Source organism: Ruditapes philippinarum, unplaced genomic scaffold (genome assembly GCF_026571515.1).
Source record: "Ruditapes philippinarum isolate M1 unplaced genomic scaffold, ASM2657151v2 ctg6222_1_1_1_1, whole genome shotgun sequence".
NCBI classification, from domain to species: Eukaryota; Metazoa; Mollusca; class Bivalvia; order Venerida; family Veneridae; genus Ruditapes; species Ruditapes philippinarum.
Window position 1 is genome coordinate 6,539 of NW_026854621.1, and position 72,089 is coordinate 78,627.

The 72,089-nt window shown below is 32.8% G+C and overlaps 5 protein-coding genes across 8 annotated transcripts in view; 3 read left to right on the forward strand and 2 right to left on the reverse strand.

Annotated features, from left to right (window-relative positions):
• The window catches only part of LOC132740598 (thymidine kinase 2, mitochondrial-like), a gene marked incomplete at its 5' end in the record, with an annotated part of 5,946 nt that extends 5,482 nt beyond the window's left edge, over positions 1–464 (forward strand). The window contains 1 exon segment of the mRNA XM_060728533.1: positions 39–464. Coding sequence (XP_060584516.1) covers positions 39–137 — 99 coding nt within the window. The 3' untranslated portion in view covers positions 138–464.
• A 3,868-nt stretch (positions 465–4,332) lies between these two features.
• LOC132740599 (tRNA (guanine-N(7)-)-methyltransferase-like) lies at positions 4,333–6,902 on the reverse strand. Its single transcript, XM_060728534.1, has 3 exons — positions 6,768–6,902; positions 5,943–6,014; positions 4,333–5,377 (listed from the first exon to the last, which is right to left on the reverse strand). Exon 3 carries the CDS (start codon positions 5,303–5,305, stop codon positions 4,529–4,531), a length of 777 nt encoding a protein of 258 aa, XP_060584517.1. The 5' UTR covers positions 5,306–5,377; positions 5,943–6,014; positions 6,768–6,902; the 3' UTR covers positions 4,333–4,528.
• Positions 6,903–20,344: 13,442 nt separating this feature from the next.
• LOC132740600 (proteasome subunit beta type-6-like) lies at positions 20,345–30,930 on the forward strand. Its single transcript, XM_060728535.1, has 6 exons — positions 20,345–20,503; positions 26,509–26,576; positions 27,173–27,304; positions 27,465–27,594; positions 27,966–28,110; positions 30,657–30,930. The coding sequence occupies exons 1-6, from the start codon at positions 20,393–20,395 to the stop codon at positions 30,785–30,787; spliced, it is 717 nt and encodes a 238-aa protein (XP_060584518.1). The 5' UTR covers positions 20,345–20,392; the 3' UTR covers positions 30,788–30,930.
• A 4,557-nt stretch (positions 30,931–35,487) lies between these two features.
• On the reverse strand, positions 35,488–50,637 carry LOC132740601 (uncharacterized). 2 transcript variants are annotated; one of them, XM_060728537.1, is made up of 7 exons: positions 50,305–50,637; positions 43,661–43,783; positions 42,951–43,060; positions 41,739–41,857; positions 39,278–39,688; positions 38,829–38,861; positions 35,488–38,116 (listed from the first exon to the last, which is right to left on the reverse strand). In XM_060728537.1, exons 2-7 carry the CDS (start codon positions 43,754–43,756, stop codon positions 35,787–35,789), a joined length of 3,099 nt encoding a protein of 1,032 aa, XP_060584520.1. In that variant the 5' UTR covers positions 43,757–43,783; positions 50,305–50,637; the 3' UTR covers positions 35,488–35,786. The 2 variants fall into 2 exon arrangements, with proteins under 2 accessions (XP_060584520.1, XP_060584521.1); XM_060728538.1 differs by lacking the exon at positions 38,829–38,861 and having other exon boundaries at positions 35,489–38,116; positions 50,305–50,636.
• A 6,320-nt stretch (positions 50,638–56,957) lies between these two features.
• On the forward strand, positions 56,958–71,972 carry LOC132740602 (translocation protein SEC62-like). 3 transcript variants are annotated; one of them, XM_060728540.1, is made up of 9 exons: positions 56,958–57,075; positions 61,902–62,010; positions 62,449–62,560; positions 63,221–63,341; positions 64,064–64,141; positions 64,860–64,937; positions 65,873–65,933; positions 66,896–67,015; positions 68,286–71,972. In XM_060728540.1, the coding sequence occupies exons 1-9, from the start codon at positions 57,025–57,027 to the stop codon at positions 68,588–68,590; spliced, it is 1,035 nt and encodes a 344-aa protein (XP_060584523.1). In that variant the 5' UTR covers positions 56,958–57,024; the 3' UTR covers positions 68,591–71,972. The 3 variants fall into 3 exon arrangements, with proteins under 3 accessions (XP_060584523.1, XP_060584522.1, XP_060584524.1); XM_060728539.1 differs by lacking the exon at positions 56,958–57,075 and adding an exon at positions 57,699–58,094; XM_060728541.1 differs by lacking the exon at positions 56,958–57,075 and adding an exon at positions 59,291–59,437.
• The last annotated feature ends 117 nt before the right edge of the window (positions 71,973–72,089 follow it).

A 72,089-nucleotide genomic window follows, 5' to 3' on the forward strand; every position in this document is an offset into this window, starting at 1 on the left:
ATTCACCAAAGGACTTATTTTTGTTATTTTCTTAACAGGTTGTAAATGGGGACCAAGACAAACAGACTATCAGGAGCAAATTATTTGGAATACAAAAACAAATATTTGAACATCTAAAACAGCCTGTATACACCTGATGAATGGTTGAACTTTGACCCTATATTCCACTGATGAGAAGGTGACCTGTGACCTACAATTTCATTCCTATTAAGATATTACTTGTAAAATGCAGAGACGTTAAAATCTCACTGGAAGTCTCGGAAAATCCTAAAGAATGGGAGAATTTGCAAAAACAGCAAAAAGAGAAAGAAGAAGCCAAGAATCTCAGTATATTATATGTCTCTCTAAATTGTCATGAAATGGATCCATGGACGTAAATCCTATCTTTATGCAGGTGATGTTGATTGCTGACCTTTGACCTGTGTAGGGATTATAAGTGACCTGTCTTTTGTGTAGGTCAAATAAAGAATGGCCCGTTATCTGTTGACAGATGTTAAATGACCATTGTTATAGCAGGGAGCATAACTCTTGTTACCTTATTCCACTGAATCTTTTCAATAAAAATCATGTTGATAAATTAATATAATCTTAAGTGATGTGCAATATTTGCAATTTGGGCATTTAAGTTTTTCCTGATATTGATAACAGATATCCATCGTTGTAATGTTAGTCTTTATTTTAAAAATGTCTTCCTACTACTTTTCAATATTTCTACTTTTCAACAAACTCCACCGAGGTCTTTTTACAAGTAGGGACCGGAAATATTTTTTTGTGACTTGTGCACTATTTGATGAAGGCCTGCACTAATGGCTTGTGTGCAAAATTTCATATCATTTGCTCACTTTGTTTTTCAAGAATTATAATTTCTCTTGTACAAAACATGGATTTATATTACAAAATTCAGATTCATGTACAAAATGACATAGAAATGAATAGCATATAAACACTTTTTCACTCTAATCAGGCTAAGAATAGTATATAAATTTGAATTTCAATTTAATTCTGAGTAAACATCTTCATTTTTTTTTGTTCAGTTTGACATTTCAAAGTGCACCAGTTAATCTATGTAAGAATTTGAGATTTTATGTTTTCATGAATTAGGACCTCGGTGGAGCTTCTTTAAGATACATGTAGTTGAACAAGCTGTCTCTGCTTACACTTCTAGCTTTATGATTGTACATGTTAGTGAAATGTCAGGTGGGTCTTTTACAGATAATTGGGTAACTTTTTTTAAGTCAACTTTTGGTGTTTACAATATAAGGTGCTGTTTGTTTTGTTTGGGGGTTTTTTCATCTAAAGGTCAAGTTTTTTGTTCATTTTGTACAAATGTATTTTGTTCATTTTTGGTTATATAATTATTAGATTTTGTGTTCAGATTTGATGTTGACAGGTCTGTTCATTAAAAGGTCAAGTATTTTGTTGATTATACAAATGTAATTTTTAGGTTATGCAAATATTAATTTAGTCACTATGTTATATAATTATTATTAGATTTTGTGTTCAAATTTGATATTTTCAGATCTGTTCATGCATTTAGGCATTTAATTTGTTGTTTTTTTTTTGGTTTTGGTGTTTTTTGCGTTTATTTTTACTTTTTGATTATTTTCTTTACTTATTTTGTTTATAGAAAGTCATTTTCTGATTGTATAAAATGTATATAAACATATATAAAACTTTACTCAATGGACATTAGTCGCATTTGAAACATGTATGAAACTAAAGATATTCTTAAACCTTTAATTAAACATGGCTGGTAAAATTTACTCCCTGGTGTATGGACTTGCAATAAAACATGGCTGTTATAATTTACTCCCTAGTATATAAACATAGATATTTCTTCATACAAGACTGGCTAGAAGTCATTTTGTAGTATGTTAAACCTTAACACGCTTATTTTGTGAAAATGGATTTGCCTTGCTTTGACTTTAACAGTTGGATGTTAAGTCCATCCGACCGTCAGGTGATTTCAATATCAAAATACAAAAATTGAACCATCAACAGTATAGGGCATGGATGGCAAAAGCTATGGTAATCACAATGTCATGCGGTTCAAGAATGTTAAGTATTAATACACAGGGACGTCAGTTTGATGCCACTTGAATAAAGTAGATAGCCGTTCCATTTTACTCCCTTGTTTTGCCTTCTCAAATATCTATAATAAAATGTATTGTGATGTTAAAGAGTTGAAATGATAAAACATGTATTAATTTACTTTTTATTTTCACTGATTAAAATATTGGAAACCATTTGTGAAAAAAGAAAATTTAACTATTTATTAAAAAAACAAAAAAACGCGGGTTTTGATTTCCACCAGATTGCTGGGTTAATTTTGTTTTACTCGTTACAGGCCACATGGCTATTAAGTATTATGTTTACTGATTAAAACATTGGCAAGTGTTTCTGCCCAGGAAGTTTATATTATTCCTGCCAAATGTCTGGGGTTTCATTATAACCTGATTACAGTGTAAATTTCCTTGTTACGTGTTTGATACAGGTTAAAACGTCAACATTTTGTTGTTTGTTTTATATTTCTTTCTGACAGGCAACAGAAATGCCTCTTATACAATGTTACCTGAATGTACTTGCATTTTGACAACTAAACACTGCCTATATTGTAGATTCAATTACTGATATACCATATTACTTTATAATTTACTGTTTTTGTTTGGATTCATACAGCTTACAATTTGTTACAAAATGGATTCAGTGTTAATTATTAGCTTTTATGAAAACTGTAACACATGTGTTTATTATTACAAACCAGTTTTTTTACCAATTTAGTGTTCATCATTTGTAGTCATTAAAACTTGTGGCCACAACTGGATTCTCGGAAAATGCAATACATGTATTAATTACAATGCAACTGACTTGTTATTAAGAATTGACTGCCTATTTGGTGCCTTTTTGGATATTCTCCATCTCACCCTTAGGACTTGCAGAAAACAAAAAGTTTATCAAATTTGTACCAATGGTTCATTAATGGATGGTTGTAGCTTACATTTTTACAAATTAGCCTGTTAAGCTTCGAGCTTGCAATTATTCCTTAGCCAGGGCAATTCCATGTATATAGATAAGTTCTTGCCATACCTACAAGTATGATATTGTTTAGGGACTCCATTTTTGAACAATTTTTTTTTATAATTTGTTATAATTTTCTGAATGCTAATACTTTGTGTACTATAATATATATAGATCAACATTTTAAAGGCTTTAATAAATATATTTTGTTTATAATAATGTTTTCCTTTTCATTTTGACACCAGATCTCAACCAGTGTTTCAACTCTGTAGCACCAGTTTACAAGCACTAGTTTCCTCGAGTTCGAAACTTTACACCCTTATTTCTTAGCACTGGTAGGTACAGGAGTGTCTGTACGCTCTAAAGATTTTAGACAGGTTATATGGCCCTATATAAACAGATATTTGGAAGTATAACCTGAGCTGCAATTTCATGATTATCAAATGAAAAAGCAACATGCAATATTATTATAAATGTAGCCCAATGAATAAACAATGTCTAAAATGCGTATTCCATCAAAAGATCTCTACAACACAAGGCTCAATGCCAGAAATTTACAGTTGCCTTCAAAACAGCACACTTTCAGATAAGTACATTTGGTTTATAGAGAATTTTATTTTAGACTGTGTAGGAAGCTTACCGTAAAATTCCTATTTAACGCCCCCGGGGGCTAAACATTCTCCAAAAGGGGGGCTATTATTACAACACAGTTTTTCCTTAATCCAAAAATCACTGTAAATACATTTAGTGTTAGCAAGTGTTGGTAATAACATTAAAAAGTGTTAAGGTTTTAAAGTTCATATTATACATATTTGTGTTTACTATAAATTCAAATGGATTCTGAATGATTTGAATAAAATGATGGCTTTAATTACGAGTCCAGCACTGATAAGAAGATTGCTTTCCTTATCAAAAAGCCTGGGGGGCCTTTATTAGGGGAGGGGTGTTTATTAGGAATTTTACGGTATATAGCTAACTGAAACACTCCAACCAATCATTACTGATCAATAGGTGTAAAAAAATTTTTGCTCAAGAAAGCAATGACATGCCCCCTGACAAGGTTAGAACCCATACCTATAGTGATCCTAACTAGAAAAACTAGTTAACATGTTGACCGGTCGGCCTTGACGCCACTAAGGCTGTAATAAATACAATATAAGTACATTCAAATGTATGTAGTTTTTTTTTTGTCATAAAAGGACATATTTTCTTGAGAATAGGGTATTTGAAGTCTCCAACAGGATTATGTGTGCAATATGTTAATGCTGAACATGGCTGTATTGGAACCAAAGGAAAATTAGAAAAACAACTTCATTAGAAGAAAAAATAAATTTAATTTCAACTTGTTAATTATTGGAACATTTTTAGCCAAATACAAAAAATTTTTACACAATCATTTATATTTATTTTATACACATGAATTGCCCCCTCAATGAAATCAAAATTTCATAAATTATTTTTTTTCTCAATTTGTACATGTAATGACAAATCATTTTCAAATGTCATATATTCAACTTTTAAATGGATCAGTAATCCTACGAAACACAGCTAGAAATTTATCACCATGGTTACGAGTGACCTTTTGACCCTCTTCTGTGCTAACATACAACTTTTCCACTACCGGATCATCTTTCAGTTGATTCTCCTCTATTCTCGAGAACAACGGAAACTTTTCAAAATGATCCACCATCCATTCGTGCAACTCTTTCACATCAGTAATAGTATACACAATTCCGCCTTCACGGAGAACATATGCATATTCAGCTAAAAGTGTTTCACTAATAATCCGCCACTTGTGTTTCGTCTTCTTGAAGTGCGGATCGGGGAAGAGGAAAAACATCTTCGTAAGTTGCCCTTTTTCAAAAAAGTTTGGCAAATATTTCATAGCATTAGCACGTATGCAGGCGATGTTTTGATACTGTCCAGGATTCTGTTTTCTCAAGGCTTCAATTCTATCTTTAACATAATCTGACACTTTCACGCGTATTTCCATACCTAACATCAGTTTATCGGGAAACATTGGCGAAAGATCAACTAATAACCCTCCGTACCCACATCCAATATCGGCAAACTCTACTTTGGCAGAATCGTCTTTAGAAATAACATCCTGTACATCATCATGCCTCGCATCTTCGTGCCGTGGTTTAAAATAATCGGGATAATACTCATGCCAGTTCATTTGTTTTGGACTGACAGGATAATCAAAGCAATGGTCGGACATTGGATTCGAATGCGCCCTCTGGCGGTAATATTTTTTCTGCGGGAGCTGTCCTGCCATTGCTGTCATCTTTATTCTTGTGTAAATTTAATCACCAATACGTCCAATGTGGTATTTCCTGTTATGAAACTTTTGTAATTTCTGGAAAACAAAAGGATAAATATCTTAAATAGTTATACAAGTAATATACAGATCATCCATTACAAAACATATAAATTAATATTTCATTTCAGCCAATTTACTTTTCAATTGCATTAAATTAAAGATAAAAGAACTTGCTTAATTATTTGCAATGAATGATTTCTGAATAAAATCTTATCATAAGAGACTTAGACATCCGAATTGGCCCCGCCCCTTCTTGCACACCAGGCCCCGCCCTTTCTTGCACACCAGGCCCCGCCCCTTCTTGCAGAATCATACATGTTGTCAACTTGGACAAAATTAAACTTATATCAATAAACTCAGGCATTCACCCTTCTAGTTTGTAAATCTAAAATTAGGTGTTTATTTAAATACATTCCTTTGAAAAACTAAACAATTATGTTCTTTTCATATTCAAGGTCACATCTGAATCATTTTTAATACAATCTATTATCATGCACATAATCTATAAAATAAAAATAAAAGATAAACATCCCTCTTAAATATATATTCAAAATTATCAACACTGAGTGCAGTAAAATATATAGATCTATAATATTCGTACCTCTTTTTTGGTGCACTCCCTTATAAGTTTTTGAAAATGACCACACTTGTTGAAATATCTTCTAAAGCCAGCCTGAAATATTAAAAATTATCATTTAACTGTTAACCTGCTGTATTTTTAAAGGGACTATCTATCATAAATTTTGCATGGATGTGCTGGCTTGTATGACTCCAAAGTATCAATTTGAGTCCCAGGAATTCAAGCATAAAAGTAAGTTTATCTTGACTCCAAAGAAAATGATAAATTGCCAGTCTACAATTTAAATACCAACAAGAATAGTTACAAGGCGTTTCAGTGGCCAAATGGTTAAGGTTGCTGACTTGAAACCACTTGCCCTCACCACTCTGGGTTCGAATCGCGCCCCAGACTTTGAATCTATTCATCTTGCTAACCTAATGTTAGTGGTTCTACTCGGTGTTCATGCCTGAAATAATGCTTGGAGGGGCACCAGCAGTCTTCCCCTAAGAGTAAAGCTGGAAAGTCTCCATATAACCTTCAAAATGTTGGTGCGACTTATAACCCAACAGAAGAGCTACTGTAAACACCCAGTAATATAGTTTCCTTCTTTAACAAACATTTTGAACAGAGTTAAGCTCATAAACCATTGGATGTTTGGCTGGACAGACAAGGCATCCATTACATCTTCTCCATTTAGAGAACATAAAAATACATGTAGGAAGTTTAACTAAATTTAGCCATTGTGAACAGGTCCTTTTTTAACAAGGAAAAGAAAAATAATAACACATGTTACCCTGTAAATTTTGAATGCTCTTGTATTAATTTATTCTCATATATATAATAATATATAATCATAAAACTACTTACGTCAGTTACGCACTGATGGTATTCAGCAATAATTTTATTACATTCTTCTGTGTGTAAATGAGGAGCAAGATTTGGTGTTGCCATGACAATTCTCAATTCCTCTGTAAATATAATAAGTTTAATTTTATAAAAAAAATATCATCTCAGATAGTCAGATAGTATAAATTTTAACCCATGAAACAATGATATTGCAACATTATGTTATGGAAGCTGCAAGCCAAAACTAATAGTAGTGGGTGGCAAATAGTCTAATTAATATGGCATGGGTCGTTTAATCTATTTTACAGGCATTTAACCAGGCTGGTCACATTGCCCTATCTGGTTTATAACATAAATATTAGAATTTCTTGAAAGGCAATGAAGGTATTTCTTTCACACTTGCTTAATATATTTTTTAAGAATTACATATAGGAAACATTAAAACAAACATAAACTGGTAACTTTCAGTTCTAATAGAAATGTTTTCTATTTTTAGATTTTCATGACACCTAATATTTGAAGTCCATAAAAAAGATGTTAAAATGCAAAGTTAGAACAAAAATAAACGAAACAAAAAAATATATATATACTGTATTGGCTCAAAAATTTAAAACAAGAAAGCCACTGAAGTTTATGTACACATGTATTACATCTGAGAAAATTGTCCTTTGTTAAAGAATTGTCCAAGCATGTGCACCAGGAGGCAGGAAAAGAATATTAGTCATAACTAGAACTGCCACTGTCATGGCGTGAATACCCCTGCATACCACTTTGTCAGAATCAACAGTGGCCATTTAGAGCTCAAGGACAACGTCCCTGCCAAATCTGAGGTTACTAAGCCAGTGCTATGTTTTCTACATGCTTCAAATGTCAAAATCAATACACTGCCAACAGGCATTCTTAAGCAATTGAGGGGAAAAGCTTTTTTTAGTCGACCTTTGACCCAGTGACCTCAAAATCAATTGGGGTCACCTTATAGTCATGATCAACCTCCATTTCCAAAGGAATATTAAGTTAATGGGCGGACAAGCTTTTTGAAGTCAAAGTCCACGTGACCTTGACCTTTGACCCAGTGACCTTAAAATCAATAGGGGTCACCTACTCATCATGACTAACCTCCATGCCAAATATGAAGACTGTGGGTCCAAGGAATCTTAAGTTAATGGGCAGACAAGCTTTTTGAAGTCAAGGCCCCTGTGACCTTGACCTTTGACCTCAAAATCAATAGAGGTCATCTACTCATCATGACTAACCTCCATGCCAAATTTGAAGACTGTGGGTCAAAGGAATCTTAAGTTATTGGGCGGACAAGCTTTTTGAAGTCAAGGTCCCTGTGACCTTGACCTTTGACCTGGTGACCTCAAAATCAATAGGGGTCATCTACTAATCATGACTAACCTCCATGCCAAATATGAAGACTGTGGGTCAAAGGAATCTTAAGTTATTGGGCGGACAAGCTTTTTGAATTCAAGGCCCCTGTGACCTTGACCTTTGACCTGGTGACCTCAAAATGAATAGGGGTCATCTACTAATCATGACTAACCTCCATGTCAAATATGAAGACTGTGGGTCAAAGGAATCTTAGGTTATTGGGCGGACAAGCTTTTTTTGAAGTCAAGGCCCCTGTGACCTTGACCTTTGACCCAGTGACCTCAAAATCGATAGGGGTCATCTACTTGTCGTGACTAACCTCCATGCCAAATATGAAGACTGTGGGTCAAAGGAATCTTAAGTTATAAAAAACTGACGGACTGCCAGACGGACAAGCTGATTCCAGTATACCCCCTTGCAGGGGTATAATTATATAGACCAACATAAACTATAACAAGCCTGAAATGTCTGATATATTCTACATCTTCATCGTATGTCTGTGCAATCACACTTGATTATAACGCGACGGGCTGTGCTAGGTCAAGAAAAAGAAATATACATGAAATGATAGAAAGTTAGAAGAGGTTTGATAGGTCAAAAGAAAAAGGTATAGACAAAAAGTCTGGCCAGCTACATTTCGCCTCTTCAACCCAAACTTCTCCGGTTACGGTGGCCGCGGCCGGCACAGCCTTGGATATCACTAGTGGGTACTTGTAGCTGGGCCCCTAATGGCGGATTAGAATGTGAGGGATGATAATCCCTGCTTGAAGGATACCAAGTCAGGGCCTCTGCAATGGGGGCAGGTAGGCTGTTCCAGGCTGTGGCTGTACGAGGGAAGAAGGAGTTCTTGTAGTACGATGTAGATGTGGATGGTAGATGGAACTTTTTGGAGTGGTCACTTCCAGTGCGGCTCGGGGCAGGGGTGAGGTAATCAATGACTGGTATGTCCACAAGGTCATTGGTGATCTTGAATATCATGGTCAGCTGGGCTTTGGTCCGTCGTGACTCATTAGTCTCCCACCCAAAGTGTTAAATCATGGAGGATACGCTGCTGGTATTGTGGTAACGGTTCGTCACATATCTTGGAGCTCTCCTCTGGACCATCTTGAGCTTGCGTTTTAGGTCCTTGGTATAAGGGTTCCAGATCATGGTGGAACAATATTCAAGGCTTGGTCGCACGAGTGACATGTAGGCTGTGCTCTTGACCTGTTCATTGCTGATGCGCAGGTTGCGTCGAAGGAAGGCTTAGTGTGCTGTTGCCCTTCTTCACAATCTTGTCAACGTTTTGGTTCCAGGAGAGGTTTCCAGACATATGGACTCTGAGGTGCTTGGTTGTCAAGTCTATCTCGAATGTGTGGCCCTTCAAGGAGTACGGGTATATGATGGGGTTCCTCTTTCTGTGGACCCTGATTATGCTGCACTCCTCTGGGTGGAAACTCATGCCCCAGCGTTTCTCCCACAATGCCAGCTTCTTCAGGTCATCCTGTAAAATGTGGCAGTCCTCTTCAGTGGTGTTTTCCCGGTATACCACACAGTCGTCCACAAAGAGCCTGGCCTTGGACGTAACATGAAGTGGCAGGTCGTTGATAAGACCAGGAAGAGTATGGGTCAAGCACGCTTCCCTGGGGGACTCTGCTGATAACGGGTGCTGGATCGGACGTTGCTCCATCAACTACTACGCGCTGAGTGCGGCCTGTGAGAAATGCCTCAATCCACTTCAGGGTATGGTGTCTGATGCCATAATGATGAAGCTTGGCTAGCAGGCAGCTGTGTGGGACGCGGTTGAACGCTTTGCTGAAGTCCAGTACTGCAAGGTCATGTTGTTTACGTCGGTCCATGGACTTGCTGACTGTTGAACTTGAAGTACAAGATAAATTGACTAAAACTGTTGCCATATATTTTTATGTCAGAATATTCAAAGTTACTTGAGAGCTTGAAAGGGCACAGCAAGGTGGTAGCATGGTCCCGAAATCGACAAATTTAAAGTTATGCAACAGACACAAAAACGATAATGAAAATCGTGTATATCTTGAACGATACCATTATTTTAACATTCGCGTCTCAAACGAATCAACCAGCAGTGAAGTTTCCTTTTTTCTGGATACAAAAAAGACTGACAGCGTAAAATAAAAGAATGATAAACTATTTATTTATACTTACACAAATCGTACATGTCTCGCTTTTACACTTGATTTCTTTTAGATGCACTTTATTGAGAAGAAAATATTAATCGAGCTATCATGTTATACGAATACATCTACAATGTACAGTATATCATACTGCTTAACAATCAATTCTGATTATGACCAGCAGCCGCGTTGTCAGGAAAGTGATAATATAAGAAATTATTTATATGCAAATTTAAAACGTTAAAAGAATAAAAGTTCTACAAGACTATTAATTTAAAGCGTGCAATTTAGAATTTACAGAATGGGTCAAGCCTCTCAGTATAAACTGCCTGGGGCAAGACTGAACAGTTAGAGGAAGGCTATTCCAAAGACGTATGCTCCTAGGAAAGAAAGAATTTTGATGGTATTGTGTCCTAGAGAAGGGTATCAGGTAGTTCAGATTTCTTGTAAGAGAAAAGGATTCTTTCGTTGGGGTGGGGTCTGTGTACATTATTACTGTCTAGACAATTAAAAAGGTTTACTAAAAAAGGATTTTAGACTTTGCATGCACAGGCAGGGTCTTTAAAATATTTTCTATCTGAAAGACCCTGGCACAAGGTAGATATTTATGGTTAATTCTGCAAGAAATATATAGATAGTTTAAATAACATGACTTAAAAAAATTACATTTTGCAATTAAATGAAAAATTTACTTATTGCAGATAATGAACCATATGGAATCAAAGTCAATATAAAATATGTTTGCTGCGGTCGCCAAAAATCATATTTTTGTTATTTAAAAGGCATGATATAGAAGATTTATATATGGAGAAGAAGACTTGCATGCACTTCTTGCGTCGAGGATGTTATCTAGGTATGTTTTATAAATAGAAAGTAAATGCAGGAATTAAACGATGATCTACACACAACAAGATTTTTTTTTTCATTCAAGATTCAAAATATTTATTGGCAAAAACATTTTACAATGTCCATCGCCATGTTCGGCGGTTCAATAAACACATAATGAGAAAAGTATGTACATAACGAGAATGATATAATTATAAATTAATTAGTAAATAGATTTAATAAACCAATCTTTTTAAATCTCTTACCAAACATACAAAGCTTTTATCCTTCCAATTTCTATTCAAAGTACAAAAAAGAAACCCACTAGATAAGTGCATAGAACATAAATATGAGACATATAAATACATAATATACAATCATTGTGAGAACTGGTGAAGGGTATATTGGAAAATGATATATAGTAATATTTCAATCGCTTTTGAACCTTATGTTCCTTACAAAGACATGCTATACGATAAATAGCATATCAGAAGGAGCTAAGTAGCAACGTTACACGTACAGGTACCTCTTTTCCGAAACAAAATAAAAAGAGTACCATTACATGATAATCAAGTACATGTATATATTTAGATAGCTACAAGAGTAATTGACGTCTGGTTATCACTTGTCAGACAATTTGCTAGAATGACCATTTTGTCAGCTTCGTTACTGTTACCCAACACCAGTTCAGTTAACATTAACAAACTATATACATACGCATAATTCATGACAATAATTTTTGATAAAGTGTATAAAGCTATATATCCGCTACAACAAGTAATGTTATATCTGAAAAAAGGAGAATACTTCCAAAATGTTTGCATGAAAGAAATAGTCTTATAAATGATACATGTTGTAAAGATTATAGCTTTATACCCTTTAAATAAACGCACATGTATGTTAGTCTATTATTAAATTACATACATTATATTTATTTCAGAGCACGTATTTTATTATGATTATGTGATGTAAAATTTTTTTAACCGATATCATGTTTGTTAGACATTCATTTTGATCAGAAACTTAGTCAACTTTAGTTTTTATAAACTATACTTAAATTGTATCCTATGAAGTTAAACGACACTCGTCGTTAAAAATACAGGTATAGTGAAATGTTATGTCAGTGTAATGACTCACGTTTATTACTTGCCAAATAAATGAACTTAGCTGTTTTATTCAGCAACTGAGCACAATTTGTATTCATTAAATATTTGAATTTATTCATAGTAGGCCAAACACAATAATAACTTGGTAAACATTCCCTTCTGAGATCTCTATACTTAGGACATACTAACAGAAAGTGGTATTCATTTTCTACTTTGTTCATATCACAATTAATACAAATTCTATCATTTCTTTCAATATTTCTGTATCTGCCTTCCTCTATAAAAAGTCGATGTGCTGAGCATCTTAATCTTGTAAACGCTATTCTATATTTATCATTTAATATCAGGCTAAGATATTTTTCGTAGCTAAATTCAGTTTTAAATGTACAGTAAGTGTCTAATTTCGGAGAACTTTGTATATCACTAAACCACTGTTGTAAATATTGATCATATATTCTCTCGATAACCGCATTTATTTGTATATCTGTAACATCTTGCATATTCCATAAATATGAAAAACCCATATCATCAAGCAAATCTTTTACTTTCGCTGACCAATTATTAATAATATTACCGTGATCGTCTCTTAAATTATAAACTCTATACACTAATGAATTTGGGGATTTCAAAATTTTGTACCAAAACTTTACTATACTTATTTTCCTCAATACTATAAGGGGAATTTTGCCTAGTTCACCATAAGTTGCTAAATTTGACGTTTGTTGCCGTACGCATAAAACATTTTTCATAAATTTCAGATAAACTTTTTCAATATCAGGAGCTTTATGGAAACCCCATACTTCTGATCCGTAATTCAATATAGGTAAGATCATTGAGTCAAACAATGTCATTTTTTCAGTAATATCCATTTGTAAACTATCAAACAATGCATACAATGAAAATGATGCTTTCAACGCTTGTTTTGACAATGACTTCTGTGCTTGGTAAAAAGAACCATTTGATGACAATGTTACACCTAAATAAGTAAACTTTGTCACAATATTTAACTTATTTTGACCATAGAACAAATCAATATTTTCTGGTCTATTACCCCTTTTGAATACCATAACAACAGTTTTATTAATATTGACATTTATACCCCATGTTGTACAATATAGATTAAGTTTATTTAGCAAAATTTGTAAACCTTCTTTCGAGTATGAAAATAAGACAGTGTCGTCTGCAAAAAGCAGTAAAATTAACTGTACATTATCTGAACTAAAAACATCTATTACATCATTAAGCAAAAAGTCATACATATCATTTATAAAGAAAATAAATAATAAGGGAGATAATGGCTCCCCTTGTTTTACACCTGAGTTATTTTCAAAAAAGTCAGACAAATCACCATTTATTCTTATGCATGATTTAACACTTTCGTACATAGAACGCAAAACTTTAACAATTTTAAGTGAAGTCCCGTATCTTATCATTTTGACCCATATTCCATTTCTGTAAACAACATCAAAGGCTTTACGGAAATCCACAAAAGCACAATATAGTTTCTTATTTTCATAATTTAACACTTGATTTATAATTGAACTTAATACAAAAACACAATCTACTGTACTCTTTCCTTTGCGAAAACCAAATTGGTATTCAGACAATAAATCATTTTCTTCTGCCCAAAGTCTTAAGCGAGTATCTAATAAAATAGAGAAAATTTTAGAAAAAATACTAGTCAAAGTGATACCTCTGTAGTTATTTGTATCATTCATATCCCCCTTTTTGGGTACGGGGACTATAATTCCTTTAGACCAACTTTCTGGATAAATACCATTTACAAACATATAATTAAATAATTTACATAAAACAGGTGATAAAATTGTATTACATTCTTTAAATATTTCAGGAATAAGCATATCAATTCCACCACTTTTACCACATTTTAAACAGGAAATAGCCTTTTCAACCTCTATTATATCAAACATCTTATCCAGTTGTTGCACATCGTTATCATTAATAAAATCATTATTCATAAGCTCATTTTCTACATCATTATTAATAAAAACATTATCCTCTGCAAAAAGATTTTTAAAATGGTCATAAAAGTCATCTTTAGTCAGTGTACTGTCTGGATTTTTTTTATTTCTAACTTTTTTTATTTCGCTCCAGAATTTTTGTGGATTACTCCTTGCTAAATTATGTAAGTTGCCTTTCTGTTTTAATTTGAATTTGGCTTTAGCTTTTCTTTTAACTAGTTTATATCTTTTTCGGGCAACTTTTAAAATTTCGTAGTTTTCTACATTCTTAGAGCATCTGTATCTTTTATTCGATGCCTTGTATACACGTCTTGCATCCTCACAGTCAGATGTAAACCACGGACTTAAAAATTTACGCTTATCTGACCTTTTACTATGATTGTATTTCTTTTGACCGAAAACACTAAAAGCTTTACTATACAAAGTGTCAGCAAAATTATTAATACCAGTATCAAAATTAGTATCTTGACGTATCATACTGTTTACTATATCATCAAATTCTGACACTGAATTACTGATATTTTCTTTAAATAAAGGTGCTTTCTCTGCCTTCCATACAAGTTTATTATTAACACTAGCATACTCAACCGACTCAGTCTGTAAAAAACAATTGACAGAGAAACTAACTTGTATTGGTGCATGTGTAGAACAAGTTTGAAAATCATGAACAACAAAATCAGTCAAAGACTTAAATAGGTCATAAGTACAAAGTGTATAATCAATTAAACTATTGCCTCTAACAGTCATATTCGTAAAACTACCAGTACCAGCATCATCTCCTACTCGCCCATTAACAATTTTCAAACTGCTGCTCAGGCATATATCTAATAATCTTAAACCAGACGAATTTACGCCATTATCCATAGTAAATCTATGCGGTAAATCAAATTTCTTGTCTACACCATCATTTTGATCTAAAACATTTATAAATTTATTAAAATCGTCACTTGATTGTAAAACGTCGGATCGCTCGCCACACCTTGCATTTAAATCGCCAATTACAGCAACTTCACCGCAGTCTGAATATTTACATAAACCCTGTTCAATTTTGTCAAAGTAGCCTATTTCATGTATAGCATAATAGACAGAAGTACTAGGAGGAATATACAAAAAACAAATATAGATATCTTTTTCAAATTTAAAAAAAAGTTTGCACAATTTGACCCATAAAATACCATTTTGGTCTATTTCAACAACACTAATACCAGGATTGAGAAAATTCTTATAAAACAGACAGATTCCTCCATGCCCTCTTTTACAATTAGGTAATAAGCTTTCTTTTCTAGGAATGTCAATAGATTTATAGCCGTCTAATGAAAAATTATCTACAGCCCTTTGCCATGTTTCACAAAAGAACAGTATATCAAAATTAACAACAAAATTCACAAAATCTTCATCACATAAACAATTTCTAAGTCCTTCAACATTCCAGGATACTATACTAAGTTCACACTTTCCTCCTAACCCCTAACTACTATTTAAGTTCATGTGAATCCCTTGACTGTTGTCTGTATCTTTGATAGGTTTAAATGGCTGATTGTTAATAAACAGTTTATCCCTTACAAGTACTGCTCGCTTTCCTTCAGAACGGGCCTTGATCAAATGTGGCAAGAGTGACTTTCTCCGCTCGACCACCTCTTGTGGATACTGGTCTGAGACATTGTAAGGTGTGTGTTTTAAATCAATGCATTTTAAGCTGTTTTTAATAACACTTTTTGAATCAGATTCAAACTTAACAACCACTGGGCGCACTTTGCCTGGTACTGCTTGACCAATACGATGTGCTCTTGAAATAGTAAGTCTGCTTTTAGCATCTGTAATTTTCAAGACATGTTCACAAAAGTCAAGAACTTTAGCACTGCAGTCATCAGATAATACATTTGAGTAACTGGATGGTATTGCAGGGGGGAGTGTGGTCGTATCAAATTCAGGATTTTCACTAGTAGAACCATGATGAGATTTAGAAGCCACTGAAGCAGTGTGCTCTTCACCGGCTGAGCTTGATTGTATAGAAGAGAGCATCTCTGGCTTGAAAGAAACCTTGCCTTCAGGTATACCAAAAAAGAGAAGGTTATCTCGCATGGATCTGCACTTGAGATCTATAACACTTTCCTGTAAAGAGTCGTTCTTATGCGATAATTCAAAGCAATGCGTTTTCACGTTACATAAATCTTTTTTTATTTTGTCTATATTTTGCTTATTTTCGTTAGTACATGTAGATACTTTATCGTATTGCTCACCAATAAATTTTTGGCTAGATTCAATGTCACTGATCTTTTGATCTAAGCTCTGCAGTCTCGCCGTTATAGAGTCAACACTAACCTGTATAACGGATAATTGTCCTAATTTTGTGTCAACATTGTCTAATCTCTGTAAAATAGACTGCAAAATTTCACTATTACCGTTATTACCGTTATTTGACGGTTGTGACAATAATGGAGAACTTTGTGTAGCGTTCAAATATGGAGAATTGTAAGGATAAGTAGGTGTCATATATTGATTTACGCCTGTATAATTGGCATTGGGATTGACGTATGGCTGCTGCATCCCACTGTTATGAGTCTGATGTGGTGTAAGCGGTACATTTTGAGGTACGTTTGTTTGTGATGCCGCCATCTTGTTACCGTTTGTGTCCTTCCTTTTCACCTCTTTGTTATCGCTACCAGGTGATATCACGTCTGTTTTGCGTTTTCGACCCATGAAATTAGTCACAAAATGAGGGAAATGTCATTGCATAATAATTCAGTTAAAAACTTCGCTCATACTACCTTCCACTGACTTATAAAAAACAGAAATTTGGTTGTTTATTTTCCACTGAAAATTTTTGACCCGCCATCTTGACGCATGCGCAAAGTTTTTCTAGCTAGAACTAATTGTGATTGTTTGTGTTTACAGAAATTGTGAAGTGGTTACATTAACTAATGCGTTTTTAAGTTAGTTTTTAAAGAGACATTGCGTACGAGCGTGCGTGTGTGTGTAAGTTTTTATAATCTTGATAATTATTTATATTTTTCTTTATGACGAAAATGATATGATGAATAAGTAGAGCTAAATAAATCAATGAATTAATATTCTCTTTCAATCTTGAACATGAGGAATTGCCTCTTAAGTTATATATTATTATGCAGAATGGCAAGAAATGTGGATAAATGGATAAATATAGAAAATTCCGCTTTAGAGACAATAATATCTAATATGCATTTATGCCATTATGATTTTTTTTGTATATTTGATTATACAAAAATTATGGTCATTTATCTATATGACTAACTAGCCTGAGTGCCAACGCCTGATGAATCCCAGGCTTATGTCTAACATGCATTTTGAGAAAACCAGGGAATTTCAATGCATACTTATAATCTGCAAAATTGACTGTTCTTTGTTATTTACCCTGAGGCCCTCTTATCAGCAGGAGAGTGGTATAATGAAAACAATCCATCTCAGTAAAATACCAATACACAGCATGACTTGAGATTTTCCTCTTCAATAAAAGTATTCCCTTTATACATTAAATTTTTAATATTGAAATCATGAATAAAGTTATCAAATTTATTTATTTTATGGATAATATTTTAATTATTTATATCTTTAAAACATATGCAAGCATTACACAGTTGAATACTAAATTATTACAGTTTATTGTTTTAAAATCAATGTATTAATAATTATTCTCTTTCAATATTGAACATGAGGAATTGTCTCTAAGTTATATATTATAGAAATAATATTTTAGCTTAAATATAATTGTTTGAGCTTATGAAAAAAAGTTTATGTTGTTTCAAACTAAATTAATTGGGTCAGAATTACCACATTGATTTTCCCATTTGTACACTAGAAAAATTGAAATACATGGCCATTAAAAATAGCTTTAAAAAACACTTTTACGTAATTATCCATGACGGAGAATATTTAAATTTAACCTTATTAATTCTATAAATTTGATTTTAAGGGATAATATTTTGCACTTACAGTTAAATACTGGTTAATAAAAATATGATTACAATAAATAATTTTTTTTTTAATTTTAAGCTTTAACATGATATCACCTAAAATGTTAAAATTTACTTATTTATATTCTTGAATAGGCCATATATTCCCCAAGTTTTTTTTTCTTACAGCAGCTCAACAATATAGATGCCCCCTGTCACTTGATATACAATTATCCAATCTACCATTTAGGTGTCACCTTCCCTGGCCAGCCTGGTCATATGGTCTAGTGCACTAGAAGTGCACACGGTGTGCACTTCTAGTTCAGCTCTAGTGCACTAGAAGTGCACAAGGGTGGGAAGTTTAGTGTGAACTCAACTGTATTTGCCGCTGTAGGCAATATAAGTTTGATGCCTTATAACACATTTGGGTGAATAAATATGTTCTTATACCATAAGAAGTTCTTTTTTTGAAAAATGCCGGATGCTAACAACTCACAGACGGTTGTTTGATTTGATTGTAGGGGAAATTGTAAAATCATAACGTATCTTAAAGTTGAAGGCATAAAATCTGTTTTATTTCTTCATATCATTTAATTAAATAAAAAATGTGCATTATAACATTAGATGTTGAAAAAAACGAATAAAATGTACGAAAATTAATAAAACGCTGTAGTTTTCATTTATCGTATCATTTGTTATTCCTAAGTTAGGAAAACAAATGAATCCGTCGACCCAAATTTACTAAATTTCAATCATTATAAGAATAAGTTCAAATAAAAGTAACACTTAGAAAAAAATCTTACATATAATCAATATATCAATTAGAATTATTTTTTTAAAAATGGCATTAAAATTCTTGCAAGGTAGCACATTACAGAGCATTTGTCTTTTTCAAGCGCCCCAGCGACGGAGAACGTTTACGTCATGCGCATTCAAATCCCCCAACGATATGCATATGTGTTAGGTTAGTCCAACTGTTTGGGAGAAAAACACGTCTAAACCACTCAAACACTTTGTTTGTACTAACAAGATACTTGTGTCAGTTTTTGTCATATTAAATGTTTCTGAAGGAGACTATAATAACTGTTAACAAATGTTTGAGAAAGTGCCGTTTTGCAAACGCCTTAATGAGGACGTTTTCGAATAAATAAACGGTGAAACTTCAAATCGTTGAAACTTGATTACACAATATTCCATTGTTACATATATTAATGTGGCTTGTCAATTTCAGATTGAGAATTAAGGGGTTTAAATAATGTTATCTAAAAAAGACCAACTATTAATTAACGGAACTTTATATTCATATTTCATACAATTCCCAAGCTAAATTTTAAGTACATAATTATCATACTATTTGTCTTTAAATTATCAGAATCTATTCGTTCATACTTTATTTATCAAAAGAGAAGATGAACTTATTGGTATAACCATTTCAAAAATTCACTACTGTCCATTTAGTATATGAGGTAAATTACCTGGTTATGTTAAATTACAATGTACCTGGCTATAATAACAATATCAATAAAATATTTCTATTTATACCATTTTCAACATGATCGAAACTAATAATGCGATTATATTGATAGAAACTATTAATTGTACCTGGGATATACTATATCGTATGTCCCAGATTGTACAAAGTACAGAAAGTAAAAAATGATAACGGAACTCAACATTATGACTTAATTTTGACAACAGTTTCAATACTTAATCGTGGGAAAAGATTGAATACTTCTTCAAGGGAAGACCGGTTGCTAATGTTGAGAGAACTTGTGGATCGACCCTTTTGTCAAATATGTTATGTCATTGAATTGTAACTGTCTTTACATGTATGTATAAGTCTTTTTTGCAATAAAATATGTTTAAATAAAAAACCTATAGTTCAAACTATATAACCTGGTTTCTTAGGCCGTTTTGGCACGGATTTATATTACATATATATGTTAAATAAATCCGTGGTTTTTGGCGATCTTTTGTCACTTTTTTGTAATATTCTTCCACGTTAATTCATTGTTTTTTGGATTTTTTTTAATAGTTGATTTGCACAATTTATCTATATACACTTGTTACAAATATATTAACAATATTATAGTTCATATATTGAAAACTTGTTAACATTTTGTTGAAAAACTGACAATAAGATGTTGCACTTTCCATTAAATCTGATAGACAAATTATCAAAGTTTCTGAATTTTGTTTCTCGCCATGGCTCATAATTATTCTAATCAAGTAGTAACGCTTTCCGTGCTTTTTCCGGTACTTGAATGGGATTGACATTGCAAGACCGGGAACCAGATTATATTGATGATCAACATGGCGTCCATCATGACCAGCAAATATCTACCGGCAGTTTCCGCCGAGACTACAGGGTGTGTTGGAAGACCAGATTGGCTAACGTCAGAGTTGTCAACTGGGGTAATATATTGTTTACATTTCTTTTGAATATGGAACTGTTTTTCCTGTAAATTATAGAATAAGGAGCATCATTTTAATTCATCCGATAATGAACTTATCCGGATAAACTGTATGTAAGACCGATCATATAGATTTATCTATCTATCTTCCATATAGTCAAACCCCAGCTGGGGACCTAGACTTGACGCGCGTCAACTGACAAGAATGTTAGTAAAAGAACTGAAATAAAAGAATATACAAGTAATGGAAATGAGTATATTGTTAATCAAAGCACAGAAGGCGCTGAATTTGTTTGGGTCTCAGAATGTAAGAAAGGTACAGGTTGTGAGATTATATGTAAAGTGCCACCAATGCTTTCCAGCGTTTTAATTGTAGTAAATTGGTTATAAGTCTAATTGCAACACTGATATTCAATCCAATGTTTATTTGACTTAAACAAATTGCCTTTACTGGGATTTGAACTCCAGACCTCTCGCTTCCTAAGCGAGCGCGAAAACCCTTCAGCCACGGTGAATTTATATGTGTACGGCCTGAAGAAAACCATATTATTCGATCTAAATTAGGGCTTGTAACGACTTTAACTGTTGTTTAACACAGATGTAAATAATCCTGGAACTTACTATAAGCATGTATATTTATAAAGAATCAAAGGGCTGCAAGTTCTGTGGTATTTTCTGATCTTTGCAATCTAAATCGCACTGTATATCTGTATGTATTTTCCTGTATAAGTTTATTTTTATGTATTATAATTCATTTTGCAAGGCACCAGAGTTTGATACATACGGAATTCTGCATAACTAGAGTTGCATCAAAAAATCATTTATGTTCATTTTTTACGACAGCCACACTTTATCCTTGCATATCATGGCTACTTCCTTAACAAAGACACTTAAAAAAGAATTAAAAAAAAAAGTTTCCTCGACTGGGATTTGAACTCCAGACCTCTCACTCACTAAGCGAGCGCGTTACCCCTGCACCACGGAGAAGTTATACAAGCAATGTCTGAATAACATCAAGTCATTCTAAATTTAGAACTTCCATTGCATTTCGGGTTTATAATCCTTATTAATTTCGAGGTATTTTGTTCAGGATAAACCTGTTGTTTAAAATTGAAGTTAATAATTTAGCGAAAATCTTCTCGCTCAAACAGTCCGACATGTAGAATCTATATCGGTTTGTGTAGTATTCGGTAATCGACATCGCTAAAAATAGTATTTTCATTGATAAAATCATATTCATCCGCGTAATTTGTGATTGTGCATTTATTGACAATTCTATAAGCCAACGCTATTTTTAAACTTTGAATGCGTTGTAATTTGTTGGATACTTGTAACAAAATAAAAATATTTCTTTCTTTTAAATCGCTAGTTTAAAGCTGTTTTGAGAACTACTTGTTGTTAGGTTTGTCGTAAACTTCTGTGTCAGAGATTGAATGTCCGCTTTGTATTTACTTATTTTCGATCAGAAAATACAATAAAACAATATTAGAAATCTTCGACCATTCGGGAATTATTTTGCTTGGAAATTAATGTGCCTGTCTTTGACCATCTTTACGCAGTGATCTCCCCTGAATTTTTCGGCGTTAACTAGTGTACATATAAAGGGAAGTAACCGCGTCAAAAAAGTGGACTACTTTCGGCATTTGCAATTAACAGCATTAGACTCTGAAATTTCGCTACCATTATTTGTTTGGTCTGACGACCCAAACAAATAAAAACAGGTTAAAAATAGAGAAGGTATTTTAGGGAGACGTATGTTCAATCCGGCTTACAGCCAGACTGAACTCTGGGCCAGACAAGTTCATGATATCAGGTGGTAAAGCATTCCAGTGGACTATTGTTCTTGGGAAAAATGAATATTTATAGTAATCAGTTTTAGTTTGGACTTGTTGGAATGCATGGGGATGGGATGTTCTTGATGATCTTGTAAGAGGGACGATATATTTTGGGAAAGGGATAGCCACCTGGTCATGCAAGATGTTGTGAAACATGACCAGGCGTTGGTCAATACGCCGAAGGTCAAGGCGCCTCCATTGAAGGGAAGTCAACATGTCAGTGACACTCGACATACGGCCAAAGTCATGTTTGACCCACCTAGCAGCCCTTCTCTTGGCGGACTCTATCTGGTCAATGAGAGTTCCTGTGTAGGGGGACCAGACCGTGGAGCTATATTCGAGCTGGGGCCTAACAAGTGTCTTGTATGCAGTTGACTTTAACCTTTCTGAGTGAACCTTGATGTTTCGGCGTAGAAAACCAAGTGTTTGATTTGCCTTTGTTGTGATGTTGTTTATGTGTTTGTTCCATGTTAGATCATTTGATATTGTAATGCCAAGGTATTTTGCAGACGAAACTGTTTCTAATGTAGGTATTGTGTTGGAATGACTGTTTTTCGTTTTGTGATTTGGATAACCGTGCATTTTGATGGATTAAATTGCATGCCCCATTTTGTCTCCCATTGTTCAAGTTGGTGTAAGTCGTGTTGCAGTAAGCTAGAATGAGAAGCGACAGTCAGAGATAGATAGATGGCCGTGTCATTAAGGCTTAAGTTTTGTATTTTTGAACTTATTTGAAACTATTACCATTTATAACTGTTCCAATGTGAACAATATCTTTTTAGATCATCATCTTTTTTTCTTCTTTATTGTTTGAACTTTGAACAGTGTTGAAATAGAGAAAATAAGAATCCCTAAAGAAAGTCCAACACAACATAATTGAAAATGTTGCAGACTCGGTTTGATTGAGCCTGTTCATGGACGGTACTGTAAAGTGCAAACTACCGTCCACGCCCCCTAGCACCAGCTTAAGCAGAATTCAACATTTAAAATGAACTGGTATAATTTTGAAACATCTGCAGATGTGTTCATATGGCGGTTATCATGAAACCTTCAATGTGACACGTAAGTGCCATTCCATGAAAAGCGGCATATGGTCCCCAAGTAAAAAAATGCGTGTGCCCTAAACGAGAAAACAATGGGCGGAACTAAATAAAATGGAATTTTGAAAGAGGATCAGAGGTTATGAAGCCTGCATACATGTATCACAGATAAGACGTCAAAAGACAAATTTAAAAAGCAGGCCACATATCCTAAGGCAGAGCAACAGATAAGCTTTAAAAGTGAATTGGGTATTACTCCATCATTTCTTTTGGAATTGGGTATTGGCTCCATTTAATTGGGTATTCCAAAACTCGTCACCCTATGATTTCAAGATCAATTGGGTATTCAATTATGAAAATATGAATTTTATGGTTTCAATATCAATAAAATTTAAACTGTTTTGAAAAGAAATTAGGATTAACAAAAAAGAATTAGGATTAACAATTTAGATCTACTAGAACATTTCACAGTTGTTTTATTTTTTACGTTTTATGTTTTATGAATTGGCGATTACTAATAAAGAATAAAAAAAAAAAAATAACACCGGTCACGCAGTAGTTGACTGTCCTCGTTTATTTTACGGCATACGGTATACCTATGCTTGGTCACCTTTATCTTTACATCGTGCTAATTCTGAACGATTTTAATAAAAACATGAACTATTTTTGTTATTATTTGTATCGTGATTTGAGAGATGTTTCTTAAATGAATAGGAATAACATTAGCACGAGCAATTTGTTGAGCTGATATCACAAATATTTTGCTATTTATAGGTATATATAGGCACAATGGCTGGTCAAGGTTGTTTCTAAACTAGCCACAAAGCCCGACATCATTGCCGAGTCTTTCTCTAAGGCAGGACTATAAATTTCCTTAAGTAATTAAATGTACAAAGTGTAACATGATTCCATATCTGATTTTTATATGACATTTAGATTTGTTTCTCGTCGTGTGATCATCTTCGTAATAAATACAGTATATAGATATATAATTAAATGAGTTTCGTACCAAGACTTAAAAATAAACAAATTCTTTTCAGCTTACTTGTAATGTTTATTTTTATTACAAATAATCAAGGGAGATTACTCGGACAAACCAAAGTTATTTTACCATGATTGTCTACCTTTCAAAGAATAATGGCGATGATCTAAAATGGCGGTGCTTTAAATTGGCGGTGTTTTGAATTGGCGCTACTGACCCTGACCGCCAATATAGCCAAATATAAACCCCCGCCAAAATAAGTACTTATACAGTATATAAAATGCTCATGTTATATTTCATAATATCTTTTAACAAGTTCGTTTTCTAACTGACTTTTTAATATTTACGATTTTTTTGTTTCATATCACTTTCCTTTTTGTACGACGTCATATTGCTTTCAAAGCGTCTATTGATACAAGTGGGACCTACTTATTGACAGTTTCCGCAAAATCAACGGTCTCTGCCGGTCTGTAAAGACCGTCGACCTGAGTAGAAAAATCGACGGTCTCATGCTTAATTGATATGACTTAGTCGGTCTTTGGAGACCGATGACCGGAGACCGTTGATTAGTTAGCATTGATTCGGGAATATTCGGATAGCATGCACATCGATATAATTTGTCCAAAACTACTAACGTACGACAGATTAATTCTGTGGTGATGAAAATGACAATACGCACGGGTTTTTAAGACAATTGCGTACTTTATTTTTTTTAATGGGTTTTGATACGCATTGTTAAAAAATCAATTGCGTATTTTATAAAATTAATTGCGTAAATACGCAAATACGCACCTTATCTGTTGCTCTGCTAAGGGTGATTCAACAGTATTCTAGTGAGGAATACTGGAATCACCCAACAAGAAAATAGCCCAATCGAAAGAACTAAAAATACCACAAGCACAAAATAATGTTGTGCTGAACAATCTTTAAGGATCAGAAATATAACATCTGTGATTAAATGTATGGGGCAACTTTTTACAGCCTCCACACAGCAAAAACAACGCTGATGTGGCGATAAAATAGAGAAAATAAGAATCCCTAAAGAAAGTCCAACACAACATAATTGAAAATGTTGCAGGCTCGGTTTGATTGAGCCTGTTCATGGACGGTACTGTAAAGTGCAAACTACCGTCCATTCTGAAGCCATTCTGATTTTGCTTACAAAACTACGGATTCACTGATTGGATGACCGAGTTTAAATTACCAATTGTATGTAACATAGTAAAGTGTAGTCAGAAATTGACTTAAACTCATAGTTTTTCCATGTTGATTTTTGGTTGTGAATTGAATCAAAATTATTATGGTTGACATCATATATATCAAATTAGTTACAACAAAACTGGTTTTCGATGCAAGGTTGCACCTCTAGCTCTAACACCAGCAGTCGTTTTACAATTGTTTTGTTTCTGGGTGAAAGTGGTTTCGTGGAACTACAGGTGTGACAAACTTGTCTTATTGTTTACTTAATTATTTTAATTTTTTTTAAATTTTATCTAGACTACATCTCTTAACTACTAATCCAATTTCAAGATTGATCAATACTTCAAGTATTTGAGCATATTTCATGGGCTCTCAAGTTATATGATTTTGGCAATGCCAACAGTTACAGCGCTGGAATAAAAATGTGTTTTAGCCTGTTAATGATTAATATTGTGTCTCCTGTTACACAGTAATTAGGGGTGTCCGTGGCCGAGTGGTTAAGGTCGTTGACTTCAAACCACTAGCCCCTCACCGATGTGGGTTCACATCCCGACAGGGACTTTGGTTTCTTTCATGTGAGGAAGCTATCCAGCTAGCTTACGGAACGTCGGTGGTTCTACTCAGGTGCCCATTCGTGCCTGAAAAAATGCATGGAGGGGCACCTGAGGTCTTCCTCCACGTAAAGCTGGAAAGTCGCCAAATGACCTATACTGTGTTGGTGTGACGTAAAACCCAAATCAAACAAAACACAGTAACTGCAACATGTAGGAAACAAACTGGTCAATCACCACTCAATACAACTGCTTAATTGGCTATCATTAAGGGACACATGTGATCACAGATTGCTCTTGTTTCAATTAATACTAGAAAAAACTTTTTCAATCCTATTTCATTGTAAATAGTTCTTTTTTGTATACTATAGTTAAACATCAAATTGTTTTCTTTATAGACAACAATAGCGGCTATAGAATTTGATGGAGGTGTTGTAATTGGTGCAGATTCTAGGACAACTTCAGGGTAAGAGTGGTTTTATAATTTATAGTTTAACCATGAACACGCTTAATTTATGTAATAGATTTGCTCTACTTTGAATTTGGAACAGTCCATTTAAAGTTTAAGGGATTTCAATGTCAAAGTACAAATATCGAGCTGGTATCAGTATAAAGCCCGTCCAGACTGCACCAGAGTACAGGCTGACCTTGCTCTATATTAGTGGCAAAGGCTAATCAATTTTTACTTTAAAAGTAAGGGTTAATTAGAAGTTCTCATTTTTCATATAGATTGTGCAGTTTATTTGATTAAATTCTGGTTACTGGGGTATTTCTTAAATGATTTGATAAATGTATGATAAGCTCTGTATTGAATGTAAATGAGTAAAGTTGTTTTAACTTATATGTCTCTTCACATTACATTTTTGTAGTCAAGTGGAACAAATTTGTATAAAATAAATGACCTTCAAACCATAGAACTTTTTTTTAAAGTCTTAAAATTGTCCTTTTGTTTGATGAAAAAGTGAAAAATTAGGCCAAAGGTTGAATATTTTAAATGCCTAACAATAAAATAAAACGAATGAAAACTTGTATGTATTTTTAGAGCATATATTGTATTTTTAGAGCATATATTGCTAATCGTGTGACAGACAAGCTTACAAAGGTAACAGATTACATCTATTGTTGTCGATCAGGATCGGCTGCCGACACCCAGGCTGTTGCGGATATTGTTAACTACCACCTTAACTTTTACAAGTAAGTCTAAGTCATTACTTATTTGTTTTAATGCCTCCCCCCTTCTGCTGGAGACTGTTAATTTTGATTTAAAGTATAAACTATAAATTTAAGCAAAAATGTGTCCATATTATTATGTTTCAATATAGACCAAGGTAAACCGAGTATTGTTTATTTATAGAATGGAGAGGGGCGAGGAACCATTGGTGAAGACTGCCGCCAGTACATTCAGAAATTTGTGTTACAATAATCGTGACAGTTTATCCGCTGGTATACTAGTGGCGGGATGGGATAAACGCAATGGTGGACAGGTATGGATGCTTTATCTTATACATCAGGAAAAATTTTTTTTATGGTATCACGTATGATAATCAGTTTAAGGAATGATTTAATTCATTAGACACTTGTATAAGCTATTAAGATTGAAAAATAGCTTATTCTTTGATAATTTTGAAATAACTTTTGATCCAACCCTTTTTGTTATTATGAATGATGTTTGAAATTAACATATACATGTATACATTTGCAGTGTTTTTCCCCAATCTTTTTGTTAATAGGTCTAGGGCTCTTTGAATTTTTGAAATTTGTAAGTAAGGCCTTGTTCTAAACATTGTGAGAGACAATTAAGATATTCTTGTATAACTTATTCTACAATTTGTATAACAATTTAATATTTTTGTAGGTTTACACAATACCACTCGGTGGAATGTGGACAAGAATGCCAGTGGCGATTGGTGGATCAGGAAGTACCTATCTCTATGGTTACGTGGATGCTAATTATAAACCAGGAATGGGCAAAGATGAATGTCTGAAATTTATCGCTAATGGTTTGTATATGTTACTATATTAAGACTCTCTTGAAATGTGATTTATGTTAATTGTTGATGTTCTATAATAGTATGTTATAATGACTTTATGGAAATAAATGGATTTTGAGTGCATTGTTTAAGAAATAATATATCCCAAACTGTGATTTTATCACTCAGTAATATCACTGTTTGAAGTTCGGATGCGATGAATTATATCACGAGGGCGTAGCCCAAGTGATATAATGATGTGCATCCGAACGACAAAAAGTGATGTTATCAAGCGATAAAATCACCAAATTGGATATATTATTTCGATTCTAACACAACATCAACCCATAAATGCTGCCGTACCTGATACTAACCTAAATTGCGCGTGATTTGTTTCCGTACTTATTTTCAGCGTGTTACATTTTAGTGGTTACGTCACATGTATAATGATTATGTCACATTTCTAAATATAAAATGTCAAACAGTGAATTTATTGCATAATAACACACACTTTGGGTTCTTCTATGTTCAATGGGAAAAATGCGGGTCGTGTTAGAATAATGCACAGTTTGAATTTAATTGCACAGGAATATAACAAAGAAGCCTAATAGGTCGGAGTTATTAATTACAAAGCTTTTGAATGATTCACCATACATTATTATACTATAATGCAAGAAAAATGGCTCCACTGAGGTTTTTGAACTTGACGGGACTGGAAATATTTTTCCAATATTTGTGTACCGTTTGATGATTGTCTAGACCAATAATTTTTGTGCAAATTTATAGGTCATTCCCTCTCCCTGTTTTTCCAAGATCATCATTTTTAGCTCGACTTTTCTATGAAAAGGGGAGCTATCCTACTCGCCCCGGCGTCGGCGTCGGCGTTGGCGTCACACCTTGGTTAAGTTTTTCGTACCACCCCACTTTATTTCAGAAGTATTACAAGTATGGCTTTAAAACTTACCATACTTGTTCACCATCATAACCTCCATCTACAGACATGAGTACATAACTCTGTCAAGGTTTTTGACAGAATTATGGCCCTTTTTTGACTTAGAAAGTGTATTGAGCTTGGTTAAGTTTTTTGTACCACCTCACTTTATTTCAAAACCATTGGAGGTATTGCTTTGAAACTGACCATACTTGTTTACCATCACGACCTTCATCAACAGACAAGAGGACATAACTCTGTCAAGGTTTTTGACAGAATTATGCCCCTTTTTGACTTAGAAAATACATTGAATATGGGTAAAATCCACTTATTGCCTTAACCCTTTGAGATATTGCTTTGAAACTTTTAATGCTATTTCACATCATTACCCCCATCTGTACGCAAGAGAAGGTAACTCTGTCAAGGATTTGTTTTAAAAATTAAGGCCTTTTATCGACTTAGAATCTTGGTTAAGTTTTTAGTACCAGTCCACTTTTTGACTGAACTGTTTGAGATATTAATTTGAAAGTTGGAATACTTGTTTACAATCATGATTCCCAAACATGTCCAGGAGAAGGTAATTCTGTTTAATACTATTAAATTTATTTAAGGCTCAACTCAGTTTTTTTTTCTTTCTTACCAGCCCTCTTTTGACTTAAACATTTCAAACTTTGCTGCAGTGTTCAAGGGTATCACACAATTCAGTAAAATAATTCTTCACTAAATATCTTAATGCTCATGGCCATTGTTCACTTTAAAAATACAGAGATTCTTGTATTGCCTTTTACTGCAAAAACTTTTTTTATTGGCAAGCAATAAAAAAGTCGAGCGCGCTGTCTTACGGACAGCTCTTGTTATTGTGCAAAGTAACCCAAAAAATGCTTTTAACTGAAATCAGGCCGATTTTTAATTTAATTCTGATCATATTTCTTTATTATCCTTTTGTAGATTTTTCCATTTTAAGTGCTCCACTTGTACTATGTAGAATTTTAAATTTTATGTTTTTTAGACTTTTTGACCTCTGACAATGAAGTTGCTTTAATCTTAAAAAATGCTATTTTTATTCTTCAAAAGCTTATTAAGTTTGGTACCAAGCCTTCAAAAAGTTACTGATTGGCCATTATCATTATTAATTCTATTAAAGTCTCATCTTTGCATGTATAGTTTTTTTTTGTATACACATATATAAAACATAAAATACAAACATAAAATACATGAAAAGCCATTCTAAACACAATTACATCTTTCTTCTAAGGGAGTCAACTCCCAAACCATATCATGGCAGTTTACTGGTTTATGGACTGAAGATTTGTCGACCCACACACACATTTCATATTGTCATACAAATCACATATACATGTAGTTGAATCATCTTTTGCTTTTTGCCATTTAGTGCAGTTATAGTGATAAGATATGTTGTATGGAAATCAAAACACTTCTTTGTTCTACATTTTGATTCCTTTATTAGAATTATTTTCCGGCACTATTTTCTTATTACCGGTAATTCGTTCACCTTACATGTTCTAAAACTATTATTAGAACATCATAAAACATATTTGCCTTTTCCACAGAAAGAAAAAAATATCCATTTCTGAGGCTTGATATGCCTCTCATTTGTGTAAAACTTTGATAATTTTGTTTCCAGCAATCTCATTGGCCATTAATAGAGATGGGAGTTCAGGAGGTGTTATCAGACTGGCATGTATCACAAAAGATGGGGTAGAGAGACATGTACTGACCGGGGACCAGCTTCCAAAATTCTACGAGGATTCTTAATGTGCAAATTATAACTAATTGTGACTCGTACATCTCATTTTGACTTGTATTTATTTACAAATGCATACATTAGTGCTTCTGTTGAAGGACAGGTGTTTATTATGATTGTGTTAGATATTGTCTTTACAGATATTCCAATAGTTGCATAACAGGAAATTTTCAGTCTTTAACATAAGGAAAATACTGTAACACATGAATTAGACTAATTTGATTCTGAAACATTATTTTTTTAATTTTGGAAAAGATGTATAATATTTATGATGATTTAATGTATTTGTAAAGCACTATTCATTAAGAGGAACAGAACTTTGTGCTAATTTGTAAAAAAAAATGTTCAGAAAATAAATTTGTATTGTTATATCAAATTTTTCATAGTATAATATCTTATCTCTTAGTGGTGTTAGACCCTTACATAAGGTCATATGATGCTTTGAATCACTTTGCCCATATTCCTGTAGGTTTGAATCATGTCCATGACTTTCAATTCTTAAATGTCAATAAGCTGTCCCTCTAGCTTACAAAAGAATTGTACATTTTCTTATGTGCAAGAATGTAGTTTTGTGTAGGTGCATGAATTTAATTTTACATAGATGCATGAATGTATTTTTAAAGGTACAGGTTTGTAGTTAAACAAATTTACAGGTTTGTAGTTCATGTAGTTCATGTTTATAGTTTTAAATAGGTACAAGTTTGTAGCTTTACATAGATGCAGGATTTTAGCTCTACACAGTGCAGGTATGTAGTTCTACAGAGATACACGCTTCTCTTACCTAGTTACAGTCATAAGTGCAGGTTTGTAGTTTTATATTGTTCCAAAATTGTAGTTTTACACAAGCTCAGGTTTGTAACATAGGTGCAGATTTATAATTCTATATGTGCGTGTTTGTAGTTAAACATAGGTGCTGATTTGTTGTTACATTGTTTAACATAGGTGCAGTTTTGTAGTTTTACACAGGTCCAAGCTTGTTGTCTTACCTAAGTTTTACATTGGTCCAAGTTTGTAGTTTTCCATAGGTTCAGGTTTGTAGTTTAACATATGTTCAGGTTTGTAACAAAGATGTAGGTCAGGTAAATGTTTGAAGTTTTACACAGATACGGGTTTTAAGTTAAACATAGGTCCAGGTTTATAGTTATACAAAGGTGCATGTTTGTAGTTAAACATAAGAAGTAGTTTGTAGTTTTACATAGGCACATGTTTGTAGTTATACATAGATACATGTTTGTAGTTATACATAGATACATGTTTGAAGTTTTACATAGGCACATGTTTGTAGTTTTACATATAGGCACATGTTTGTAGTTATACATAGATACATGTTTGTAGTTTTACATAGGCACATGTTTGTAGTTATACATAGATACATGTTTGTAGTTATACATAGATACATGTTTGTAGTTTTACATAGACACATGTTTGTAGTTATACATAGATACATGTTTGTAGTTTTACATAGATACATGTTTGAAGTTTTACATAGGCACATGTTTGTAGTTTTACATAGACACATGTTTGTAGTTTTACATAGATACATGTTTGTAGTTTTACATAGGCACATATTTGTAGTTTTATATAGATACATGTTTTTAGTTTTTCATAGGCACATCTTTGTAGTTTTACAGAGGGACAGGTTTGTAGTTTTACATAAGCACATGTAGTTTAACATAGATACATGTTTGTAGTTTTACATAGGCACATGTTTGTAGTTATACATAGGGACAGGTTTGTAGTTTTACATAGGCACATGTTTGTACTTCTACATAGGGACAAGTTTGTAGTTTTACATAGGGACAGGTTTGTAGTTTTACATAGGGACAGGTTTGTAGTTTGACATAGGCACATATTTTTAGTTTTACATAGATACATGTTTTTAGTTTTTCATAGGCATATCTTTGTAGTTTTACAGAGGGACAGGTTTGTAGTTTTACATAAGCACATGTAGTTTAACATAGATACATGTTTGTAGTTTTACATAGGCACATGTTTGTAGTTATACATAGGGACAGGTTTGTAGTTTTACATAGGCACATGTTTGTACTTCTACATAGGGACAAGTTTGTACTTCTACATAGGGACAAGTTTGTAGTTTTACATAGGGACAGGTTTGTAGTTTTACATAGATGCGATTTAGTAGTTGTACATAGAAATGGTATAGGCGAATAGATGCAGATTTGCTATTTTACATTATATGTTTGTAGTTTTACATAGGTATGGATATACATGGGTGTTGAGAAGTAGGTTTATATTTTACACAGGTGCATGCTCGAGTCTGAAATAATGTTTGTATGGTAGTTTGGGGTGTTATTTAACCAGTAAAGTTGTCATACCGTTAAGTAGTTGTCACAGATCACCGTGTCAAAAAAGAAGAGAAAGATGTACATGTAAAAAGTGTTTTGAAAATTTAGTCATGGCTGACCTCTGGTTTGCTCAATTGGACTCCAAAAATGTCATATCGCTTTTCCCTGTCCCCGGTTATAAATTTTACGACGATAATTGCGTATGGTCATTCACTCAGATCTGATATTTTATGTTTTTTCCTAGGGTTGACTTATAAAATAAACTTTTGCGGTTACAACTTTGAAAATAAGCACAACGGGTAAACTAATTTATGTGAACAATAGTGCACCGTGCAGCTATTACGGTACAAAGCAGTTTGACTAAAGTTCAGATCTACTTATTCTTACATGTAAATCTGATTTCCACCTTAGATGTTTTGCCTTCGCTGTTATTCGGATTTCCCGAGAAAGCTATTTGTAGCCATGCAATCAAATCGTCCTTCACAGCATTTGTCTGTGAAAATGAAACAAGTTGTCGATTTTGTTGGGGAAAAAAAGGTTTGAAGTTATTTGAAACAAATAAACTGGAAATAATAGACTCATTTTTAATGGGCAAGATTGTTTGCCAGTTTAAATGCCGGCTATTAGGACAACGCCATGTTTGTTCTCGAAAACGTGAACATTACCTACTCAATATTGGTTTTCCAGGGTTAAAATTAGAAACTGCATCACTTTCAAAATTGTGAAATCTCGCCGATGATTGGCTGTTTGAAAGATCACAAGGTGACAACCTATTGGTCGTCGTCAGATCCTAAAAAATTATTAAGGAGCTGATTTTGATCAGATTGGATACAAACTTAATGTCAGTACAAGGTTGATCGAGGAATTCGCTTGGAAAAAAACCCACATTTGCCGAGTTCCGTATTACAACTTAAGGTGATTCCGCTTTGTCAGCCATGTTTGTTTTCACAAAGTCTGTCCAAAGTGAAAGTAGGCCAAAATTCATATAACAACAAAGCTCACATTCATGACATTGTTATATGATGAGCCATTGGCAAGTACACTTCCAGTTCTATGTTTGAAAGACTATTTTAAACAAAAATAAAAATGGTAACAATAAGAAAATTTACCTTGAATGGGCTAAATTTCTGAAGACCAAAAACATTCTGTTCCAAAGTTTTATGCACAATTTCATGAATGGCAAAATCTAGTTAAATGTCTATTTTAGTGCTAACAAAAGCTATTTTTTGCAGAAAATACAAAAAACTTTAAAAAAAAAACATAAATCTTCGGAAAGTTGTTTATCTGACCTTGAAAAAACATGGCCACCATGACATATGTGTAAAAAAGTAGTACCATGAAAATAAACATCATTTACCTATTTCTTGTGTACATGACAAACAGACACACTTCACTGTTACACATAAAAAGGTTAGATTTTAAAGTTTGATTGTGTTTTCATTTTAATTGTAGTTATAAGGCTATAAATGATGATTGTTTTCTTGCACTACTTTTTTACAAAAAAATAATGGAGGCCATGTGCTTAGAAGGACATGCTGATTTATTTGGATTTAAGTTTTGAAAGATTTCTGTATTTGCTGCAAAAAGTAGCTTTTGTTGGCACTAAAACAGACTTTAAAAAGGATTTTGCCATTCATGAAATGTGCATAAAACTTTGCAACAGAATGTTTTTGGTCTTCAGAAATGTAGCACATTCAAGGTAAATATTCTTATTGTTATCATTTATTTTTGTTTATAATTGTCCTTAAAATATAAACCTGGAAGTGTACTTTCAAATGGTTCATCATTTTACAATAAGAGCTTTGTTGTTATATGAATTTGTTGCTACTTTCACTTTGGACAGACTTTAGTGAAAACAAACATGGCTGACAAAATCACCTTAACAACTGATGAACTGGTGCTTAATTCAACTTAGGTAAACATACAAGCATTGTAACTTATAAGATTACTTTACAATTTACAAAACAATATACAATCATGTTTATTATTAAGCACTTCATAAAAGATATGTATTATAACAAATAATTGCAACAAACAAAACACGGGTACTTGAGAATACTAGTATATAGAAACATCAAAATACGGTAACCAATAAATTCAAACAAGTCTTAGTGATAAAACAGATACATTAAGTTAACACTTGCGTAGCATTGAGTTTCTTGTTTTTAAGATAATTCAGTTAATTTCAGATAATTTCTTTAACATATGATTTAATAGTATTTCTTTTTATAGGATAAGGCACGCCACTGTACGTGTTTTTGCAGCATATAAATGTTATCGAAAGAATGTCATGTCCCAAGAAACAACATCTTTAAATCTTAACCTACCGAATTTCTTAAATGGACTTGTCCAGCTTCTTTCTTTTTTTTTTCTTTTTTTTTTTTTGGATGTCCATTATTCATTTTGGGGATATTAAGATGAAAAGTTAGACTGTCATTAATATTTTTACAAAATATCATAACCTGAAAAGACTTAATGAACGCATCTTATTTGCGTTATTTAATTCCAATACTTCTGAAGAATCATCGGATGTTGGACAACATTGTATTATGTTTGATGTGTGCTATTTTGAAGACAGTGTGGAGTAATGTATCCAAATTTCATAGTCTGCCGCGGTGATACTCGCCAATGGCTGAAACTTGTATTTATCCGATAATCTATCTTTGTATAGGTTCATAACAAATCATCCTAAAAATAGAACTGATCATACTTCCGTTTCCGCTGCGTCTCTCATTAACCAATCCATTTCTTGATCTCGCCTGCTCCTCATTTTACGAAATTTATTTGCCGTTTGAGACTGAGCTCCGTTTGTTGACGTCTGTAACCCAAGACCATGACTCGGAGATATTCCTAAGCCATGGCTCTGTACGGCTGTATATTTGTTTTGGAAAGACTGGCTTTTGTTCCCACGCTTGTTTTCTGCTCCTTCGGAGGCACCTGTACTGAATGAATGACTAACGTTAGAACGCCTTGGACTAGCTTGAAAATCAAAAAAGTTTTCGTTTGCCACAGAATGGATTTGACTATAGCTCTCACCACGACGCGGTGAGTTTGTTTTACCTGAATTTTCACCCATACTAAATGAAAGGCTATTAATACTTCTTGTGGCAGGGTTTTTAGATCTTGGCGCCTCTGTCGGGCTAAAATTAACGCTATCTCCTGTTTCTGGTGGCTTTACATCCGGTTGTTTATCTGACGGTTTTCTTCTGCTGTGTTTGTCGTAACTATAACCACCTGTCATTAAATTATTTGTAAAAACCTTATGCCGTTTCCTCCCGCCTTCCTTTTCTTTCTCATCATCGTATTCTATCAATGGTTCACTTGAAGATGCCGGTTGATTTTCCTGAAAGGCGCCAGTCTGCGGCTGCATGCGATGTTTTTCCATGGCATTCATGACGTCACGGGCGTACATCTGCTTCTCCTTGGTTGCCATGATTGGCCCTACTCCAATTTTATCAATTCTTTTCTGTGGAATAGTCTCAGAAACTGGCCGTAATGATGTCTGAGAGATACTGTATTCAAGTTTATCACGTGATTCTCTAGCACTTGATGAATGTACAAGCAAACTGCTGTTTCTATCACCGTCCGAAAATTCAGTCCGGAGCGGGATTTCAGAAAACGGCCTTGAATTATATGCTGCTGGGTTTCCATCGCTGGGCATGCTACTGATGCTACTTTTATAACCTGGCAATACAGGGAAAGTATCAATCATATTCCGCTGCTTGGCAGCACGTAAAACAGCCAAAGGTTTTAATTGCGTGTTTCGCAAAATTGGTTTCATAGGGATTGGATTTGGCTCGACTGGCATTGGAGTTACCTGCCTATCCAATCCTCTGAAAGGAGCATGGACTTTAGGCGACAACCTCATAATTTGATGAGACTTTCCTGCATTTGTCGCAGTGATTTTCACAGGAGTTTCAATTTGTCTAGTTGGAGTTGGGGTCATTTCAAAACCTTCATTTCTGTCGGCAGCAACCAACTCGCTTTTATTCAGTACGTTTGAACAAGAACCATTACTACTTAGCCAGCTGTCCGGGCTTCTAGCCCTGAAATGATATTGTTGGTCCAGTTCTGACAGATTGTCATTAATTGTCGACCTATCTTCCTGGTCGCCTTTTGCTGTATTTGTATACATATCAGATGTCCATGGCTCAGGATAAAGACCTGTGGTGTCGGAGACTGGCAATTCTTTCAGATCTTCAGTTTCTCTACCGATATCAATGATTTGTAAAACATTATCACGCGAACCGGATTCTGGTTGTTTTTCAGGAGTACTTCGGTTCTTGTCACTTATTTCAAAACGAGGTGAACTTTGATTTCTTGACGACGACCTGAACAATTTTGGACCTGTAAGAATTCCATTTGCTTTTGTTTCAGCAATTATTTTATTAGCTGATTCGGGGTTTGATTTGTCAGTTACCCACTCATTACATTTATCTTTATTAGTTTTTGTCACTTGTTCAATGATACGTCCATCAGTCGTCATACTGTTTACCGTGCTTTCACGGGTGCTTAGCTCTTTTCCGGCAGCATTATCTCCGTCCTCAAGAAGCCACCTTTGTCGGTCTTGCGCCCAAATTGAAACTTCCGTCAAGAGATTATCTAAATGTGGTTTAGCGTCGTCATTCTTTTTATAGCTGTGAACTTGTTGGCGCTCGTTCTCGGCTTCTTTTAACTCGTTCTTCTTTATTATGTGCTTGTTTTGAATTGGTTCCTCTTTTGAATGTTCGTCAGCTTGTGACTTTAAGAGGTCCTCTTCAATCTTTTTCATATAAGTATCTGGGGTCATGGTATCTGAACGATACGTTTCTAAATCCATACTTTCAATACCATTTTTATAGATTGTATCAATGTTTTGTGCAGTCTGGTCAAACATATCATCAATAACTTCTTCCATCGAGGGTTGCTTAGAAACTAAAGGTTTTGGGTCTGTCCGTTTCTGACTTGGTGAAGGATTCTGGGGACGCTGTCTCTCTTCCGGTGAGATTTGTTCCGGTTCATCATCTTCGCTTCCTTCAGAAAGAGATATTGAGCCTGAAGTTAGTAAATAAAAAGCTTAACATAATTGAAAACAATATCTTAAAATTTTGTTTAAACCTTATCTAGTTAGATATTTTTTAACAAAATGCTGTATTTATTATCTTCTTTCTCTTTTAGTTTTGCGTTGGTGGTATTTGATTACTTCATTAATGTTTCATGATTTTTCTGGAATTATGTTCTTGTAGATAAGTAAATATTACCACTAAAATAGAAAGAAACATATGAGCCACAAAAATGGACGTTGATGCTAAAGTGACACATGAACATGTTGCTATTGAATAGTAGTACATTTGAAAATAATATAAATAGCATATGTGCTCATATATGTAAAAGCTTTGTAATGAATACGATGTTACTGGCACAATATCTAATCAATGACATTGGAATCGTTGCAATTTGTGGATAGGCCATGAAGTAGTTAGCTAGTTTACTGATTATCAATGACATAGACTTTCAAATTAACAGCTGGCGAAACATTTATAGGAGTAAGCACTAATTGGAGATACAGTATACATGTATATAGATTTGACCACAAGAATTCAGTTAAGGAAGAATGTAGACACGATGGACTAGGATACTATTTGGGTTTAACATGCAGGTCAGGACCTCTTCCAAAATTAATAGTAAGTTCGGTATCTATAAATACAACTCTTAATTTAGGATAACGTGTTATGATCATGTGGAAGGTAGGGGTTTAGCACTATACCTTCGTTAGACCACGATCCGTCCGATTGTTCACCTGTGAAATGTTTTACATGTGCAAGGTTATAAATGATACCTTTTAAGCATATTTAAAATATTGTAACGGCAGTGGTTAAAATCAATTTAAATTCCTAAATCTAAGTCGTTATTAATCTTCTTATAAAAAAGAACAGCTTTTTTTTCGTTTTGTTGGAATGCCAAAAATGGTATAAGATTAAAGCAAGCTTATAAATATTGGAAGGTAATCGTTAAAAAAATCGATCAAAGTTGATGAGTAACTGACAACTTGAAGGAGCTTTGAATCGTCTTTGCTGAATGTTTTCATAATTTAATAATAAATATAAATAGTTGCCATTTAGTTGTTGTTGTTGAATTTTTTTTATAGGTTTATGGGCTTCTATTATGAATAATGTAGAATAAGATATAAATGTAACTATATACAAAATGATATACCCTCGCGTTTCCTAGATTTGCCATTTGATGTCCTTCTTCGTAAGTCCGGTTGACTTAAGTTCATGCGCCGCATTTCATCTTGAAGGTCGCTTATTTCGTTATCCGAATCATAACCAATGTCTTCGTCAGACTGGGACATAATTCCAGGGACAACGATCGGTTTCCTGTTAACACTGTTGTTACGGTCGGGTGGTTTAGGCGGTTTACTATTATGATTCTTGCTTCCCTTTTTTAAGCTGCCATTTTCCGACGCCTGTTGTCCGCGGTAGTTTGTATTCCGCGTGTGGATTTTTCGTCTGCTTTCCGTAAATGCTTCCCGCCCTAGGTTGTTTTTAGATTGTTCGCTGTTGGTCCGGATAACCTCAGAGCATGCTCGTCTAACGGAAGGGTTCAGGTATGACAGAAATGATGCTGAAATGGTATTAATGATCAGAAAGGTAACAAAACTTACACGAACAAGATATATAATGGTTCAGCGTTAATAAGGCAACTACAAAACAGCTACTAAGTATAGAAGTAATATTGTTTATAGTAATTGAGTGCCTGTTAACACAAATCACTAGAAAATACGGAAAATGTTTTACGGGCGTTCCCTGAATCAAAATTACTAGTATCACCTAATGGATGTAAGTTTCAAAGTAGGGAAAAACGCCGCCATCTTGGAACGAAAAAGGTATGTTTTTGTTTATAACTCTTTTTGTTGGAAATGACTGAAAACCAGATAAATCTATATGCACGCTCCACTAGTTTCTGCTTCGTTCGGTTTATGTTGCTTGTTCAACTATTTTGTACAACAAAAGTTATAGCTTGCAACTCGAAGCGGGCCAGAATTTTTATTTGGATACCACGCAGTTCATATATACTACTTGTTATAGATCGTTTTTCCTTCAAATCAATTATATACTCATTTCAGAGTTTACCATAAACTTCAAAATATAATTTGCATCATTTACTAAAATTTCATTAAAAAGAGATGTTTATTTTTCTAAGAAAATAATAATATGTAAGAAATGATACGACTCAGTTGAAAATAAAATATGGTACGAAGCAGTTGTATTTTTTGGCAATATATGTTTATTAATAATCACTTGCGCTAAAAAAAACTCGGATCATTCGCGGTTTATAGCAATGTTTTGATTATTTAGAATACATTGCGTCATGTCCAATATATCATTTAATTTGAAAGATTACATTGCGGAAGCTACTTTTCAGTTAAATATCATGAACATGTTATTTGAAATAATTTCTTATATTTTCCTGTATGTTCAATATTATCCCTATGTTTTGCAAAAATATAGAAGTCTATGAAATCTTTGGCTAGTGCATTATTTCAGGCAAAATGTTGCACCTACAGAGAACCAACGATAATTTAAAAACTAGCAAGATAGGTTTTCCACACGAAAGAATCAAAAGTCCCTGGTGGTTTTCAAATTCACAGCAGTTCAGTGCAAGACAGTGATTTGAAGTCAGTAAACATAAACAACTCGGCCTCGGTCGGACACACCAGTCCTGTCTGATTTTTTAAACAAAATTTGTTGACCCAGCTGTACAAATAAGCAGGTTTTTTTTATAAACTTCTGGCATGAAGTTTTAAGATTACAAATATTTGAGTCAATTTTAAAGAGAATAACATTTAAATATCTTGTTGAAATATTTCCTTACTCTCTAAGATCACTTTTTACTTTGATATTTCGTTTTAAAAAAAGTATGTAGCAGAAGTGTGAATAGCAGATAAATGTTCACTGTAAACAGGGTGTAATCCTCTTTGAAGTCATTTACTGAAAAAAATTTGTTTTATGTGTCAGGCAATTCATTATCAAATAAAAATCACACTTTAGTATGAAGGTATGTTAAGGTATGTATCTACAAAACCCAGTTTGGGAAAATAAGTAAAATGGTCTCAATTAAATTAAAAGGGCGGCCTTTCATTACTGGTGGTAAGAATATGCATTAAACTAATTGGAGTATTTATTTGGAGTCATTTTATATATGTGGCTTTCATTTAGACTGGAGGTAGAGAGGCATACATGAACGACTATATATTCACTGTTGTAGACCGTCCACCGGAAATAGCCGTTCAAAACGTCGAAAACGAAAGTGAAAAGGTGTACGTCAAGTTCACCCGAGTTAATGTTTCAACTTATTTCTCCATCATATCTTAATCGATTTTTCCAAACTACCAAACAATTTTGTGAAGCTAATTATGTCTGGTTTCAGAGCACCATATTAGCCTTTTTCTGCAAATTAAATACTTTTTGTTAAATTGGCGATAAATTGTAGTGTATTTGTTGACATTTGCGAGCGATGTTCAGTCTTGAAAAATCGATTAAGTTGTGATGGGGAATTAAGTTGAAACATTATCTCGGGTGAACTCGACGTACACCTTTTTATTTTCGTTTTCGGTGTTTGAGGGGATATTTCCGGTGGACGCTGTACAACAGTGATATTGTTAGATTCTCACCAGTGGGGTTTTCTGACGGCAGGAACATCTGGTTCTGTCCTTGTTGGGTTCGTGTTTCGGGATCAGACTTGTCACGTGTCTTCGGTGCTGTGCGCATGCTCTCCATCTTTAACACTCGTCTGCAAATATAAAACCAAAAAATACAATACCACAGTCTATAAATAGACTTAACATGTTGCCGTATCTCTCTTGCTGAGACCACGTGATCTCAATATTCGCCATACTGAACTGACTTCAAACATAAATAATAAATAAATGAATGAATAAATCAATTAATTAATTAATTAATTAATTAATTAATTAAAAACATAATTAATTAATTAATTAATTAATTAATTAAAAACATAATTAATTAATTAATAAACAAACAGAAAATGGTCAAGTAAATGAATAAACTGTCAAAAAAACCTATAAATTTTGACTAGATTTATGTAGCCAGATGTAGCAAAAAATCTTTTTCGTCTAAGATAAAGAACAGAACAGAAATTTTATTCAAGATTTGTACATGGTACATCATCTTACAATTTGTACAATTTAAATATATTATACAATAGTCGCATGACATTTAATGTACATAAATATAGCTATAGATCTTAACATACATACTGTTAACAATGAAAATATAGATAAAGAATACAACATGAAATATTCTATTTACTTCCTACATAGAGGATTAACCATTCATTATTACATATTATAAGACATGGATGTTCTATTAGCCATAGCATCTCTGATATAGTAAGCCAAGTTACACACTATTTTCTTATTATTACAATTTAACAATTCAATAAATTTAAACATACTTGGTCTAACATAGTTAGTATCCTTTAATATATTTTTTACGAATTTCAAGAAAACAGGTAAATTAAGAAGGTCATGTGTGCATGACCAAAGGTGCTAGTCGCATTGATTTGACCTAAAATATGTTTAATCTTGTTATTCATGTAATATAATATCAATATATCAAAAAAAAAAATAGATAAAAAATTGTAATATTGTTGTAGACAATATAACAAAATTTTTTTTTTCTTATTAATTTTTTAATACATGTATCTTGATATTATATTACATGAATAACAAGATTAAACATATTTTAGGTCAAATTAATGCAACTAGCACTTTTGTGCATGACATGTGCATGCAACTTCCATAACCATAAGAAGTAAGCAAGACCAAGTGATTTCACGGAAATTACCAATGGTGAACATTTACCGTGATCTCTCTGACCGGTCCACGGAGAGTTTCTGTTTCTTGGCTGCGGCAGACGACTCTTTTGTCATGTCCACAACATCCGTTTTCTTCCTCAGAAACAGACATGAAATCTGGAAAGCAAATAGTTATAAGTGGTCACGTGGTTGAGTGGTTGTCTCCTTGTCCAGTACTGGTTTGTATCAGGTAGGGTTCCGAAATTTATTTTATACATAATATGTATAAGTTTCAAAAACTTGTTTTATCAGATATTTTAACGTAAACTTAAAGTAGTTCTGCATACAAATCAATTGTGCGTTAAACTTTAAACACAAATATATTCCGTTTTCGTAATTCTCGACTCATATACTAACAAACAATGGGAGAGTTGTGGGGTTGTGGTGAAGGCGCGCTGCCTCTCATCCAGGGATCACGGGTTCGAGCAATACTTGGGTCACGAGTTTCCTCATATGACACCAGTGCTAGTTAGTTCCAGGAAGCGGACTCGAAAGTGATTATTAATAAGTTACAAGAACTTGTTTTGCAATCTAGCTAAAATAAATATGTTTGGGCTAGTTTAAAGAAGGTATAATAATACATATTTTTTATTATGAAGAGGTCACACGCTTGATCTGCATCTCAAGAGAACGCGAAACAACATTGTTGTTGTTTAATTTTTAATTTCTTATTTTAATTGAAACATTCCTCATATGGATATACATACGAAAACTTACAATTTTACTGAGTTTAGAATCCGACTGCACCGGGGGCTTTGCGGAGCCATTGATGTCTCCAACATTATTGTTGTTTACTGGGACACAGGCCGGCATGGTGTTTTTGTACTCACGTGCCCAACTCTGAAAAATAAATTACAAGACGTTAGTTAACCCAAAGTTGTCTATTTCATTATTTTTACCAAGGTTTCTTAGAAAAGGTCTTAACAGAGACTGAAATAATTAAACAACCCGAGTACCCGAGTTACATTTTTATATCTTGGTCAAAGTTAAGCTCTTAAAAAACGTAGTGATAATACGGCTATTTGTCAAAAGTTTGATGAAACGTTCAGAAAAAAAATTAAAAGTAGACTTAAAATCATTATAATAATATTAGATCGGAATGAAATAACTGGGTAATTTAAGATTTACCAGTGTTTCCACTTGTGATGTAAAATAGAAAAAAACTCATCTTACACCTCAACCAACCCCACCCCACTTCCCCATCCGTTGGCTGTCGCCACAGACTGACATATCTAGCTCTCAAGCAATTGTTTTGCGAACCGCTGTAAGAGTTGACCTCGAGCTAGATATTCCGGTCTATGCAGGTCTGTATATTGTTTAGTAGAAATGAACAAATAAGAACACGTTTTTGATGATTATGATAATGGTGATAATAATGATGATGATGATTACGCTAACTTCGGTTGCGACGATTATGAAGATGACCATAGTGATGTCGATGATGATGATGATGATGATAATGACGATAGAATGATATCGAACATAGCGATAACAACTAAGGTGGTGATGAACATGATAATGGAGATGATGATGCTGGTTACTGTGGTAACGACCTAGTCGTCGACGAAGATGACACTGAACCTGATTGTGATAATGACGATGGTGATGCTAACGACGACAGAACCGATGAGGAGGAGGAGGAGGATGAAGATATTGATGATGATGATGATAACGACGACGATGATGATGATGACTGTGGTAACGACCAAGATAACACTGAATCTGATTGTGATAATGACGATGGTGATGCTGACGACGACGGAACCGATGATGATGCGGAGGAGGAGGAGGAGGAGGATATTGATGATGATGACGACACTGACGATGATGATGATTTATGTGTTTGAAATAATAAGACAACTGATGATACCTTTTTTTGCCGGATGTTCCAGTCACATTTTACGGCGGTCACTATGTTCATTTTTATTTTTTTATTTCTATTTCCTAATTACCACATACATGAAATTTAAGTTATCCCACCTTCTTTGCACATAACTGAATGTTTTTCTTTTGGTTTAAATTTTTGTCAAAGTAGAACAAGTTTTCCTAATTTCAAAATTAACACAACGTAACATTGTTAAATGAGTCCACGTTAACCTTATCTCACATATGTTCGCATTTTAATAATGAATTGAACTTCACAATAAATTTGTTATCAATGATGAAGTTTCATTGTTGTTGTTGTTTGGTTTTTTTATTTTATGTGTATAAGTGACATTCTTTTTCCATACATCTTAAAAAATTGAATCAAGCCCCTTTCATTGCCTTTATTACTTCCTTTTTTTCATTCTTTTCTTTTCAATTCCTTATCTAATTTAGAAATCACATTGTGTTTTATTTAAAATTAAAGTTTCCTACATACATGTATAAGTTCAAAAATCTAAATTTCTCAAAAGACAGTTCTTACAACTTAAAGGCTGCACACTTATTTTTTTTAATTCGCCGAACAATTAAACAGACACATGTAGTAATAAAAAGATACGTTTATATTATTTAAACGAAAAGTTAAAAATCATAATCCGAAAAACCAAAATCCGATATTCTGTGAATATATTGCTTTTTAGACTTTTCATTCGGAATATATTCTTAATCTCGTAATGTCATAAATATGGGGTTCGAATCACTTTTATTGCCTTCTTGATTGAAATTATGCGAAAACTATTGTTGAAATGTTGGTCAAAATACCTGACATTTATTTGTTCAATTTTCCAAAGATAAATAAACATTCCTAAAAGAAGCTTTATATTATTGGATCTTTATTGGGACCATTTAACTAAATTACTTATATTTATTTGGATTGTTCCTGATTTGTTTGTATTAAACATTAACTAACTTAAAAGCCTCTTAAAGGTTTAAAAGACCTTACAGGCAGGTATTTAAAAACGCAGTTTTAAAAAGTTTTAATTGTTAGGTCACATTTCGTTTTTTTATTATCCATAACTTTAACCTATTATCAAATGAAAATCTGAATGTATCACAATGTACCGTACGTTTATGATACATTTACTGCGAAGCTTGCAGTATATAAAGGAAACTAAACTATGGAAGATCGGCGGTGCCATAATCTGAGGAACATCCTCTCGAATCTGAAAGTCTTCGTTGCCCTGGTAAACAAAAAAGTCACCACTTAACATTAACAAAGTGGTGGCTTTTTTATTTTTTTAAAATTTTTATTTTATAATCATTTTTGTTAATGTTGTTGTTGTTTGTTGTTGTTGTTGTTGTTGTTATTGTTGTTGTTGTTATTGTTGATGATGATGATGATGATGTTGTTGCTGCTGCTGATGATGATGTTGTTGTTGTTGATGTTGTTGTTGTTGTTGGGTGGGGGAAGTAAAAAAAACTTTCTTTTAAATGATTTGTTATATACAAATATGATTGGCTGTACATAATCAAAGGAGGCTACTTGATTAAAGATATAAAATGCTGAATGCAATAATGGGTTGTTGCATATGTAATATGTTGCGTATTCAAATGTCACTGGTTGTATAAAGATGTGACTAGTTGTATACAAATATGACTTTTTTTATATAAACTTAACTGGTTTTGTATCATTGTTATAAAGGTAAATAAGACTGGTTCTTTTCTTGTAAACAAACTTGAGATATTACATATACATATTATTGTTGTTGTTTAGACAAAAAGGGATTGGGTAAGGCATATAAAGTAGCGTTGTTTACCGAATTATAGAGAGCAGAGGCATTATTAGAGGTATGGATATATTATTACTTAAAAAAAGAAAATTCTCACTGGTTTATATTGGAATTAATTAAGACACTAACTTTGTTTAGAAATATTTCTGTTTTCAATTTAAGGTATTGGAAAGTAGTCTTAGTGTCTGGGTAACCTTTCTTCACATCAAAAGTGGCGTCAAATTAAACAAAATGAGCCCGAATTTTGGCGAATTTTCTTTCAAATAAATAAACCTAATAAACTGAAGTATGTAATTTTGAGTAAATAAACTTTTATCTCAAAGCGACGTATGTATATTATCTTTATTAGTTAGAATAGCCTTTGTCCAGCCGTCCAAAGGTTTACGCAAACAGGACAAATAGGTATACATCTTGAACTAATAACCGTAAAAGGCATTGAATAAATACTAATATACACTGGCTAGTAGATAAAGAACAGTCAATACGACAGGTTTAACAAGATGGAAATTATAACTTATTTAGGTGACAAATTAATTTTGAAATACAATGTAAGTCTATATATATATATACATGTAGCTTAATCACCCGGTTTAAACAAAGTTCGAGGGTCAGACTGAACCGTATTAAGAGTGCAAGGGGGAATTGTTAAATGACGTTTCCATATTTGATCTGATTAAAAGGATCAGCTTTCATGTTGAAAACTTCTAATGAATCCAATTCAACACGTGATTAATATTATAAATCAAGATCCGGCGAAAAATCATATCAGCGCGCGCATTGCGCACAATTGCCTCCATTATTTAGCACGGCCTAAATCGCGAACTATAACTATACATTGCATATAATTTTGCGAAATTGTACAAAAATTATTTGATAGTTCCAAATCAGTAATTTGATAAATGAGATATCATGATGAAAGGCACAGATGGATAAAAATTACCATGGAAACACTGTCTAATATTCAAATAAGTTGTTAAAGACAAATGGTGATAAAATTTCACTCATGGGAACTCGGGTCTAAGAGCGCAGATTGCGCCGCATATGTCCGATCCTGTAACGGCTTTTTGAAATTTAAATGTTTTTTTCTACATCTAAATATCTTTTCGTATTATCAGAGAGCACGGCCTCTCAGAATGTAATACCAGTCCTCATTGGCCAATTTGGCGGTATATATTAAGATGTAAACCGGAAATACGCTCTGTGCAATCTGCGTTACCGCGATAAAAAAATGTTAGACCGAACCCACATGATTCTGTACATAAGCAAGCAACATTATCATGATTATATGAATATGCGAGCATGATAACGAATGGAATGATGTATTGTTTTTTTTTAAAGTTTCTTTTATTTAGATATACATAATTTGAATAAAAAACGTTAGTGTTTTGGCGCCAAAACAGTATGTGCCGTCTTATCCATGTCCAGCCGGCAATAAGCCCGAGTAAATGTGAAATTTAATCTCTTACGAAATTGACCCATATGTTACGTTGTTTTACAACCTGATTCAGTAGATTAAAAGTTAATAACGCGCTCGGTTTAATCCTAGATTAAAATACAACAGAAGATAACCTTTCTTTTGATTGTTTTAAAACATCGGTTTTACGATTGTATGAATTAATCGGTATTGATTTAAAGCACTTAAAACGAACGAGAAACTTCGCACTTTACAAGGTGAGTTGGTCTCAAAATACAAGTCTATTGCATCATTTCCGTGCTTTAGAAAATCAATTCTCTAAATCTGTGGCCAATTTCCGCTGAATTCGAGCAAAAATAATATTCATGTACACGTATTAATATTACAGTTAAACCCGCAAACCTCAAGATTTGTGTAACAAAAAAATTGAAGCAATGTTGTGAGTTTGAAAGACGCTTCCCTTTCTAAAAAAATATTTCCCCAGTACTAAGTGTATAAAACGTTAATAACGCATTTGAAATTAAGCGTAAAATAAAAAAAGGTTATCAGTTTAATCGATCGATTTGTAATGAATGTGTTATTGATTTTGAAAATTGATATGTACATCACAAGGTCTTTGTGACATTTACAAAGTATACAATTCCTCACTTTTCAAAATCTAAATAGTTAACGAAATTTCTTTTAATCTTTATTTCATTATGCAATGAAAAATGAATTGTTCGGTTAATAAATTACATTAATTCCTATATGTGTAATTTGATTCTTATTTAAATTTCAATCAAGCAGGTATCATTGCGGAGTCTCAAAGAAGAAGCATGTCACTTTCAACAAAAAATAGGTACAGACATACATACTGTTTTGTATTCATTTGTAGCTCAAAGAACGTAAAACGCATAATAAAATTCTTTATTGATTCAAATTATTAGATATCAAATGCACACGAAGAAGGAATAATCATAAGCAATAGGTTTCAGACGAAAGTTGTGGTGTAAATGTATATATATACAGCCATTATTATTTCAATGTAGATCTACATGAGTTTTAAAATAATTCAATAATCCCAATCAATCTAAAGCCAAATCATTTATGCTTTAAATTCTACTAATGCAATATAATTATAGTACCCTGAAAACATTACACATATTCTGAGCCATTACGGAAAAGTATATATAAAAAAAATATTTACCATTTTTTAAATTTAATAAGCCAAGTGTAGTGAAAAAAATTGAATCCGACAATTTTGTGTTGCCATTTAAAACAAATACATTATATATTCCAGTATTTTTTAAAGGAAATATTACTGCTTTTTAAAAGACGATTTATTTCTTTTTGTTAAAAAGATACATTGATTTGCTCGTCTCTAAGTATACAAAGAACCGAGTTGCCTTTGGCTCATCACCAATTAACCGTTTTCAAGTAAACAAATGCCTCTTAAAAACCATTTAAACACTTTTGAATGATTTTGTTTTGTAATCATTGTCCATTAAAACATACCTGAAACAATAGTACCCTTTTTTGAAAAATTTCTGATAGCGGGCTGTTTAAATGACTGTGCAGTACACGTTGAAGTATAGAAAGAAACAAGTATTATAAACATGTTTAAAATACATGTAGTACAAAGCAGTTATCTTTAATTATGATTTAGCATTTCATTATACATATTTACTTCTAAACTTGTATTTTATATTTTTAAAAATGGTAACTTTGAAGGAAAAAAAAAACAAACAGAATTGACAGTTTAATTCAGGAATACAGCGGGTAATAGAATCAGTTTATAAGACATAAAAAAAATTTTTTCTTTATACCCGTACAACAGCGGTATTGGTTAACTCAATTTTCATCATCATCATCATCAGAAAATAATCATCATTATCGGAAAATCATCAGCATCGGAAACATCATCATCGTCGGTATCATCATTATATTCATCATCACCATCATCATCGTCGTCATTGTTGTTAAACGTTGTCATGACTCATACAGTTTTCTTCTATGAAAACATTTGTTGTTGTTTTTTGTTGTTTTCGTGATTTTTTGTTGTTTTTTATGTTGTTTTCTTTTCAATAATAAATTATATTATTATATCGTCTCGGTCAATATGCCATCAGCCGATGGATATCACATCATATTCAATGGCTCACTAGTCAATAATTGTATAATACATTATATAATAATCATAATATTTTATATCAAACGCCTGAGATAACAATAAAATTAACTCAATAACAAAAAAGAGAACATTTAACATTTTTCATATCTTTGAAAAGAAAATCGAAAATAATTTAAGTATTTACCTTTTCAATATTTCGCTATAATCCGTATGTATGTATGTATGAAACTTAATAACTCCGTTTTTATCCCATTCTGAAATAAATTCGATTATAATGCATTGTTAAACCTTTCAATGAATGTGTTTTACTACCCCCTTTTTACATCTAAATTTTCATAGAAAAAATTATAACTGAAGCCGATCTGTTTTTTGATGTTTAGTGTTAACCCGTGACACGCCGCTAAAACATTAGAAAACAAATGGTTTCGATATTTAACGTTAAACTCTCGATTTTGGATTAAATTTTTAGAGAGTCTCTCTTTTGGTAATCCGACAAAGTGGATATACATAAATTAATCTTTGCAGTTATTAAAATTTTCTTTTCTATAAGAGAATAATCCCTCGCGAGCGTTTTAAGAAAGTCACGTGACAATTGATAATTCAAATTAATAATTCTTTATATAGCTGGATGGAAACTAAAATATGTTACGACTAAATTTGGAAAAGGGGATTTGGATGTTACTGAAGTGGTGATTGCGCTTTGCCTATACCTGGCCACCTGCTCATCCGTGCTCGTCTGCTCATCCGTGCTCGTCTGCTCATGCTCTTGATGCTGCTCAGTTTTAGCCTTTTGATATTAAAGTCCCTTAAAAATAACAATGGATAGTTCCAAAATCAAAGTAGGGAAAATCCATTATACAAATTAAGAGGTGTAAGGGTTAGATATTGAGTCAGTAACGCTATGCCTCCAAATTCACTATTTAAAAAAATGTATTTAAAAGTAAAACATTGTCAATAGAACAAGGAAAGTAATTTGCACATTGCAAACGGCACTTAAAATACATGTAAATTACCGAAAGGAGGTCAAATTATGCAATAAATATCCCTAACTGCGTTACTAATGTAGATGCAAAAAAAATGTCTTAAGAAAGAAAGAAAGAAAGAAAGGAAGGAAGGAAGGAAGGAAGGAAGGAAGGAAGGAAGGAAGGAAGGAAGAAAGAAAGAAAGAAAGAAAGAAAGAAAGAGAGAGGGAAAGAATATCTATATACTGAGAGCTAGTTCAATAAAAAAAATCACCAAACAGTTCTTTATATAAGAACAGGGCGTTCGTACGTATGTCCATCTCAAAGATAAGCCCAAGGCGTATAATTGTTTAATAACAAATATGAATTAATAATTTTAACTCCACAATTATCAATGATGATGATGGTTGTATAATTGGTTAATTTTAAATGTCAAAATTTAGAAAATGTTAATTGCTACTGTACTGTAGCTTTTCTCCCCTTTTTATTCGATTTTGGAAAAAAAAGATGAATTTACTGATTTCGAAACCTGATACATGTATACCCCATCTGGAGCGATTAAACTGACTTTAAATTTGATTAATGTTTAAGTTTTCACAAAAGAGAAAACTGAATATAGATCTGTATGGTTAGTAATTTAGGGTGGTGTTTGTTTATGTAAATCGTTTTATGTTTTCTTACCAAAACATATTCATCATAAGCTAATATTAGTAAAAAATTTTTATAGGGGCTGAATAGTGCCATTCATGTTTTCGCCCCGCGACCCCGCCAAGCGAAAAGTCGAGAATTACCAAGATAAATGGGGGGGGGGGCGGAGCGAAAACACGGTAATTAGCAAGGGCGCGGGGCGAAGTTTAATAAATAAAACTTAGTTTAAACATATTTATTTAAGCTCGATTGCGAAACATAAATAAAACTTCGCCGCGCGCCTCCGCTAATTAGCGTGTTTTCGTCCCGCGACCCCGCCAAGCGGAAAGTCGATGATTATCATGTAATGGCGGGGCGCGGAGCCGGCTCATCCACTGGCATTTACACCGACTTCCCTTCGCAGCGTACATGTCGCTCAGAGTGCATAGGTCACACCAGATAGGTGACCTAGTTAGGTCACTTACCTGTTGCGACCTAACCAACGCCGAATGGTGTGGCTCTACAAAGTGCTGCTGCCTCCAGCAAGAGGTGCCTTTCCTTCTATTGTCTTCTCCGTTCAAGATGCGGAGAACTTGGTCCTAGGGAAGATCTCTCCGACGAAAGACGGCTTGAGTGGACCTCCGCTGCGGCTCTATGATCAGCGACGTATAGTGGCGATACGACCAGCGACGTAACAGAAACCAATAGTCTGTATAAAATAAACTAAATTCATCATCGGTCACTGGCATCTTCTCGGCTCTTTCCGTCATTTTTCGGTGGTACTGAGTTACAAAGAAATCAGCAACACCTGTAATCGTGAATCGCGGAAACGTCAAGAGATGAAGCAATAGTTACTTAATATGCTGTAGGTGTACGTCAAGGGCAGGTAATTTAGCCAATCTGACTTTGAATTATTTTTACAAAGAGCTGTTAATAGTGGTTTGAACGGTGGCATAAAGGGGCCATCAGAAATATTTTGTATACCACGTGCGCACGCGATAGTTACTATGTGCGCATGCGATAGCTACTACGTGCACACACGATAGGTACTACGTGCGCACACAACAGCTACTTTGTTACTGTGCGCGCACGCGATAGCTACTACGAGCGCACGCGATAGCTACAACGTGCGCACGCGATAGCTACCATGTGCGCACGCGATAGCTACCACGTGCACACGCGATAGCTAGTACATGCGCACGCGATAGCCCCTACGTTGGTCAATCATTACGTGCACAAGATCGCTTGTTCGCACGTGGTAGCTATCGCGTGCGCAGGTAGTAGCTACCGCGTGCGCACGTTGTAGCTATCGCGTGCGCTCGTAGTAGCTATCGCGTGCGCACGTAATAGATGAAATATTTATTATGTTCTCTCTATGCCACCGTAGGTTTGAATATAAAGGATATTGTTTTGATTTTGTTACTGTTTGGTCATTTTAGGAGATACACCAGTTGATATAAATATAGGTTTGTCTTTATTGAATGATTACTGTAAAAAATGGAGCATAGAAGTACGATATCGTAAATATCGATAAAACCAAAAATGTTATTTTTAGGAGCTTAAAAGACAATGGATTATTTTATTATGAAGGGAAACATTTTGATATTGTCGATGACTTCAATTATTTAGGAACAATATTTAGTTATACTGAGAGTTTTATTAGTTTAAATAAAGAACAATATTGATTGGTAAAATCCATAAATATTGATCACAGACACTTGGGGTGTGAAGCTCTTAACGCCTTAAAATCCAAATAAATGTATATTTGTCAGTCCCAGCACATTTACCTATCATATTTGTAAAAAAGACTTATAATAAGCTGTTTTGAAAAACCAAGTGTCTGTGCTATTGATTAATTGTAACAGATATCAGTTAAAACCTAAAGTTTTTTTTACTTTTTTAATTGTTGGTTCTTTTTTTAAATTAGGCTGCCGAAATTTGGCGCTTTACTACATCAAAGGAAATTGTAAGAATTCATCTTAGATTTTGTTAAATGTAAAAGTTAATTCATATAATGTTGCTGTATACTGTGAATTTGCACGTTATCTTTTATATATTTCAAGATATGTTAAAATTATAAGATTTCGGTTTAAACTGCTTGAGACAGATAACATCATTCTTAAAAAGGTATATGACAGAGACTGTTATAATGGTAAGAAGAATTTGATTATCAAATCTTAAATTATTGTTATGTATAGTCATGATTTTTTAAATGATATTTGGGATTTTCCAGATTCCGTAAATAGTAAAAAAATTGCACCGATATCTAAGCAAAGGGTAATTTAGTGTGTTTTTGTTGGGTTTTTTTTTGTTGTAGCTGATGTTGTTGTGTGTGTGTTTTTTTTGTTTTTTTTTTTTTTTTTTTTGTTTTTTTTTTTACGAAGTTGGCTTTCTGGTAAAGAGAGCAGGCCTGTTTTGAATCTGTATAATCATGTTAAAGTTCTTTATAAACATGTATGAAAATTATCTCGATAGCATCCCAATACTTAAAGGAAGTATCTTACAAGAGTTAGAATATCTTCGCATTCATTGCATGTGCATATTGGTAGATATCATACGAATAGAACTGTTTGAAATGAAAGATATTGTTTATATTGTAATCTACATGGCGTAGAAGATGAATACCATTCCATTTTTTTTTTAATTTGGCCTTGTTATATTGATTTAAGAAGAAAAAATATATAAAAGATACTATTATTATACGCCAAGTATGTTTAAATTAACTGATATGCTGAAATCAGTCGACAATAGAAGTACATGTGTATACTTTTTAATTTGTCCTCGTATGTAAGAGATGTCTCATAGTTCTAAGTACCATAGATAGTATAGATACAACTTAATATTATATTAACAATTCATCCTCTATATTGATTTGTAAGGGACATGTTTAAATCTGATCTTATGATTTATGTTAGTATGTATTGTAAAATTGTTTATATTTGTATGACGATGTATACTTGAACAAGTCAAAAATATCTTATCTGTTCTGTTCTTCTGACGTAACACTGCCGCGAGGGCTAATTTTTGTCAAAATCTTTTTTTGTATCCGCATTAAACGTAACGCAGTTAATTGTGCAGTGGTCGTTCCAATTCTTTTGTTATTTCCTTAATGAAAACAACAACAACAACAAAACTACCAGTACTGTATATATACATGACACTTCTTAGAAACATAATAATGCAGTAACAATAAAGAACATAATAATGTTCGTGTTATAAGTAAATTTCATTTCATTGAAGTTTACAATATAATTATCTTAATCAACAAATCATATACTTGGCCTGTAAATTTCATGCAAACCAGTTATCGTAAATGTACAAAATGTAAAAGAAATAAAAGACATAAAAAATGCCTGTAACAGAAAGAAAAAACGCAAAAATCAATGTAAATCGTATTAAAGCCCCATTAAGCCCATGAAATGCTATTATCTTATATTAAATTTTCTCAAAACCTTTTTATTTTTGGTATCTTATTAGTTTCTAAAAAAAACTACCCATTGGCAATATATGATGAACTATCTGTGCATTCTTTTGATCTTTGGCAATATGTATAATTATAATGAGTTAGATTTTTGCATGGAAGTAAAAATATATATATAACAGTAACTTTTTTTTACATTTCGCTACCTTTACAACACATTATGCACATTCAACGCTACTTTCGGCAGTAGTTAAACATCTAAGAGGCTCTAAATTCATTATCAAATTATTATCAAGCACATATCGATCTTTCTAAAGAATTAAAAATAAAGATTTCTGAATTAAAAAGGTCATACGATTATTTTAGCGAGTATGTCATTTAGTCGGCGACTAAATGACATCACCTCCCCGAAAAAAGCGCATATATTCATAAATGAAGCGATTTATACATTCACATATCTCTGCTTTTCAGACATCACTTTGTTATGCAAACATGCCTGTGAAATGTTCATTAATTCACCCCAGTATCAAGGCCTCGTTCATTTACCGTAATTAAAATCAAATTTAGTATTGCAAAGTTTAAATTTATTCCATTTCTTTATTGTGGTTTTCATTATGTTATTGTCTTCCCTGTTAAAACCCTAAATTCGCCTTTAAAATAATTGTAATTCCCTTCTTAAACGTTACATTTGAGAAAAATTTGGGCAAATGTTAAACGTTAATGTTTTTTGAATTGGCCAGTTCTTGGCTGCAGTCGGGTGGGCACGCGCATTCCCAAACAATTATTTTCACGCGCAAATCATTCTAAATTTTTCACAGACATTTTCAATTTTCAGTATTTTTTACAGCGTGGATAGCTAAAAGTGCACCTGTTTCCTGGGTTTGACACACATTCCGTCTATGGAACTGGTCATACGTTACAGATGAATGGTTTTTAGACAGTAGTCAAACCAGCTATTGTGAAATTTGATAATAATATCAGATCTCAAAACGTTACTTTGAAAAAAACAACGTTTTTTTTAAAGTGTTGCGTTAGAAGTGTATTTCAATCCATGATTTTTTTTGCCTACATGTATTTTGCAGGTTAAGATAATTATATTCATCAGAATAAAAGAAGTAAATATCAGAATGTAATTGTTACCAAAGTTCAAGCTCGGGGAGGGGGCTGTTTTTAATTTATTATGTTAATTATGAACCATGTTGAATTTGATGTTTCTATGTTAATAACAACCTGTATTTATAAAAATAGTTCAATACTAAAGTCTGACAACAAACCCAACAAATATTTCTCAGCTTAGTTTAATATAAACATGAAAGAGACCCAAAGTATGATATTCTCAAAGGTGTCATATCTACTTTCCTTAATTTTTGCTGAACGTTCATTTTTATAAATACTCGAATTCTAATAAGAACGAATGGAGCGGTAACCTGGTCGTTAATTTTCGTACTCACTAAGCCAAAGGATCGAAGGGTTTTGAACCGATGTACCTGGAGACGTGACATAACATTAGAATTGTGCACTAGTTAATTCCAGGGAAGTGGACTCGAGAGTGGGTCACAGTTTTTGTCAGTCTGACTTAAAGTTCAGATCTTGTCCTATGTTTTAAATCAGATTGAGATTTTTTGCAAGCCTTCTTTAAAAATCGAGTTCAAATAAATAATGCCTTAACATAACTTTTTTGTAGCACATTAAATAATTAATCAAAATCAATGAACGCACGTCTGTTGTGTTAACATGAACCATATGACACCAGAATTCATCAATCAGAACAACACACGTTATTAATTATATTGTAATTACTACATACATGTATATACACATCAACATTTCGCAGTGACGATTACAATAGGCAACAGCATTCATATTTAGAGTGAAATAAAAAACAACAGAAACGATGGAAACCGACGAAGAAGGAAGTGACTGGGGCGAATATCCTGAGCACAGGGTATGTTATTGTATTGTTTCTTGTTGGTATGGCAATGTTTGAGATAATAATAATTATCGTTTCACAAAATTTGCACTGACAAACGTGCTGAATGGCAGCATATGTTAAATGATCAGATTAAAAATGTACATCCATTCGAGATGTGACCAGATGTCCGACTTATATTTTGTCTAGTGTTCATCAAAGTAATTCCTTTTAGATATACAGAAATAAAATCGACACATTGGTTCTTAAGAAAAATGTATACATATGTCGCGCGTGGAAGAGGGGCGTCTGCAAAGTAGTTATCTATAGAGTACTCGGTATCTGTTTGATGTATACATACATTCTGTCATTCTGTGTATTATTTGACAAGTTGTACCTAGCCGTCAGTAATAATTAAATATATGATGTTGCCTTGACTTAACTGATTGTGAGCTTGAGGGCGTTATGAAATTTCACACAAAATTATGAAAAGTTACTTCCGCAAAACGTCGATTTTAATTTAATGTTCAAAATTTACGACATTTATAAATTCTGTTCAATTAAAAGCACGTGGCCTTTTCGCCAGTCATTTATGCGTTGACGACCGTAAGAAAAACAGCTACAGTTTTTATTTAAGAAAAAAAAACAAAAAACTTTTATACGGTTATAGTTAAACACTTGACAATATTGAGGTAAATCTTCAGTGAATAAAATATAATTAAGCGTTAAGGAACGAGATTAAAATGAGTTTAAACATAAAAACGGGAGCTTACTGGGAAAGAAGTGATCAAAAAGAGGAAGATGATCCGAATTTCGGTGAATCCAAATTATTCCTAAATCGTCATGCCAATCGTGACTTTAAAATAAATGAAATAGTCAGAAAAAAGGCGTACAAAGAGTTTCTCGAACAAGAAAAGAAGGCGAAAGAAGGTGGTGACGCCGGAGAAGATACTAAAGATGGAGAAGGTGGTAATGATGAAGAAGAAAAGGAAATTGTTCAGGAACTTGTTGTTGAAGAGGAAGAAGACGAAGCTACAAAGAGAAAAAGAAGAAAGGTCTTTTATTTTTCATTTAAATATTTTTTCACTCGTGTCTTTAACAGCATTAATACAAAAATCTATATAAATTCATTCGTGGTTTCTTTAAGAACAAATTAGTCGTAAAAGCACTTGACAGGCTATTTTAAAATCGACTTTCTGTTTTTCATTAAGCATTTATACAGATTTGTTTATTTGAAAAAAAAGTGCCTTACTCTATAAATTAAAGATTTCTCCCATAACAAAAAAAACCAAACAAACTATATAATCAGTTCAATAAAAAACACACGTTGTTCTTAGCTCTCGATATTTAGTAAATTGATGCCCCCCCCCCCCCCTTTCCCCCAAAAAAATGAAAGTAATGTTCATAACGTCATGTAGGAGTCGTTTGTGCTTCATTGTGTTAGCTTTTGTGCTTTAGAATGAGTAATTAGTATCTGCTATTAGTGTTTTTAAGTTATACAGAAATCGGCACTAATTAAATTTATGTACATTTACTAAAATAATCAATTGTAGTGTGCAAATGACACAAAAAAGAGCGTTTGTCCACTTTAAATTCAATTCTGACAAAGAACCCGCTAAATGTCAATTTAAATTTAATTCTAAGAATATTTCTTAATTATCTTTTTTTCATATTTTTTCCGCTTTAAGTGCCCCAGTCTATGTAAGATTTTTAAATTTCGTGTTTAAAGACATTTTGGACCGTAATTGTAGCTTCATTAAAGGCACATGGTCGCTGCAGGCGGCTCACTTTTATTTATTTGAAATCAGAATCAGCTTTGTCATTGTGTAACAACGTACAACAAACCGTTTCGAGTTATTTTATATAAATACTTAATTTAATTAAATCACCATTCAAAGCAAATTAAGTCAAATAATGAATTCATTGAAAAAATGTGGTCATGTATTTTAACCGGATACAGATCAAATAAAGTTTAAGTCCACAGATATAGATCTAGATGCTTAAATGTCGATTTTCGTGAATGAAATTTTAAATTAACTGTTTCAATTAGATATGAAATTCCCACATAGAGGGTTTAATTCATTCATAAACTTTGTTCAGGACATGTAAAAAGACTTTTAAACGCACCATTTAAAAAACCCCCACCTACGTGGTCACGATTTAATTTTCACGTGCCATTATTTAGCTAGGTTATGTGGAAGATATAAAATTTAAGCGCGTTCCTACAGATATGACTGTGGCCAGGGACATGACATTTTCAGTAGATTTTTATAGAATCTAGACACTTTAAAAAAACTTTTTGACTAGCCCTCAACAAGGAAGTTATGAAAATATCAAAACGAGGTTTATACACGTAAACATGGCTGACAGACGACGTCCAAAACGGAAAGCTGATCAGGTATTGTTCGGATTCATGCATTAAATGGTGCCATATATTGCAGTTTTTCTCCAGACTTAGAGGAAAAATAAATATTCTTAACCATAGCTTATTTTAAGGATTTGGTACAATTAGTAATAAAACGGTTATCACAAACAAGTTTTCTGTTTCATTGTATGAAAGTGGGTGGGGTAACCGGTATTTTATAACTCTGGTTAAGGGTTTACCGGTTTTGTCAGTTGTTAAAATTTGGACATATTTTACCAAATGGATCTGCTGAAAATTATTTCAAGATTCGTTATGTAAAGCAAACATATTAATTAATAAATATTTAATTGCTAAAAAGTAAAATGGAAAAAAACCATCTCAAGTGATAAAAAATCAATTTCCAAATTTAAAGCCTTTTTATATCTAATGTCTTTAGACTACATGCATGTAAGTCATTCTAGAGGTTATTGATGATTAACCTTTCACAGAGATAAATATAGAAATGAATTGCCTGGCATGAATTTTGATCCATTAATTGTTGTTGGTTTAAAATAAAACAATTTGATACAAGAAATAAATGCATTGAGTTGATGCAGACATTGTTACCCTACAACAGTTCTCCATTATACCCATGGAGACTTTGCAGTAGACACTAGAAAATCTCTGCCAATGGGAATAATTAAGTAGAAAAACCAGGGCTTAATCTTAATCAAGTTGTTGCACAGAGACAGTGCTTCCATTTAGTTTCAAAATTTGGAAATCAGAAATTGAAAGTTGAAATATATAGGCAAAGAAGGAAAAGCATTATACATTTATTTTGGGAAGACACAAGCCAAAATCAGGAGTCAACAACTCCCAAACTTCCACTAATGGAAGCCCCGATAGATGCACCAACTGCTGCCTAATCTACACATTCAACACCTCAATGTGCAATAAAACTGTCTCATTACCTCATCAGAACAACAAATTGTTCTTCATTATATCAGGATCAGATCACATCTTGCATTTAATCAAATTTTAATCTGATTAAAAAACATAAGCAACCAGTATAGAGCCAGGCCAGCCTGCACATCAGTGCTGTCTGACCAGACTCTATACTGTTGGTTGACTAACTTAAGTTTTCATCTGGACATACCCAAATTTGATAATGGGACACTGTTCCATAAATCACAAAGGGAAGCTGGATAAAAAATGGTTATTGACAATTCTTATTTAATAATCATAATTTCATAAGGACATTCACTTTGACTCTGTGTTATTTTTTTGTTAGACTTCAAAGGAGAATGTCAACAATGTTTTTATTGCATTCAGTATTTGGTATTGATGCTCCCTGGGACCCAAATAAAATTAGTTTAGTGCTGAAATCAGGTTGATTTGGGATAAAAACACATTGCGACAACATCAAAATTGGGAAATTTGTCCATTTTTTTAGAAGATTATTAATTGCCAGTGTTTGGTAACAATACTAAATTTTAAAGACCTGTCTAATGAAAAGGAAATATAACAAGAATCATGAATTATCTGATTATTTAAATAAATGTGGAATGTTTGTTCTTTGAGATTTATGAAAATTTTATTTTTAACCAAATAAATCATTATTTCTTAAGCTTTCTTGTAAATTTTAGATGCAGATGTAGCAGCTGCAATGTAACAGTTTAGATTTAATGGGATAAGATATGAAAACTTTTTTCTGTAAAATGAATGAGCATTGTCATCTGATTTTTCTTTTGTAAAAGGAATCAATGAGAATATCAATCAATAACAGCTGTTAGCATATCCAGGTATCATATTACCAGGTATGGTATTCTCAGGTTGTTGCAGTGTATTTTATGTTACTTTGTTAAAACTGCTTACTTTCAGTCATAGGTGATGAAACTAGACATGTGAAGATAATATTTATGATTGTTGTTCTTTAACCATGTCACATATTTAGTTAATTTTTGTTTACATTGTATATAAATGTGTTGAGGGTTGTTTTAATCAATAAAAATTTATTATATCAATATGGGTTTTCTTAAGCTTAAGGGTTTAAAACAAAGGAAAAGGGGAAAAAAAGTATTTAATTTTGGAAAGGTTTGACCCGTAGAGCTGAACAATGGTAATTTTTTAATTTTTATCTTTTAAATTTTTGATACTTTGTTTCTATTTTATTCGCACATTTTCTTTTTTAAACATCTATTATCAGGGGCCATTAAAGGTGGTTTCGGGTTTGGGAAAATTTTTTTTAAAACAAAAAGTTTTCAAATTAAATTTTAATTTTTTTTCCCTTTTGGAAAAATTTGAGTGTAAATTTTTCAGAAGTAAAACATTTTTAGGGAAAAAGGGTTTTTCCCCCAAAATGTGTAAAAAACGCTGCTTAAAAGACAACAGTACAGACTTCATAGATATGCCTGGCTGTGTACTTGTGGCATATGCCATTACCTGTCAGTAGTTTAACCAAGGTAATGATTGTATTTCTGACGGTGTGTTTTATGTTTATATTTTTGTATATTTTCAGGAAGAGCAGGCATGTACCAAGGAAGAGTATGCAGTTGCCAAACACCTACGTTTCAACACACCTGCTCACACAGGCCGACTGGCCGGCATGACAGTTAAATGCTTTATAGGTATGAACATAATTATCATATAGTCATATACTTGATATATATAATGATTTATTCAGCTGTGAAGGTTAGTTGATGGGCCACCTTGGAGGGGAACATTTTGTGACATAATAATAAAGTCACACACAATTATATCATATGGCAAGAGAAGCTCCCTATTTCAATACTCCAATTTCAAATACTGTTAAAATTGTGTCTCAGTGTGACTGCTATTATATTGCAAAAGAACTTATATATTTAGTAAGATAAGCTTTCTTAAGACCCTTGTAGTTACAGTACTTACTACGTTTTAATTTGTGACAATTTTAAAATCCTCCAAGATAACAGAACAAGTTATTCTATAATAATATTTTAACAATTTTAAAATGAAAAGTAATTTAATGTTCACTATTTCCCAATCTTTGTAATTACTGTATGTTTATCTTTTACATATAATTTCAGCATCTGATGCCGTGAACTGCCTTTTAGATTCAAAATGGTCAAAGGGGAAAGCAAACCCAGACTCTGAGATTACATTTACTGATAGAAAAAGCTGTGTTCAATTTCTTAATAGGTAAACATTTTCTTTCTTTTCAGACTAGAGTACATAAAACACTATTATTACATGTTTGTATGAGAGTAAGTTATGCCCCTTCCTCCAGTTCTTATATATTTAATTAATATCAGACAACTTTCATGGCTGATCTTTTATTTCCTAGAACGGGGCTTTTAACTGGACTATCCAAAGAACAGTTTTGCAATCCTACTCACCTCAGCATTGGCGTTTAAATTATGTTAATGTTTCACATGCAACTTCTTGTTCAATTTCATATTTCATCAACCACTGAAGATATTTTCTTTTCACTTTACATATTTGTTTAAGATCATAGTAGGAGGTCACTATCTAAGGCCCATAACTCCAGAATCAATTTTGACAGAATTATGGCCCTTTTGTGAACTTAGGTGAAATTTGCTTGTTAATCAATCAACCATCAAAACTACCAAATGGTTTCAGTTGAAACGTTCAGTATCATAATTGGTGATCCTTTTTCCAAGGTATATATCTCTGGCATGTATTTTGAATAATTTTGTAGTATGAAGAAGTATGTAATACATTGTACTTTAGTTACATGGAAGAACCAGGAAAGTCATTTGATTAAAGTAAGTTCACTGTCCATGTTTTGTTATAGTTATACCATCATACTTTTAAAGTTTTTACCTTTCTTTTACATAGGTTTATACAGAAAGGTCTTTTTCATAGAGCTGATAAAGTAGAATCTAAACGAGACAAAGATAAGAAGAAAAAGAAGAAAGATGTTGAAGAAAAGGAAAAAGAAAAAGAGAAAGAAAGTGATGTAAGTATTTAATCCATATTATTTGTAATAGGTCACTCTTTAACCCAGATTAAAGTGACATTGTATTTTTTCCGATGTTAAGTTATGCTGAATTAGCTATATGATTTAAAAGATTGACCATTATAATGGTGATTGACCAATAATTAATAGTGACAAATGATAAGGTTTAGATATTAAAACTGCCTAAAGAATAAGAAGACTGCTCCACTCTTTTACTCAAGTGAATGTTACTGATACATAATTCAAAGGGAAATTCTATAGAATAAGGAGAACGATTGTATTCACCCAGGCAGTGTTGTGGCCTCATCTCTTGGTTAAGTTTTTGCATGCATGTTGGTGTCTCCAAAACTACTGAAGGGAATGGATTGAAACTTCACACACTTATTTGAGAGCATAATAGAAGGTCACTATCTAATGCCCATAACTCTAACATAGACTTTGACAGACTTATGACCCTTTTTTGAACATAGAAAATTTTACATTACCCATACTCTTATTTTACTATCAAGCTCTTATATTAGTCGAGCATGCAATGCTACCGACAGTTCTTGTTTTAAAAATTTACAAACCCAAACTTTTAAAATTTTGATAATAATCTGATCGAAAAAGGAAACAAACTTGTATTTTAAGTTGTAATATTACAGTTAAATTACTTTGATGATGAAATGCATATTTTGAATGTGAATCAATCTTATAGACTAAATTGTTTTTTTTTATTACAGAGCAAGAAAAGTAAAAAATCTAAGAAAGTAACAGAGAAAGAGACAAAAGAAGAGGAGAAAAAAGAAGAAAAGAAAAAAGTAAGATTTATAGTAGATATTTATAAACTTTATGAATATAACTGTGGTATACTGAGGAGGGGGCTAGTGGTCAAGATGTCAGCTGCTCAACCAAGGGATTTGCTGGTTTGAGCTCTACTTGGGTCCTGACCAAGTTCCTTTATGTGACATAAGTAATGGTTAGTTTACAGGAAGCTAACTAAAATTGGTGAATATATATTGTACAAACTTGTTTCCTGATCGAGCTTAAATAAATAGGTTAAAAGTAAACTAAAAATGGAGTTTCAGAAAATTATGTTAGCAGATCCTAGGTATCAGAATGTTAGTTAAAGTCGATACCTGACCTTTGTTCTGATTTGGTATTGCTTGAAAATATTATTTTGATTAGAAATATATATAATTTTAAGTTAGTCTTCTTGAGGTGGAAATATTTTTAAAATTCTGTAAATGTTATGGGCTTTTTCTTTCTTGCTTGGAATAAGGAATGATTTCTTATCTAAAAAAAAATAGAACGAATATAAATAAAGGTTAATATTTATTCCGTCAACTTCTTGTACCTATATTAGCTGGGATCTGGGATATCTAGCATAATATGAAGCATGAGTGTGGCTTACTAACAAATTAGTAGTTTGAGTTTTTATACCATTAAAAATAAATAAACAGGGAATTTGGTACCTAATGAAATGTTAAATTGCATAAAACTAACTTTTAATCTTTAATGATTAAATTTCTATTCCAGACAGATAAAAAAGAAGTAAAATTAAAGAAATTTAAATTGAACATGAGTGATGACCAGAGATTTGTTGATGGTAATTCTGTAAGTATATTCTAGACACTTGATATTTTAAACTCTCTGAATGCAAGGGCTGAAAATGACGCACCTTTAATTACCTTTGATCTTTTTGAGCCAGTTTTGGTATTTTGGTAATGTTAGACTTGTTTAAAGGCACGTTAAGCCTCAGAAATGAATTAGTACTTTTTATGCGGAAAAAAGGCAAACTTGTGTTTTATGAAACTGTAATAATAGATTTAGAACATGTGTTATACTGATCATCTGAAAAAATAGTGATGAATGTGAAATAATTTATGATAAATGTAACGAAATGTAAGCACAGTTGTATTTTTACTTCAATATAAAGTTATGAAACACTATAACTGTACTAATTTGCAGATGAAAAAGAAGCTGATTGCTCAGCTTTATGGCCAATGTGTAACTTTTTGGAACTGAAACACGACAACCACAAACTAAAAAGTTGTTTAATAATGATAATAGTTATAGCATTTTTGAGGCATAATGGGCCATTAATGGAAATTCAAAATTGTTTGTTTTCACTGAATATCATACAAAAGAAAGAAGGAAAAAAAACTTATGCTTTGTACTTTCGAAAAGATTTGAAAATTCTGATATAATAGTTAGATTATAAATGATGTTATCTGTATTCAATGAAAACAAACAAATAATATTTTCAAAATTAAAAAATTGGAAATTAAAAAAATTACACATCTGCAATTTATGACAAATGAATAGTGAGCAATTAATAAGTAGGTTTGGCAGGAAATAAGAAAATATGACTGGTAGCACTGCAAGACTTATCTTTTAAATAAATAGAATAAAATTTGACAGTGTGAGTCAAACGAAATTATTAATTAGTTTTGATTTAAACATAAAGAAAGCATTGACGAAGAAGTGTTTGATTATTGTGGAAACCTCATCATAAATTAGTATATCAATGTATTTTTTTCTTTTTCCAGATATATGTTTGGATATATGATCCTATACACCCTAAGACATTCTTCATGGGATTTCTTATGTGTAAGTTAATTTGCTTTTTTTTCATGTTTGTAATGTTTTGAAAATGGAAATTAAGACATATGCAATCCAGTTAAGGGTTTTAACTTACATTCCCTTATATTATAAGTATAAAAAATATATTTATTAAGAATAATACAGGTTAATGTACATGTTTTAAATGGAACAAATTTATTAAAGTGACATTATGCCTATTCAAGGGTATAGAGTGAGTGAACAGGTGATAGTCAAAAGTTTATATTTTGCCATAATTCCTTTCAATTATATAATTAACTTTGCATGACTGATAAATAACTTAAATGCGCCAAGGAAATTTCTATAAATTCCCATCCGAATTTATATAAAAAGAGTGTTGGTTAATATCTGTTATAATAGTGAATCTTTTGAAATATATAGTTAATTCAGCTCAACTTGACAATGAAAAAATGAGCATAATGTCACTTTAAACAAGTTTAAATAAAGCAATAATTGCAAGTGACTTAGTTTTGATAATATTGTATCAAGAATTAGTGTACAGTTACAAATATAGAGCTGAGTAAATTAACTAGTTTAAGTTATACAGCATGGTAAGTGGTAGTGTGTGAGCCTCTATGGCTGAATGCTTTAGCTTGCAGAGTTTTGATCTTTTGACCCTAAAAAAATCACCACTCTGGGGCCAAAACCTGCTTGTGACTTTAAATTCTTTTATGTGAAGAAAGTTATCCAGCTAGTTAAGGGATGATTGCTGGCTCTACTTAGGCTCTAATTGGTGCCTAGAAGGGCACCGGGCATCATAGATTTTCCACTGATTCTCAACAAAACAAAAAAACTTAGAAGGGCACCATAGGCATTCCACTGTTACTCAACAAATAAAAAGCTTGAAAATCATCATATGACCTTTCAAAGTTGGTTTGATGAAAAATCCAATAACAAAATATTGAAAAAAAAATAAAAAAAGGACAATGTGTGTATGTTTTACATTTCAGTACTGGGAGCTATTGCATTATGCTTGTTTCCACTCTGGCCAGACTGGATGAGAGTTGGAGTTTACTACGCAAGTTTACTGGGTGCTAGCTTTGTTGGTTTTATGCTTTTCTTAATAGTTTGTAAGTATTGAGTTTGTATTCCTATTTTTGTTTTGGTCATAAATATTAAGATTGTATTCCTATTTTTGTTGAGGTCACAAGTATTGAGTTTGTATTTTTAGCTCGACTATTCGAAGAATATGAGAGCTATTGTAGTCGCCCCGGCGTCCGCGTCGGCGTCTGCGTTGGTTAAAGTTTTTTGTAAAGTCAAATATCTCAATTATTACTTGAGATATTCAATTGAAACTTACAATGCTTATTTATAGTAACAAGGTACATCAGATTGACAAGTTGGATAACTCTGTCTACAATATTGACAGAATTATGCCCCTTTTTAACATAGAAATTTTTGTTAAAGTTTTTTGTAAAGTCAAATATCTCAATTATTGCTTGAGATATTCAATTGAAACTTACAATACTTATTTATAGTAACAAGGTACATCAGATTGACAAGTTGGATAACTCTGTCTACAATATTGACAGAATTATGCCCCTTTGGAACTTAGAAATTTTGGTTAAAGTTTTTTTGTAAAGTCAAATATCTCAATTATTGCTTGAGATATTCAATTGAAATTTAAAATACTTTTTTATAGTAATAATATACATCAGTTTGCAAAATTGTAAAATTTGTACCATTTCTGTCAAATTTATGTATTCATAGGTAATTAGTATTATTATACTCAATAAAACACCCTTGTGACATTACCTTCCGAATAGTCAAGCCAATACTGTATAATTAGATTCTCTCTAAGGCCTATAACATGAATTTATAAAAAAAAATTAGCCCTTTTGTGAACTTAAAAAATACATTATCAAGGCTCTTTTACTATCAAGCACTTAGAATAGTCGAGCGTGCTGTCCTACCGACAGCTCTTGTTATTTGTGAAATATGGTAATTTTCATACAATAAATCTTGTATTTGTAGAAAAAACTTTCTGTTAATTGTATACATTTTTTCACTTTTTTTGACATTAAAATTTTGTGTTTTGGCTGAATTTAGAAAAATGTAGTCTGGCAAGATACCAGTGAAAATATAAAAATGTTTCACTGCAGTGAAAACTTTTTACAGTGAAAATATGGGAAAAAAAAACAAAAAACTTTATTACATGAATATTTCTCAGTATTTCATTCATAAGTATATAGTATTTAAACATATTTACAAAAATTTCGGCTGAAGATATGCCAAGAAAAGCATTGAAAGCTCTACCGAAAATATTGAATACACAGAGTTTGTTATTTCTAAAATATTATTTTATCTAATAAACATATAATATTTTTGTTTATATTTCAGTACGAGTCATCATTTTCTCATTAGTGTGGATGGTAACGCTGGGTAAACATCATTTATGGATCTTCCCAAATTTAACGGAAGATGTCGGTGTTATAGAATCATTCAAACCACTATATAAACATGACATTTACCCACCCCCAGAGATCGAGAAAGAAATGGAAAAAGAAAAGAAGGAACAAGAGGAAGAAGGTGATTCAGAAAATGAGGAAAATAAAGACAATGATTATGATATGGTTGAATCAAAAGAAGACACAAACGAGGAAGAAAGAACAGGGGAGGAAAGCGAAGAAACAGAACAGCAGTGAATATAAATTATGTTTAATGCAAGGGGGGTGAGGGAATAGCAAGGTTTATTGTAAAATAAGTTTTCACGGTATTTTTCTGGGAATGGAAAAAAACCATGGGAGGTTGATGGATTGTCTATGATTTTAATTCCTTTGGGGGAGTGTAATAGAATAGCTGTGACAATAGTTTTGAGAATAAACTTATGAAGGAGTGACTTATTTTTTACAGTTTAAGAGTCTGAAAAAAAGATATGCTATACATGGTCTCAGTCAAACATATTTGAGCCGTGTCACGACAAAACCAACATAATGGGTTTGCGACCAGCATTCGCGCAGTCTGATCAGGATCCATGCTGTTCGCTTACAGACCCTATAACAAGTAAAGAAACTGATAGCGAACAGCATGGATCCTGATCAGACTGCGCGGATGCACAGGCTGGTCTGGATCCATGCTGGTCGCAAACCCGTTATGTTGGTTTTGTCGTGACACGGCTCATTTTAATGTTTTGATGGTTTTGAAAACATATTGAATGCAATATTTTTCTACTACTTGCCATATCTCACATTCATTTTTGTTTTTAATCTGCTGAATCACTATGCCTATACTATGTGACGTTTTGTGGTCTGCATGGGGCAGAAAATCAACACAAAGGCAGTTTAGGTAATACACTTTTGTATATTTATAACATTTAAGATACAAGAATTTTATGAGTTTTAATTAGATGAAACAAAGATCCCTCTCATTATAGCGAATAGCTCATACATAGAATGTGTTTAAAGCAAAATAGCAGTATTTTCTACTGAAAGTGAAACTGTCCATTCACGTATTCATTGGTTTTCTGTCCAACACAGATCACAAAAAAAAATCATGTGGTATAGGCATTGTGTGAATTGTGTATTGAATTTGACCCGGCTTTTAATTTCCAGCAGTCCATTTGAATGTAATGGGCTTTCAGTTATGAAATATGAAAAATCGAAGCTACAAATATGACATAGAAAAGAGCTTGGTCTGACTCCACAGACTTGCAGGCTGTTCCTGGCTCTATACTGGTGTCAAAGGCTAATATTCAGCAGTTTCACATTTTTCATTCTGTATGCTAGATTCCAGAATTTTTTAAACGGAAAAATAGTGACATTTTAATAGTTCTGTTGATGAAGTCAAAACTGAAAGAATCCACTGAACTCTGCTTTTAATTTTGTTAGTCAAATTTTTGTTGTTAAGACAGTTTTAAATTACATTGTGTATATGTAAAGAACAGTGTACATTACTTCTGTCATTGAAAATGATTTTACAAAAAAAGAAATCTCAATATTTATTGTTATGTTTGCTTTAAAAAAAGGATGGGTTTACAAACAGTAGATGGGATCTCAGCTTTGGTGTTATTTTACAAACTCCTCACAGTGATTACCTCCCTTGGCAGATTGTAATCTCTGTACTGATAAGGGGAGATCACTGTGAAGGAGATTGGCTATTTTTCTCTCCAAGAGATGGGGTTGATTATTTATATATATAATTATTTAAAGACAAGAAAGTGCTTTGAGGCAAACTTTTCCATGACATGGTTAATATGTTGTTTTTTTTTACAATTTTCTTCTCAAATCCATATAACTATTTTTGACTTACGCTTCTTGGGATTACTTTTTTATGCTCTAGTTTTACTGAGTAAATTGGTTTTCAAAAAAAGTTGTAAGGGGTAATTTTTTCATTGGAGCAAATCAATGATTGATGGAGGTTTTATTTACATTTAAAAGAGTTTTATTTTTCAGTAATTTGTTAATGCTTAGTTTTTTTTGTTTTGTTTTTTTTGTGGTCAAAGAGCTATATTAGATTAAAGTAGTCTAAACTTTTAAGAAGTCGTGTTTCTTTTATTTTATGGATAAGCTTCTAAAATTCTAAAAGTTTTTTTTATGGACCAAAGAGGTTTTAGCCTTTAAAATGTTCTATTTGTGGATTAAAGTGGCATGATTTTTTTTCAATTGCATTTTGGATTACTAGTTAATGGTACACATCTTTAAAACATTTAAAAAACAATATTATGGATTAAATTGGTTTAAACTTTTTTTTAATAGATTATAGATTTTTATTATTCAAGCAGTCTGAAGTTTCTAACCATTAAAACACATCCAAGGAGTCTGGTCATAAATATTGTAGGAGTAAACATGGGGGATAGAAAATATGTTCTCATTTCATAAGATAAAGTGATTATTTAAATGGGGACCAACCAAGTTAATGGCAAATGTGTATTGTACAACTAACTTGTGTCAAGTTGGTATATCAGACTGTTATGTTGTCATAGAGTTTTGTACTTTTTGTGTGTGAATGTATTCTAGGCTTAATGAGGGTCCATCTGCCCTTTCAGGCACTGAGAGTAAGGACCCCAGACATGTCACCATTCATGTCCTATACTTTTGTGTGTGAATGTGACATGTTTAAAACCATTAAATGCTTCCATCTTAAAGGATGGAAAAATTGTACATGTTACTTTTATGATTTTATTTATTGCTTAAACTGAAAATGACGATTGTTCTTCACTTAGGTGATCCAAATATTTTGGTTGCTGACCACTAATTAAGTAAACACTGTATCATGTGATGAATTTAGTCAAGCTTTTACAAGATATTGACTTGGGAGTTAAGAGAATATAATATTTTTTAAGAGAGGGTTTCACACAATATCTTAACCAAAACCTGCTGAATTTCATTGATTGCTTTGAGTTCAGCTTCCATTTATAGAGCTTTCTCTACTTATCTAATTCGCTTAAAGGAAAACTTTTGAGCTGTGTCACGACAAAACCAACATAATGTGTTTGCGTCCAGCATGGATCCAGACCAGCCTGCGCATTCGCGCAATCTGATCAGGATCCATGTTGTTCGCTTACAGACCCTATAACAAGTAAAGAAACTGATAGCGAACAGCATGGATCCTGATTAGACTGCGCTCATTTTTTTTTTACCATGGAATGATTACATGATCTACCATAAGACTAATAATCTTTGAATTAAACCACAACTATCCAACCACAAACCAACAAACAAACCACAAACAACCAATTTATCAGGGAAAACGAACACTTGTTTTGGTGAAATTTAATTTTTCTCTGGACTTCAAGTGACCATTTAAATGATGAATTGCTAAGTAAAACACAAAAACTAATTTAACCAATCATCATTTTTCAAATGATGGCAATTAGGAATACCTTGGCGATAGAAAAAAAGAAAATTACAGAGATTATTGTTACGAAGCATTTCATATATATATTATGGATATATATACTTTAGAGTCATTGCGTAAATATTTTTATGATTATTTGTATTTGTTTTTGGACACATTGAAATGTTATTGAGAAGTTGTTGATATACATTTGTCATATTTGGTTATTAAACAAGATCTGTGAAAAAAAAATCTGTTGGTTTCTTTTTATAATTTTGTTTTGTTTTTGCACACCTTATGTATATTAGAAACACCAGAAAGTGATTGACTGTTGTCACAAGTATACAGCCAGGATAGAGTGCAAGGGCC

What these genes read in the sequence shown, in the direction of transcription:
- LOC132740599 (XM_060728534.1), bottom strand. Translation starts at nt 5,305, where the DNA reads ATGACAGCAATGGCAGGACAGCTCCCGCAGAAAAAATATTACCGCCAG.
- LOC132740600 (XM_060728535.1), top strand. Translation starts at nt 20,393, where the DNA reads ATGATCAACATGGCGTCCATCATGACCAGCAAATATCTACCGGCAGTT. An exon ending in TACCACCTTAACTTTTACAA is followed by an intron (nt 27,305 to 27,464) that starts GTAAGTCTAAGT and finishes GTTTATTTATAG; the next exon opens with AATGGAGAGGGGCGAGGAAC. An exon ending in TCTGAAATTTATCGCTAATG is followed by an intron (nt 28,111 to 30,656) that starts GTTTGTATATGT and finishes TTTTGTTTCCAG; the next exon opens with CAATCTCATTGGCCATTAAT.
- LOC132740602 (XM_060728539.1), top strand. Translation starts at nt 57,783, where the DNA reads ATGAGTTTAAACATAAAAACGGGAGCTTACTGGGAAAGAAGTGATCAA. An exon ending in GACAGTTAAATGCTTTATAG is followed by an intron (nt 62,011 to 62,448) that starts GTATGAACATAA and finishes ATATAATTTCAG; the next exon opens with CATCTGATGCCGTGAACTGC. An exon ending in TATGCTTTTCTTAATAGTTT is followed by an intron (nt 67,016 to 68,285) that starts GTAAGTATTGAG and finishes TTTATATTTCAG; the next exon opens with TACGAGTCATCATTTTCTCA.
- LOC132740601 (XM_060728537.1), bottom strand. Translation starts at nt 43,756, where the DNA reads ATGCCGGCCTGTGTCCCAGTAAACAACAATAATGTTGGAGACATCAAT. An exon ending in ATTCTAAACTCAGTAAAATT is followed by an intron (nt 43,061 to 43,660) that starts GTAAGTTTTCGT and finishes TTTGCTTTCCAG; the next exon opens with ATTTCATGTCTGTTTCTGAG. An exon ending in CGGATCGTGGTCTAACGAAG is followed by an intron (nt 38,117 to 38,828) that starts GTATAGTGCTAA and finishes TACTAACTTCAG; the next exon opens with GCTCAATATCTCTTTCTGAA.